General features: G+C 44.6%; 2 protein-coding genes and 2 pseudogenes across 2 annotated transcripts; 1 reads left to right on the plus strand and 3 right to left on the minus strand.

Moving 5' to 3' along the window:
* The first annotated feature begins 17029 nt into the window (after nucleotides 1-17029).
* Nucleotides 17030-34040, plus strand: LOC117977516 (phosphatidylinositol 4,5-bisphosphate 3-kinase catalytic subunit alpha isoform-like). The gene is given in 11 exon segments (XM_034949323.3): nucleotides 17030-17080; nucleotides 17376-17540; nucleotides 17752-17853; nucleotides 18790-18963; nucleotides 21873-21979; nucleotides 22490-22623; nucleotides 23755-23821; nucleotides 27053-27220; nucleotides 27783-27900; nucleotides 28004-28155; nucleotides 31857-34040. Coding segments are annotated over 11 exon segments (1509 nt in total). The 3' UTR covers nucleotides 32128-34040.
* A 6507-nt stretch (nucleotides 34041-40547) lies between these two features.
* Nucleotides 40548-42716, minus strand: LOC117977394 (calcium-activated potassium channel subunit beta-3-like; annotated as a pseudogene).
* A 3562-nt stretch (nucleotides 42717-46278) lies between these two features.
* Nucleotides 46279-52510, minus strand: CCT8L2 (chaperonin containing TCP1 subunit 8 like 2). Its single transcript, XM_055105550.2, has one exon. The coding sequence runs from the start codon at nucleotides 52304-52306 to the stop codon at nucleotides 50633-50635; it is 1674 nt and encodes a 557-aa protein (XP_054961525.2). The 5' UTR covers nucleotides 52307-52510; the 3' UTR covers nucleotides 46279-50632.
* A 1816-nt stretch (nucleotides 52511-54326) lies between these two features.
* LOC117977393 (fatty acid-binding protein 5-like) lies at nucleotides 54327-58937 on the minus strand (annotated as a pseudogene).
* Between the last annotated feature and the right edge of the window lie 12168 nt (nucleotides 58938-71105).

Genomic DNA, 71105 nt, shown 5'->3' on the forward strand with positions numbered 1-71105 from the left:
CCATCTCAAAAAAAAAAAAAAAAGACCAGCCTGGCCAACATGGTGAAACCCTGTCTCTAATAAATATACAAAAAAATTAGCTGGGCGTGGTGGCACGCGCCTGTAATCCCAGCTACTCGGGAGGCCCAGGCAGGAGGATCACTTGAACCCAGGAGTTGGAGGTTGCAATGAACCAAGATTTCACCACTGCACTCCATCCTGGGCAACAGGGCGAGACTCCATCTCGGAAAAAAAAAAAAAAAAAAAGACCAGTTTGGCCAACATGGTGAAACCCCGTCTCTACTAAATATACAAAAAAATTACCTGGCCGTGGTGGCACATGCCTGTAATCCCAGCTACTCAGGAGTCCCAGGCAGGAGGATCGCTTGAACCCGGGAATTGGAGGTTGCAGTGAACCAAGATTGCACCACTGCACTCTGGCCTGGGCAACAGAGTGAGACTCCATCTGAAAAAAAAGAAGCACTCCAGCCTGGACAATAGAGGGAGACTCCATCTCAAAAAACAACAACAACAAAAAAAAAACACCAGCCTAACAAACATGGTGAAACCCCCCCTCTACTAAATATACAAAAAAATTAGCTGAGTGTGGTGGCACATGCCTGTAATCCCAGCTATTCAGGAGGCCCAGGCAGGAGGAACGCTTGAACCCGGGAGGTGGAGGTTGCAGTGAAGCAAGATTGCACCACTGCACTGCAGCCTGGGCAACAGGGTGAGACTCCATCTCAGGAAAAAAAAAAAAAAGACCAGCCTGGCCAACATGGTGAAACTCCGTCTCTACTAAATATACAAAAAAATTAGCTGGGCGTGGGGGCACACACCTGTAATCCCACCTACTCGGGAGGCCCAGGCAGGAGGATCGCTTGAACCTGGGTGTTGGAGGCTGCACCAAGCCAAGATTGCACCACTGCACTCCGGCCTGGGCAACAGAGTGAGACTCCATCTGAAAAAAAAGAAGCACTCCGGCCTGGGCAATAGAGGAAGACTCCATCTCAAAAAAAAAAAAAAAAGAAAAAGACCAGCCTGGCCAACATGCTGAAACCCCATCTCTACTAAATATACAAATAAATAAGCTGGGCTTGGTAGCATACACCTGTAATCCCAGCTACTCGGGAGGCCCAGGCAGGAGGATCGCTTGAACCCAGGAGGTGGAGGTTGCAGCGAACCAAGATTGCACCACTACACTCCAGCCTGGGCAACAGGGTGAGACTCCATTTCAGAAAAAATAAATAAATAAATAAATAAAGACCAGCCTGACCAACATGGTGAAAACCCGTCTCTACTAAATACACAAAGAAATTAGCTGGGCGTGGTGGCACACGAATGTAATCCCAGCTACTTGGGAGGCCCAGGCAGGCGGATCGCTTGAACCCGGGAGGTGGAGGCTGCAGTGAGACAAGACTGCACCTCTGCACTCCAGCCTGGGCAACAGAGTGAGACTCCATCTCACAAAAAAAAATAAATAAATAAAGACCAGGTTGGCCAACATGGAGAAACCCTGTCTCTACTAAATATAAAAAGAAATTAGCTGTGAGCGGTGGCACACGCCTGTAATACCAGCTATTAAGGAGTCCCAGGCAGGAGGATTGCTTGAACCCGGGAGGTAGAGGTTGCAGCAAACCAAGATTGCAGCACTGCACTCCAGCCTGGGCAACAGAGCGAGACTCCATCTGAGAAGGAAAAAAAAAGACCAGCCTGGCCGACACTGTGAAACCCCGTCTCTACTAAATATACAAAGAAATTAGCTGGGCGTCATGGCACATGAATGTAATCCAAGCTACTCAGGAGTCCCAGACAGGAGGATCGCTTGAACCTGGGAGTTGGAGGCTGCAGCGAGCCAAGATTGCACCACTGCACTCTGCTCTGGGCAACAGAGTGAGAGTCCATCTGAAAAAAAAAGAAGCACTCCAGCCTGGGCAACAGAGCGAGACTCCATCTCAGAAAAAAAAAAAAAAGACCAGGTTGGCCAACATGGTGAAATCCCGTCTCAACTAAATATACAAAAAAATTAGCTGCACGTGGTGGCGCATGCCTCTAATCCCAGCTACTCGGGAGGCCCAGGCAGGAGGATCGCTTGAACCCAGGAGGTGGAGGTTGCAGCAAACCAAGACTGCACCACTGCACTCTGACCTGGGCAACAGAGTGAGAGTCCATCTGAAAAAAAAAAGAAGCACTCCAGTCTGGTCAACAGAGCGAGACTGCATCTCAGAAAAAAAAAAAAAAAAAAAAAAAAAAAAGACCAGGTTGGCCGACATGGTGAAACCCCATCTCTACTAAATACACAAAAAAATTAGCTGGGCGTGGTGGCACACGCCTGTAATCCCAGCTACTGGAGAGGCCCAGGCAGGAGGATCGCCTGAACCTGGGAGGTGGAGGCTGCAGCGAGCCAAGATTGCACCACTGCACTCCGGCCTGGGCAACAAAGTGAGACTCCATCTGAAAAACAAGAAGCACTCCAGCCTGGGCAATATAGCAAGACTCCATCTCAAAAAAAAAAAAAAAAAAAGACCAGCCTGGCCAACATGCTGAAACCGCGTCTCTACTAAATATACAAAAAAATTAGCTGGGCGTGGTGGCACACGCCTGTAATCCCAGCTACTCAGGAGGCCCAGGCAGGAGGATCGCTTGAACCCGGGAGGTGGAGGTTGCAGCAAACCAAGACTGCACCACTGCACTCCAGCCTGGGCAACAAAGTGAGATTCCATCTGAAAAAAAACAAGCACTCCAGCCTGGGCAATATAGCAAGACTCCATCTCAAAAAAAAAGACCAGCCTGTCCAACATGGTGAAACCCTGTCAGTACTAAATAAACAAAGAAATTAGCTGAGCGTGGTGGCACACAATTGTAATCCCAGCTACTCGGGAGACCCAGGCAGGAGGATCGCTTGATCCCGGGAGGTAGAGGCTGCAGCCAACCAAGATGGCACCACTGCACTCAACCCTGGACAACAGAGTGACACTCCATCTAAAAAAAAAGAAGAACTCCAGCCAGGATAATGGAGCGAGACTCCATCTCAGAAAAAAAAAAAAAAAAGAGCAGCTTGGCCAACATGGTGAAACCCCGTCAGTACTAAATATACAAAGAAATTAGCTGAGCATGGTAGCACACGAATGTAATCCCAGCTACTCGGGAGGCCCAGGCAGGAGGATCTCTTGAACCCAGGAGGTGGAGGCTGCAGCAAGCCAACATTGCACCACTGCACTCCAGCCTGGGCAACAGGGCGAGACTCCATTTCAGAAAAAAAAAAAAAAAAAAGACCAGACTGGCCAACATGGTGAAACCGTGACTCTACTAAATATACAAAAAAATTAGCTGGGCGTGGTGGCACATGCCTGTAATCCCAGCTACTCAGGAGGCCCAGGCAGGAGGATCGCTTGAACCCGGGAGGTGGAGGTTGCAGTGAACCAAGATTGCACCACTGCACTCCAGCCTGGGCAACAAAGTGAGATTCCATCTGAAAAAAAAGAAGCACTCCAGCCTGGGCAATATAGCAAGACTCCATCTCCAAAAAAAAAAAAAAAAAAAAAAAGACCAGCCTGTCCAACATAGTGAAACCCCGTCAGTACTAAATGTACAAAGAAATTAGCTGAGCGTGGTGGCACATGATTGTAATCCCAACTACTTGGGAGGCCCAGGCAGGAGGATCGCTTGATCCTGGGAGGTAGAGGCTGCAGCCAGCCAAGATTGCACCACTGCACTCCAGCCTGGGCAACAGAGTGAGACTCCATCTCAGAAAAAAAAAAAAAAACAGGTTGGCCAATATGGTGAAACCCTGTCTCTACTAAATATACAAAAACATTAGCTGGACGTGGTGGCACACGCCTGTAATACCAGCTACTCGGGAGGCCCAGGCAGGAGGATCGTTTGAACCCGGGAGATGGAGGTTGCAGCAAACCAAGATTGCACCACTGTACTCCAGGCTGGGCAACACGGTGAGACTCCATCTCAGAAAAAAAAAAAAAAAAAAAAAAAAAAGACCAGCCTGGCCAACATGGTGAAACCGCGGCTCTACTAAAGATACAAAGAAATTAGCTGGGCGTGGTGGCACACGAATATAATCCCAGCTACTCGGGAGGCCCAGGGAGGAGGATCACTTGAACCTGGGAGGTGGAGGCTGCAGCGAGGCAAGATTGCACCACTGCACCCCAGCCTGGTCAACAGGGCGAGACTGCATCTCAGAAAAAAAAAAAAAAAAAAGCCTGGCCATCATGGTGAAACCCCGTCTCTACTAAATATACAAAAAAATTAGTTGGGGGTGGTGGCACACGCCTGTAATCCCAGGTACTCCAGAGGCCCAGGCAGGAGGATCCCTTGAACCCGGGAGGTGGAGGTTGCAGCTAACAAAGATTGCACCACGGCACTCCAGCCTGGGCAACAGAGTGAGACTCCCACTCAGAAAAAAAAGAAAAAGAAAAAAAACACCAGCCTGGCCAACATGGTGAAAGCACGTCTCCACTAAATATACAAAAAAAATAGATGGGCATGGTGGCACTTGTCTCTAATCCCAGCTACTCGGGAGGCCCATGCAGGAGGATCGCTTGAACACAGGAGGTGGAGGCTGCAGCTAGCCAAGTTTGCACCATTGCACTCCAGCCTGGCAAACCAAGCCAGCCAAGCCAGCCAGACAGCCAGCCAGACAGCTAAGCCACCCAACCAGCCAGCCTGCCAAGCCAGCCAAGCCAGCCAGCCAGCCGGCCAGGCAAGCCAGTCCAACCAGCCAGCCAGCCAGCCAGCCAAGCCACTAAAGCCAGCCAGCCAGCCAGGCCAGCCAAGCCAGCCAAGTCAGCCAGCCAGCCAAGCCAGCCAGTCAGTGAAGCCAGCCAAGCCAGCCAGCCAGCTAAGCCAAGCCAGTCAGTGAAGCCAGCCAAGCCAGCCAGCCAGCTAAGCCAAGCCAGCCAGCCAGCCAAGCCAGCCAAGCCAGCCAGCCAGCCAAGCCAGCCAGTCAGTGAAGCCAGCCAAGCCAGCCAGCCAGCTAAGCCATGCCAGCCAGCCAGCCGAGCCAGCCAAGCCAGCCAGCCAGCCAAGCCAGCCAGCCAAGCCAGCCAAGCCAGCCAAGCCAGCTAGCCAGCCAAGCCAGCCAAGCCAGCCAAGGCAGCTAGCCAGCCAAGCCAGCCAAGCCAGCCAAGCCAGCCAGCCAAGCCAGCCAGCCAAGCCAGCCAGCCAGCCAGCCAGCAAAGCCACTCAACCAGCCAGGCAGCCAAGCCAGCCAAGACAGCCAGCCAGCCAGCCAGCCCAGCCAGCCAGCAAGCCAAGCCAGCCAGCCAGCCAGCCAGCCAAGCCACCCAGCCAGCCAGCCAGCCAAGCCACCCAAGTCAGCCAGCCAGCCAGCTAGCCAAGCCAGCCAAGCCAGCCAGCCAGCCAAGCCAGCCAACCAAGCCAGCCAAGCCAGCCAAGCCAGCCAGTGAAGCCACCCAAGCCAGCCAGCCAGCCAGCCAGCCAGCCAAGCCAGCCAAGCCAGCCAACCAGCCAAGACAGCCAGCCAGCCAACCAGCCAAGCTAGCCAGCCAGCAAGCCAAGCCACACAGGCAGCCAGGCAGCCAAGCCAGCCAAGGCAGCCAAGCCAGCAACACTGCCAGCCAGCCAGCCAGCCAAGCCAGCCAGCTAGCCAAGCCAGCCAAGCCAGCCAGCCAGCCAGCCAGCCAGAAAAGCCACCCAGCCAGCCAGCCAAGCAAGCCAGCCAAGCCAGCCAGCCGGCCAGCCAGCCAAGCCAGCCAACCAAGCAAGCCAACCAGCCAGCCAAGCCAGCGAAGACAGCCAGCCAGCCAAGCCAGCCAAGCCAGCCAGCCAGCCAAGCCAGACAAGCCACCCAGCCAGCCAAGCCAGCCAAGCCACCCAGCCAGCAGAGCCAGCCAAGACAGCCAGCCAGCAAAGCCAGCCAAGACAGCCAGCCAGCCAGCCAAGCCAGCCAAGCCAGCCTCCCAGCCAAGCCAGCCAAGCCGGCCAGCCAGCCAGCCAGTCAGCCAGCCAGCCAGCCAGCCAAGCCACCCAAGACAGCCAGCCAGCCAGTCAGCCAGCCAGCCAGCCAGCCAAGCCACCCAAGACAGCCAGCCAGCCAAGACAGCCAGACAGCCAAGCCAGCCAAGCCAGCCAGCCAGCCAAGCCAGCCAGTCAGCCAAGCCAGCAAAGCGAGACAGCCAGCCAAGCCAGCCAGTCAGCCAAGCCAGCCAAGCGAGACAGCCAGCCAAGCCAACCAACCCAGCCAGCCAGCCAAGCCAGCAAGCCAGCCAGTCAAGCCATCCAACCAGCCAGCCAGCCAGCCAGCCAAGTCAGCAAGCCAGCCAGTCAAGCCATCCAACCAGCCAGCCAGCCAAGCCAGCCAGCCAGCGAAGCCAGCCAAGTCAGGCAGCCAGCCAGCCCAGCCAGCCAGCCAGGCAAGCCAGCCAAGCCAGCCAGCCAGCCAGCCAGCCAAGCCAGCCAAGCCAGTCAAGCCAGCCAGCCAGCCAGCCAAGCCAGTAAAGCCAGCCAGCCAGCCAAGCCAGCCAAGCCAGCCAGCCAGGCAAACCAGTCAGCCAGTGAAGCCAACCAAGCCAGCCAGCCAGCCAAGCCAGCCAGCCAAGCCAGCCAGCCAGCTAGCCAGACAAGCCACCCAGCCAGCCAGCCAGATAAGCCAGCCAGCCAAGCCAGCCAAGCAAGCCGGCCAGCGAAGACAGCCGGCCAACCAAGGCGGCCAAACCACCCGGCCAGCCAAGCCAGCCAAGCCACCCGGCCAGCAAAGCCAGCCAAGCCACCAGGCCAGCCAAGCCAGCCAAGCCAGCCAGCAAGCCAGCCAGCCAAGCCACTCAGCCAGCCAGCCAGCCAAGCCAGCCAGCCAGCCAGCCAGCCAACCCTGCCGGCCAGCCAAGCCTTCCAAGCCAGCCAGCCAGGCTGCCAGCCAAGATACCCAGCCAGCCATCCAGCCAACCAGCCAAGCCAGCCAGCCAGCGAGCCAGCCAAGCCAGCCAGCGAGCAAAGCCAGCCAGCCAGCCAAGCCAGCCAAGCCACCCAGCGAGCAAAGCCAGCCAGCCAGGCAGGCCAGCCAAGCCACCCAGCCAGCCAAACCAGCCAGCCAGCCAAGCCAACCAAGCCAGCCAAGCCACCCAGCCAGCCAAACCAGCCAGCCAGCCAAGCCAACCAAGCCAGCCAAGCCAACCAGCCAGACAAGCCAGCCAAGCCAGCCAACCAGCCAAGCCAGCCAGCCACCAAAGACGGCCAGCCAGCCAAGGTGGCCAAGCCACCCAGCCAGCCAAGCCAGCCTAGCCACCCGGCCAGCGAAGCCAGCCAAGCCACCAGGCCAGTCAAGCCAGCCAACCAGCCAAGCCATCCAAGCCAGCAAAGCCAGCCAGCCAGCCAAACTAGCCAAGCCACCCAGCCAGCCAAGTCACCCAAGACAGCCAGCCAGCCATGCCAGCCAAACCAGCCAGCCAGCCAAGCCACCGAAGCAAACCAAGCCACCCAGCCAGCCAAGCCAGCCAAGCCAACCAAGCCACCTGGAGAGCCAAACCAGCCAAACCACCCGGCCAGCCAGCCAGCCAAGCCAGCCAAGCCTGCCAGCCAGCCAAGCCAGCCAAGACAGACAGCCAGCCAAGCCAGCCAAGCCACCCAGCCAGCCAGGCCAGCCAGCCACCCAGCCAGCAAAGCCAGACAAGCCAGCCAAGCCAGCCAGCCACCCAGCCAGCCAGGCCAGCCAGCCAGGCCAGCCAGCCACCCAGCCAGCCAAGCCAGACAAGCCAGCCAAGCCAGCCAGCCACCCAGCCAGGCAGGCCAGCCAGCCACCCAGCCAGCCAAGCCAGCCAAGCCAGCCAGCCAGCCAAGCCAGCCAAGCAAGCGAGCAAGCCAGCCAGCCAAGCCATCCAGCCAGCCAAGCCATCCAGCCAGCCAAGCCAGCCAAGCCAGCCACCAGCCAAGCCAGCCAAGCCTGCCAGCCAGCCAAGCCAGCCAAGCCAGCCAAGCCAGCCAGCCAGCCAAGCCAGCCAGCCGGCCAAGCCAGCCAAGCCACCCACCCAGCCATGCCATCCGAGCCACCCAGCCATCCAAGCCAGCCAAGCAACCCAGCCAGCCAAGGCAGCCAGCCACCCAGCCAGCCAAGCCAACCAAACCAGCCAAGCCAGCCAAGCCAGCCAGCCAGCCAAGCCAGCCAAGCCAGGCAAGCCACCCAGCCAGCCAAGCCATCCAGCCACCCAGCCAGCCAGGCCAGCCAGCCACCCAGCCAGCCAGGCCAGCCATCCACCCAGCCAGCCAAGCCAACCAAACCAACCAGGCCAGCCAGCCTCCCAGGTCAGCCAAGCCAGCGAGCCACCCAAGCTAGCCAAGCCAGCCAGCCACCTAAGAAAGCCAAGCCAGCCAAGCCAGCCAAGCCAGAAAGCCAGACAAGCCAGACAAGCCAGCCAAGCCAGGAAGCCAGCCAAGCCACCCAAGGGAGGCAGACAGCCAAGCCAGCCAAGCCAGCCAAGCCAGCCAAGCCAGCCAGCCAGCCAAGCCAGCCAAGCCAGCCAGCCAGCCAAGACAACCAGGCTAGCCAGCCACCCAAGCCAGCCAAGCCAGCGAGCCACCCAAGCCAGCCAAGCCGGCCAGACACCTAAGACAGCCAAGCCACCCAGCCAGCCAGCCACCCAAGCTAGCCAAGCCAGGAAAGCCAGCCTGCCAAGCCAGCCAAGCCAGCGAGCCACCCAAGCCAGCCAAGCCAGCCAGCCACCTAAGCCAGCCAAGCCACCCAGCCAGCCAGCCAGCCAAGCCAGCCAAGCCAGCCAAGCCAGCCAAAAAAGCCAGCCTGTCAAGCCAGCCAAGCCAGCCAGCCACCCAAGCCAGCCAAGTCAGCGAGCCAACCAAGCCAGCCAACTCAGCGAGCCAACCAAGCCAGCCAACTCAACCAGCCACCTAAGCCAGCCAAGCCAGCCAGCCAGCCAGCCAAGCCAGCCAAAACAGCCAAGCCCGGCATCCAGCCAGGCCAGCCAAGCCAGCCAGCCAGCCCAGACAGCCAAGCCAGCCAGCCAGCCAAGCCAGCCAAGCAAGCCAGCAAGCCAGCCAGCCAAGCCAGCCAGCCAAATCAGCCAGCCAGCCAAGCCAGCCAAGCAAGCCAGCAAGCCAGCCAGCCAAGCCAGCCGGCCAAAATAGCCAAGCCACCCAGCCAGCCAAGCCACCCAAGACAGCCAGCCAGCCATGCCAGCCAAACCAGCCAGCCAGCCAAGCCACCGAAGCAAGCCAAGCCACCCAGCCAGCCAAGCCAGCCAAGCCACCCAGCCAGCTAAGCCAGCCAAGCCACCCAGCCAGCCATGCCAGCCAAGCCACCCAGCCAGCCAGCCAGCCAAGCCAGCCAAGCCACCCAGCCAGCCAGCCAGCCAAGCCAGCCAGCCAAACCAGCCAAGCCACCCAGCCAGCCAAGCCACCAAAGACACCCAGCCAGCCAGCCAGCCAAGCTAGCCAACCAGCCAAGCCAGCCAAGCCAGCCACCAGCCAAGCCACCCAAGCCAGCCAAGCCTGCCAGCCAGCCAAGCCAGCCAAGCCAGCCAGCCAGCCAAGCCAGCCAAGCCACCCAGCCAGCCAAGGCAGCCAAGCCAGCCAAGCCACCCAGCCAGCCAGCCAGCCAAGCCAGCCAGCCGGCCAAGCCAGCCAGCCAAACCAGCCAAGCCACCCAGCCAGCCAAGCCACCAAAGACACCCAGCCAGCCAGCCAGCCAAGCTAGCCAACCAGCCAAGCCAGCCAAGCCAGCCACCAGCCAAGCCACCCAAGCCAGCCAAGCCTGCCAGCCAGCCAAGCCAGCCAAGCCAGCCAAGCCAGCCAAGCCACCCAGCCATCCAAGCCAGCCAAGCCACCCAGCCAGCCAAGGCAGCCAAGACAGCCAAGCCATCCAGCCTGCCAAGCCAGCCGGCCAGCCAAGCTAGCCAATCCACTCGGCCATCGAAGCCGGCCAAGCCACCCGGCCAGCCAAGCCAGCAAAGCCACCTGGCCAGCCAACCCAGCCAAGCCACCTGGGCAGCCAAACCAACCAAGCCACCCGGCCAGCCAGCCAGTCAAGCCAGCCAAGCCTGCCAGCCAGCCAAGCCAGCCAAGACAGACAGCCAGCCAAGCCAGCCAACGAGCCAAGCCAGCCAGCCAGCCAAGCCAGCCAAGCCAGCCAAGCCAGCCAGCCAGCCAAGCCAGCCAAGCCACCCAGCCAGCCAAGCCATCCAAGCAACCCAGCCAGCCAAGACAGCCAAGTCAGCCAAACCAGCCTGCCAGCCAAGCCAGCCAAGCCATCCAGACTGCCAAGCCAGCCGGCCAGCCAAGTTAGCCAGTCCACTCGGTCAGCCAAGCCAGCCAAGCCACCTGGCCAGCCAAGCCAGCCAAGCCAACTGGGCAGCCAGACCAGCCAAGCCACCCGGCCAGCCAGCCAGCCAAGCCAGCCAAGCCTGCCAGACAGCAAATCCAGCCAAGACAGCCAAGCCAGCCAAGCCACCCAGCTAGCCAAGCCAGCCAAGCCACCCAGCCAGCCAAACCAGGCAAGCCAGCCAGCCGGCCAAGCCAGCCAAGCCAGCCTGCTGGCCAAGCCAGCCAAGCCAACCAGCCAGCCAAGCCAGCCAGCCAGCCAAGCCAGCCAAGACAGCCTGTCAGCCACGCAAGCCAAGCCAGCCAGCCAGGCAAGCCAGCCATGCCAGCCAAGCCATCCAGCCAGCCAAGCCAGGCGGCCAGCCAAGCCAGCCAAGCCACCCGGCCAGCCAAGCCACTCAAGCCACCCGGCCAGCCAGGCAGCCAAGCCACCTGGGCAGCCAGACCAGCCAAGCCACCCGGCCAGCCAGCCAGCCAAGCCAGCCAAGCCTGCCAGACAGCAAATCCAGCCAAGCCAGCCAAGCCACCCAGCTAGCCAAGCCAGCCAAGCCACCCAGCCAGCCAAACCAGGCAAGCCAGCCAGCCAGCCAAGCCAGCCAAGCCAGCCAAGACAGCCAGCCAGCCACGCAAGCCAAGCCAGCCAGCCAGGCAAGCCAAGCATGCCAGCCAAGCCATCCAGCCAGCCAAGCCAGGCGGCCAGCCAAGCCAGCCAAGCCACCCGGCCAGCCAAGCCACCCAAGCCACCCGGCCAGCCAGGCATCCAAGCCAGCCAAGTCAGCCAGCCAGCCAAGGCAGCCAAGCCAGCCAACCAGCCAAGAGAGCCAGCCAGCCAAGCCAGCCAAGCCAGCCAGCTAGCCAAGCCACCCAACCAGCCAGCCAGCCAAACCAGCCAAGCCAGCCAGCCAGCCAGCCAGCCAAGCCAGCCAAGCCAGCCAGCCAGCCAGCCAAGCCAGCCAAGCCAGCCAGCCAGCCAAGCCACCCAAGCCAGCCAGCCAGTCATGCCAGCCAAGCCAGCCAGCCGGCCAAGCCAGCCAAGCCAGCCAAGCCTCCCAGCCAGCCAAGCCAGCTAAGCCACCCAGCCAGCCAAGCCAGCCAAGCCACCCAGCCAGCCATGCCAGCCAGCCAGCCAGCCAGCGAGCCAAGCCAGCCAAGCCAGCCAGCCAGCCAAGCCAGGCATGCCAGCCAAGCCAGCCAGGCAGCCAAGCCAGCCAAGCCAGCCAAGCCAGCCAGCCAGCCAAGCCAGCCAAGCCAGCCAGTCAGCCAAGCCAGCCAAGCCAGCCAACCAGCCAAGCCAGTCATCTAGCCAAGCCAGCCAACCAGCCAGCCAGCCAAGCCGGCCAGACAGCCAAGGCGGCCAGACAGCCAAGGCAGCCAAGCCAGCCAGGCAGCCAAGCCAGCCAAGCCAGCCAAGCCACCCAGCCAGCCAAGCCAGCCAAGCCACCCAGCCAGCCAAGACAGCCAAGCCAGCCAAACCAGCCTGCCAGCCAAGCCGGCCAAGCCATCCAGCCTGCCAAGCCAGCCAGCTAGCCAAGCTAGCCAATCCACTCGGCCACCCAAGCCAGCCAAGTCACCCGGCCAGCCAAGCCAGCCAAGCCACCCAGCCAGCCATGCCAGCCAAGCCACCCAGCCATCCAAGCCAGCCAAGCCACCCAGCCAGCCAAGGCAGCCAAGACAGCCAAGCCATCCAGGCTGCCAAGCCAGCCGGCCAGCCAAGCTAGCCACACTCGGCCATCGAAGCCGGCCAAGCCACCCAGCCAGCAAAGCCACCCGGCCAGCCAAGCCAGCCAAGCCACCCGGCCAGCCAAGCCATCCAAGCCACCTGGGCAGCCAAGTCAGCCAAGCCAGCCAACCAGCCAAGCCACCCAGCCAGCCAAGCCAGCCAAGCCAGCCAGCCAGCCAAGCCAGCCAAGCTACCCAGCCAGCCAAGCCAGCCAAGCCAGCCAGCCAGCCAAGCCAGCCAAGCTACCCAGCCAGCCAAGCCAGCCAAGCCAGCCAGCCAGCCAAGCCAGCCAAGCTACCCAGCCAGCCAAGCCATCCAAGCAACCCAGCCAGCCAAGACAGCCAAGTCAGCCAAACCAGCCTGCCAGCCAAGCCAGCCAAGCCATCCAGACTGCCAAGCCAGCCGGCCAGCCAAGTTAGCCAATCCACTCGGCCAGCCAAGCCAGCCAAGCCACCTGGCCAGCCAAGCCAGCCAAGCCACCTGGGCAGCCAGACCAGACAAGCCACCCGGCCAGCCAGCCAGCCAAGCCAACCAAGCCTGCCAGACAGCAAATCCAGCCAAGACAGCCAAGCCACCCAGCTAGCCAAGCCAGCCAAGCCACCCAGCCAGCCAAACCAGGCAAGCCAGCCAGCCGGCCAAGCCAGCCAAGCCAGCCAAGCCAGCCTGCCGGCCAAGCCAGCCAAGCCACCCAGCCAGCCAAGCCAGCCATCCAGCCAAGCCAGCCAAGCCAGCCAGCCAGCCACGCAAGCCAAGCCAGCCAGCCAGGCAAACCAGCCATGCCAGCCAAGCCATCCTGCCGGCCAAGCCTTCAGTTTGTTGGAAATGCACTATCTGTGAGGTATGATAAAGCAAAGCACAGTAATACAGGGTACGCCTGCATAAATATACCATTAGTTGAGCTTGGAAGCCGAGAAAACAGCAGGTCTTTACCACGTTATCCCAGGTTCCCCAGGAAAGAGCGTATGTAAGATAGAATTTAAATATTGATCTAGTTTTCTAATCTTGGCCATAGCTTTCGAACCACAGTATAATTATCTAGGTTCAAGAACCATTAACTCTCCCTGATTTCTCAAGGGCAAAGATGTCAATGCCAAGAGAAGATGTTTGTGTTCTTTGGTATTTCCAAATATATTACTTTTTCTTTGGGCTTGTTGGCTATAGATAAACCAGCCAATGAATTTTGGGCCAAGAAGTCCAAAACACCCCTATCCCATTAACAGTAACAGCAGCATCAAGAGGCAGCCTGGTATATTGCACTTAGGAAATTTATTGATTCATAGCTGTGTTCTCAGTAAGGTGTTTACCACTACTTTTCGGAAAACGAATTATCTTTTCTGCATGTATATTTTTCTGCATTTAAAAGATACGAGTCTCTTTTCTGAGCAGTTCTCTTTGTAAGGATTGATATTTGATGACTGTATTCTTTCTTAAAAGAAATTTTATTTCAAAGAAAAGAAATTTTATTTCAAAGAAAAGAAATTTGCTTATTTTATAGTAGAATAAAACTTCTATTTTTCAGTTACAAGTTGTATCTATTGGAAACTTTTGTAAATCTAAGATACGACATGGGATCTTAGTTTTTCTGTATCTTAAATATTTTACTATTTCATCATCCTAGAAATTACTTTATCCATATTCATTATTTCCAACTATGCTAAAAAAGACTAAAATAATATGAAAATATAAAAGAAGGATAGAATAGCCTAGAAGGATAATAAAATAGTGAAGTAAATCTTATCGTTACATCATGCTTCAGTTTTCTTATTGCATTGCCCAGTGTCTTGCATCATCTTTCCAGAAGTATAGAAGAAGTCTGCAGACACTGTCTTTGTAATTTTTTTGTTTGGTTGGTTGGTTTCTTTCAGGCTTTCACTGGACACTTGAGAATTCAGAATTTTTCACTTTTCACCTAGAATGATGACAGATGAAAACTGACCAAGGAAGATATTTCACAAGCATTAGACAAATCATAATATGAATGCAGATAGATAGTAGCAGCCTAGAGCAGAGTTTCCCAACCTCAGCACTATTGACATTTTGCACCAAATAATTCTTTGTTGTAGGAGCCATCCTGTGTGTGCAATCCAGGATGTTTAGCATCCCTGTCCTCTACCCTACTGCAGGCCAGTAGTGCCATCCTGCTAAGTTATGGCTATCAAAAATGTCTCCAGACATTAGCCAAGCTTCCTGGGTGGTCAAGGGGACACAAAATCACCCTAGTTGAGAACCACTGCTCTAAACTCTAATCATGGTGAAAGAAATATAAATGAAATGTCAGATGATAATACCTAAACTGTCTCTCAGTTATCTTAAGTCTTCTCAAACTCAAGATAATGATGAGTAAAGAATATATTTCTAACAACAAAAAGGAAATTTGATAGTATTTCTAAAGACAAAAAGGAAATTTGTATTCACATTCAGTTAGTCATTCCACCAGAATGACTTCATCACACAATATTTTGTGACAAGAACCTGAACACCCTCATGTTTTACAATATTCTTTTCATCTTTTATTATATGCACCAAAATTTTCTTTTTTAAATTTTCTTGAACCTCTAAATCTACTTTAAAAATTTACCTGATACACTTTTTAAATGGACAAATGCCGAAGGTAGCTGTGTATACAAATGTGACTAGAAGGAAAAAGATGATGTAGAAATACAATAACTCCTTGAGTTGATCATTCTGATTGGCATTTATAGAGTAGAAATGTTTTGTAATTACAGAGGAAAAAAGATGGCCTTTCCTTCAACGGTTATGAGCCGTCAGAATTTTCAAAAATATTGCATTTTGACAATGTAGTTTCTAGTTTGACAATGATATATTTATCTTCAAAACCAGGAAAATGTAGATAAGGATTTGGTTTTATAATATTTAAATTCTTATTAAAATGTCTAATAAAATTGTTTTCCCCATCACTTTATTCTTCTGTAAGTTATTTTACGTTTAAAATGTAAACAAATAAAAATAAGTAAATAAACAGTAGCAGCTTCTTTTCCTGGTAAATCGAGGATTGAGTATGTATTATATCTTTCCTGGAATATTGGAATAACCTCTCCCTCCTTCCACAGAGAAGCCATAATAATCTTTATGAAATACAAATCAAATCATGGTATTCATTCTTTAAATAGTTATCAATAAAAATAAAATCCCAAATTTATACCCTGTTCTGCAAATTTTAACGTGGTCTGAATTCAGCCTACATTTCTTCTTTCCCTTGTCTATTGCCCATCAGGCTCACTGGCCTTATTCCTTCACACCAAACTAGTTATTTCCGGGGTGGGAGGAAGGCTTGCAGTGTTTTCTCCATCTGCAATAGTCTTTCGCAAATCTTAGTGTGGATAAAGGTTCCTTCTTGTTACTTGAATCACAAATACTATGTTCTTAGTCATTCTCTGTTACATCATCCAGAGTACGTTATATCAATTTTCCAATATTTTTATTTATTTGATTTCCCACTATAACAGATGCTCTGTTAGTGCAGGGTCTTTTACTATTTTGTAATCCCAACAGCAAGAACAAAACAAGGTACATAGTACATATTTAATAAATACTTGTTGAACAAATATGTGCCAGTAATATTTCTTCATGCTGCTGAATAAGTTAACAGCATATAAACACATACAAACCAAGTGGCATGGATGTCTGCTTTCATTTTTAGCCATTTAAAAATATACGTAACCCATCCTAAGGGGTTTATATTTGTTTTGCATAATACGTTAATATGTACTCATTATTCATTACACAGTTAATATATCTATATTTGCAGGGAATATACATTGCTTGGAATTATACAAAAAAATATTATTTTTTGTTTTCTAATATTCAGGATACAGTGTTTTAATGGGGGTGTTTCTTCATTCTTTTTTTCTTACTGGTTTTTACTTTTTAAATTTGAAAGCCTTGCAGTGATCATAAGGATCTGTTCAGGCAAAGAACATGAAAGAGTTTAAATTTTTATCATTTTAGTGTTTCTTATTCTCTATATCAAAAACATTCACAGGTAAGTTAACAAGATCCTCATCAGGAGGAAAAGTAAATTGTTCACTACCATCCTCCAGTATCCTAATCTGGTCTTGTTGTTGGCTAACTTCAGCAGTTACTATTCTGTGATTGGTGTAATATTAACCAAATAAATTACTGGATTTGTTCCACAAATATTATGTCTTAGATTGGTTCTTTCCTGTCTCTGAAAATAAAGTCTTGCAGTGAGAATAAATTATTTTACAACAGTTAATTAGCAATGTAAAGTTTATTGAAAATGTATTTGCTTTTTTTGTAAATCATCTGTGAATCCAGAGGGGAAAAATATGACAAAGAAAGCTATATAAGATATTATTTTATTTTACAGAGTAACAGACTAGCTAGAGACAATGAATTAAGGGAAAATGACAAAGAACAGCTCAAAGCAATTTCTACACGAGATCCTCTCTCTGAAATCACTGAGCAGGAGAAAGATTTTCTATGGACCACAGGTAAGTGCTAAAATGGAGATTCTCTGTTTCTTTTTCTTTATTACAGAAAAAATAACTGACTTTGGCTGATCTCAGCATGTTTTTACCATACCTATTAGAATAAATGAAGCAGAATTTACATGATTTTTAAACTATAAACATTGCCTTTTTAAAAACAATGGCTGTAAATTGATATTTGTAGAAAATCATACTACATTGGTAGTTGGCACATTAAATGCTTTTTCTTACTCTGAATTCCTGATATGACTTTCTTTAGGATTGTTTAAAATATTCTAGTAGTTTTAGGTCAATTTAGATGTGATTTAGTTGCTCTAGATATTATAATTTTTAGGGGTTCCCTTTCATTTTTCTTTTTTCTTACGTTTCTTCAAATAGTATGATGCCTTATTTTCATTTATGAAGAAATTACCCTGCTGTTGGTGATACGGGTATATTTAAATAAACCAGTTGCAGTGCATTTCTGCAGAAAGTCCATTAAGACATAAATTTTGTCCAGTAACCACAGTAGAGGTGGTGACTCTATGATTCATTCATGTTGCATAAGTAGGTGAAAAATATGAGCTATATTCTGTCTGTTAAATGGAATTCTAGAGATGAAGTAGCCCAGGTAAATGTATGTTTGAGATTACTAGATAACTGTTGTACAAATTGGTATGTCACTTAAATTGTTTTCTCTCAGAAAGTCCACATAAATAAATGAAATAGACTAATAATAGTAATATAGTGTAGAAAAAACTCCCTTAACATTATTTCCATAGATAAAACTAATTAGAACTGTAAATTCTAAGGAGATTATTTATCTAAACTAATTTTAAAATCAGAAGTTAAGGCAGTGTTTTAGATGGCTCATTCACAACTATCTTTCCCCTTTAAATATGATTTATTGTCTTTCTCATACACAGATGTATTGCTTGGTAAAAGATTGGCCTCCAATCAAACCTGAACAGGCTATGGAACTTCTGGACTGTAATTACCCAGATCCTATGGTTCGAGGTTTTGCTGTTCGGTGCTTGGAAAAATATTTAACAGATGACAAACTTTCTCAGTATTTAATTCAGCTAGTACAGGTAAAATAATGTAAAATAGCAAATAATGTTTAATTACAATAATAATTTATTCTAGATCCATACAACTTCCTTTTAAAAAACCTACTGCACTAACTAGTTTTATGCTTAAAAAAAAATTATTACCAGTAATATCCACTTTCTTTCTGAAAAAATTTTCTTTAGATCGGCCATGCAGAAACTGAACCTGATTTGTTTTTTTTGAATCACCTAGGTCCTAAAATATGAACAATATTTGGATAACTTGCTTGTGAGATTTTTACTGAAGAAAGCATTGACTAATCAAAGGACTGGGCACTTTTTCTTTTGGCATTTAAAGTAAGTGTAATTATTTTCCCATTAAATTCTTAAGGTACGTATTACTTGCTTTCTTAATAGATTTATAAATATGTATTACTTATATACTTTTGTTTATGTTTGGCTGGAAGAGTTTTCCATACTAAAAGTATTTTGTACCGGTGATGAGCTTCTCAACTTTTGCTCTTTGAAATTTAAAAAGTAATAAATTCAAAACTAAATTTTAGTCATGAATGAGAGCTTAAATATTTTTAAAGATTTTTGTTCTACTTAAGTAAAATTTTCTAGGTCCAGATGAATATTGCTGTAGGTTTCACTGTGTGTATGGATTAAAATATCCCCCAAAAAAGAAAAAAAAGTTTTACCTTGAGATTCAGAACAATAATGTCAAACTCCCGTGGTTCTTACTGAAAAACAAGCTAATTAAGAATAAAAAATGTTTTGTAGAATGTGATATATGCAGTACTCAAAAGTTACAGGTCATAAACCATATAACTTTTCATAAATTTAGAAACAGATTTATATCTAATATGATATTTTAAGTGTTAAAATTTAAAAATGGAACCCAGAAGTTAAGTTGAAAACAAGAAGCATAGACGTGTGTCAGAAGAGTCAAACAGCATTCACTGAGCGCTTTGTTCCCTCCCTCTTCATTTGATTATTTTTGTGCTCAATTTCCTTTTTTCATGCTTTTATATCTTGTACTGAGATTAGTCAATGAAAACTAGTTGAAATAAACCTAAAAACTAGATGTTTATTTAATCACATATTCAGGAACTACCTGAAACTCATGGTGGTTTTGCTTCTAAATTACAGGTTTTGAATAATGTTATTATTAGTATGATTGTAACATTTATTGGATTTCAGAAATGAGTGTTTAAATTGTTTAGCAAAGATTATTTGTATACTGATTTAAGACTATATATATATATTTCTAATTTTGCATGATTCTTTTAAATCTGAGATGCACAATAAAACACTTAGCCAGAGGTTTGGCCTGCTTTTGGAGTCCTATTGTCGTGCATGTGGGATGTATTTGAAGCACCTGAATAGGCAAGTCGAGGCAATGGAAAAGCTCATTAACTTAACTGACATTGTCAAACAGGAGAAGAAGGATGAAACACAAAAGGTGTGTGACTCTAGTTTGTGTTTGAGACTCTTTTCACTGCAGTGTGGCAGAGTTGTTTAGAAGCCCAGTGTATATACAGATCATGGTCCTTGGAATCAAGCAGATTAGGATTTGGAACCAAGTTCCACTGCCTCTCAGCTGTGTAGTGTTAGACGCGTTATGCAGGCTCTCAAGACTCATTTTCTTTGTCTGTAAAATGGGAATAATACCTGCTTCGTAAGGCCATTGTGAGAATTAAATTACATGAGATATGCAAAGAACCTATCACAATCCTTGGAACACAGAAGGTGCCCAATAAATGTTAGATCCCTTTACTTTCCCTTCCTTTCTCTTATTCAGGTCCCTAAGTATTTACAGTGATTATTTCCTTATTCTGTCATTTATTATCTCTCAGTAATGACCCTGAAAATGAGTGGAAAGCAGTTAGTTTTTACATTTCCAAGTTTAAAATGGATTTCTAGTCACTCAGTAAATATATCACACCCTCTAGTCATCTGCTGTCTAGCTTAGTATAACTAAGAGTAGGAAATACAATGTAAACTTTTTTTTTTTTTGAGACAGAGTCTGGCTCTTTTGCCCGGCCTGGAAAGCAGTGGTGCAATTTCGGCTCACTGCAGCCTTGACCTCCTGGGTTCAAGCCATCCTCCCACCTCAGCCTCCTGAGTAGCTAGGACTATAGGAGCATGCCACCACTCCCAGCTAATTTTTGTATTTTTAGTAGAGACAGTGTTTCGCTTTGTTGCCCAGGCTGGTCTCCAATTCCTGGGCTCAAGCAGTCTGCCCACCTCGGTCTCCCAAAGTGCTGGAATTACAGGCATGAGCCACTGTGCCTAGCCCAGTGTAAACTTTTTTATGACCTTTTCCTACACCCTATTCTTTATTCAATCCAATCCACCACATCCTAAATTCACCACCTCTTACCCTTAAAAGGAAGCTCATTCCTCACCTCCAGTAAAAGGAAAAAAAAAAAATCGTATATTAGTGAGTCCCCAAAGGACAGAGAATGTAAGTTAGCAGTACTGAATGAATTTTTCGAGCATCTTCATTACTAGTACTTGAAGGAAAAAAAAATTAAAAGAAAGTTATTGTATTAATGTAAATGTCATACAGTGTGAGTTGATTTTATTGAAGTGTGATATATAAATTCAAATATAGGATGTTAGAAAATAATTGTACTCTTTCTAATACTGGAATTTATGAGCAAGAAGGGACTAGATTGCCCTGGAAGAACAAAATTTATTGTATTTGTATATTGTAACTGAGCTGAGAAAAAAGAAACTAAATTTTAGATACATTTGTAAATACAGATGTTCCTCAACTTATAACAGGGTTATATCCTGATAAACACATCATAAGTTGAAAATACCTTACAGGCAAAAATCGGCATTTTGTAGATGTGATGGGATGCGAAAACACAAAACACAGTATCCAAAAAATGCTGGCCACACAGTACGCTGTAGAGTATTGGTCATTTGCCCTCGTGACTGCATGGCTGACTGGGAGCTGCAGCTCGCTGCTGCTACCCAGCATCTCAAGAAAATACTGTGTTGCATATCACTAGCCCAGGAAGAGATAAAAGTTTAAAATTTGACGCATAGTTTCTACTGAATGCATGTAGGAAGAGATAAAAGTTCAAAATTTGACGTACAATTTCTGAATGCATGTTGCTTTCACACCATCACAAAGTTGAAAAATAGTAAGTCAAAACCATTGTAAGTTGGAGACCATCTGTATAGGCATTTCTTCTAAGCTGGAGTTTTTATATCACAAATTGGCTATGATACAGTGGATTAATTAGGAACATGAAATTCATTACTCAGATCATTATTGGCTTAAATGAGATTTTGATAGGGAACTAAGAATGCAGTCATAGAAACAAGAGCAGTTACTTTGAGTGGCTTTGTGTTTTGTTGTAACGATGAGTGATAAAATACATGAAGCATTGTGCTAACATTAGAGTTGTCAGTGATAGAAATGCCTTTACATGAACAAGAGCTATCTAGTCAGTGATGACTAGATTTTCTAACTATTCATTTGTATATAACAAGAAGAAAAAAAACTTTATTATTTAAATTCCAGCATGAAAATTAATTTATTATTAATTCCTAGCTCCTAACCACTTTTTCCCCCATTCACATTTTATATTTTCAATAGGTGAAAGTTTCCTAAAATAAAATCCCAGCTATTGCGTGATAACTCAGCAGTCTGGGCTCTGATTTGAATTGATTAAAAAGGGATATTGTTTTGTAGCCACATACTAAAACCTGAATATAGTATGAGACTCCATGTAACAAATGTTTTTACAAGTCCTTTTCCCAACAATTTCTTTTAGCCTCACTAGACCACTTTCACCCAACAAAGAGAGTATGAATGCTGTGTTTTCTTAAAAGCCTAAAAGTAAGGTTATTAAGCTAATATAACATGGTCTCCTTAGTTTTTCCTCTAGAACACAGATCAGCAAATTTTCTTAAAGGGCCAGATAGTAACTGTTTTAGACTTTGCAGGCCCATGTTGTCTCTGTCTTAACTATTCAACTCTGCTATTCTCGTAAAAGCAGCCAGTATGTAATGAATGGGTGTAGCTATATTCTAATACAACTCGATTTACAAAAACTGGCAGCTGACCTGCCGGTTGACTAGCCCTGCTCTACAGCCAAAAGCATTGCCACTATCACCAAGCAGATTTCATCTTCTTACAGGAAGGGGTACACAGTGCTGCCAGTCTTGCTTCTGTCTCTGAGTGTTGCTGCTCTGTGTTGTAGAAACCCTCTTAGTTAGAAAGCAGCCACTCTAGGATGTAGATTCAGAGACTGTACAGTACTGAGGTTCTCATGTGTGAAAGAGATTAGCAGTTAGTTTTATCTTTTATTAAGTCAGTTTCTTACTGTGACTATCCTTTTTTTAAACCAGGTACAGATGAAGTTTTTAGTTGAGCAAATGAGGCGACCAGATTTCATGGATGCTCTACAGGGCTTTCTGTCTCCTCTAAACCCTGCTCATCAACTAGGAAACCTCAGGTACTTTCTTGGGGGTTTCATTGATATATTTAAATAAATACCTTTTCTGGATAAAATCTTGAGAAAAGTCAAAATGTCTGTTATAATTAGAATGTTCAATAATCTGTCTTCTCTCTCTTTCTCCTACCCTGAAAATAAGAGTAGTAAATCGTCTTAAGTTCGGTACTGCCTTTATTCAGAATGAGTTTTTACTAAAATAATACAGTTTAAAACCTTCTATGGCCAGAATTTCTGTTACCATAGCGTAAGAAATGGAAATGTAATATCTGTAACACTAATGATATATCTCTATATATTTGTTGGAAATTCATATGCAATTATATAACTTTTAAAACTTTTGGTTTTTTTTAATACTCTTTAGAAATGGATTCCTAAATAAAAATTGAGGAGAAAGTTTTAAATCTTTGTAACACTTCAAAAAGCTATATTGTATTTATATTTTAAAATAAATTTGAGGGTAAAAGAATAATAAAGCAAAGGTACCTAGTAAAGTTTTTAACTATTTTAAAGGCTTGAAGAGTGTCGAATTATGTCCTCTGCAAAAAGGCCACTGTGGTTGAATTGGGAGAACCCAGACATCATGTCAGAGTTACTGTTTCAGAACAATGAGATCATCTTTAAAAATGGGGATGGTAAGGAAGAATGTTAATGAGCTTATGATGCATGAATTTAGCTATCTTTTTATACACAGGATATTTATGAACCATGAAAACTATTGAAAGCCATTTAAGGAATATACACATGTGATAAAATATGTAATATTTATCAGATGTCTTGACCTTTGAAATATGCATGTATAATCAATGAAAAGAAAAGAAGTACTAGGTTTAGATCAGAAGTCCTGAAATCAGTTTTTTGTTTTTTCTTTTTCCTGTTCCCTGCCTCTAACCCTGCTCCCGTGGACCTGTGTAGAGAAGTATTTTTTGTTGTTGTTTTGTTTTTTTTTAAATCAGTTTCTAATTATCATTTGCTTAGCTGTGTGAGTATCCATTCATTCCGTAAATATTCTATGTGCTAGGCCCTGGGGTTTTAGCAGTGAAAAAAATAGAATCCCTGCCCTCTTGGAGCTTACAGCCTAACAGAGAAAAGAGGGACATTAAATGAATAATTACAAAAATAAAATTACAGGCATGGTGCAAAGGAAAAGTGTAGTCTGCTCAGGAACCATATAAAAGAAGGTACTTATATGGAGGATGAGGCTATGGGGGGAGTGAAGGAGGATCATGGATGGGTTTTCTATAGGAAATGACATTTCAGCAGTGAATTCTGTTGATCCCAATATTTTAATATAAACATATGTTCAAATTTAAGGATTCAGAAAAATAATTACTATAAATGCTTTAATTAAAAATTTTTGTGAGATGCATGCTCACTCATCCTACATTGTTATTCAAATATGTTTATGCAAAGACTTTAAAAGTGGATTTACGAATCAGAATATTAAGAGCCATTTGTAGTGGTGCATGCTTGTGATCCCAGCTGCTCTGGAGGATTACTTGAGCCCAGGAGTTTTAGACCAGCCTGGGCAACTCAGCAAGACCCCATCTCAAAAAATTATAAATAAATTAATAAAGCTATGTAAAGGCTTTGAGTGGACATATACACTCATTTATAAATTTTTTGAAAAGAAATCAGAATATTGCTTTCCTGTAGTTTCTTTTGAAGAGTAAATATAGCTGTATTTGTTTTTCATTTGAAAACCATGTGATGGCATGATCCCCAAATTTGCATCTGTGGCATTAAATGGTGATACATATTATTTGAATTTCAGCAAGATATGCTAACACTTCAAATTATTCGTATTATGGAAAATATCTTGCAAAATCAAGGTCTTGATCTTCGGTAGGTAACCAGTAAGGAAACCTGTATGTTGAAAGTTATCCTGAAAAAGTGAACTATTAATAATTATAGAAGCATATAGAGGCATATGTCTAAAAAGAAATGTATGCAGTAATTATCAATAGTTGATTACACTATAGTACTTTGACATATCCTCTTCTTACTTGACTTAGAATAGCTAAATTATATTCAGCTAAGTAAAAAGAGCTAATAAGGTAATAAACACTCTGCTACTGCCTCTGGAGTGTCACCATTAGGAACAAGACAAAGGAGACACAAAAGACCCCTGTTTTCATTCAGAAGTTAAGAGTTTAAAAGAAAGTTTCATAATGGGAATTTTCTAATTCTAAAACTATATAAATCCTCAAATATTGGAATCAGTTTTGCAGCAAAATTATGCAACCAGCTAATCTTAGAGTTTTTACCAGTCTGTTGATTTCTACCCAACTTTCCACAATATCAGTATTATCACCAAGTTTTCTGTCATGCTTCATCTTCTCCTAGTCATTGTTGCTTCTAAAATGTTCTTCCTTACCTGACTTGTCTTTTTGCAAATCCATAGTCATTCAGGCAAAGCCCACTCTATCCAAAGTATTTTGGCCTATAAGTGGACATAGAGTCAAGTCTAGCTGTAACAACAGGGTACATTTAGTAGGAATTGCAGGTAACACCAGACAAGGGCTTATGTGTATGCCTCTTATACATTTTAAGTGTAGCTAGTATACAAAAATGTGTCAGTGACAAATAGTTGTACCCTTTTATTGCAAAGAAGAAAGTGGACATTTCAGGTGACCTGCTAAGGCACAAAATTGTTATCAACTTCAAATTTGTAACTCCTGATACATTGCTTAACCCCTGCTGCTTTCCAAAGATGGTTAATGTTATATGAATCAAATTTCATTTTTTGGTATAATTTCCTGTGTCATGAGAGATCCACATGCCACTACTACCATGTCTCCCAAAGGTATAGACTGTAAAAAAGATTGTAGAGCTAAGAAAGAGTAAAGGAGATAACTGTGTAATGCTGGTTAATTACATTGTTTAATTATAAATTAATGACTTTGCAAAAAAGCATCTGAAGTTAAGATGATTAGAAATATTAATGGTTTTTTAGTCTTGTATTTTCTGAATATTTTTTAAGTTAAGTAAATGTAAGTAAAAATTTTATTTCAAATTTAACTTTAGATTAAAATTAAGTTAAAATCATAACAGCATTTTTATTTATGCTTGGCAAAACTATAATTCAGAATCGGGTTTATTTTAACCCTCCTTCTTTTTTTTAATAACAAGACTTAGAAGACAATTGAATTCTGTAAACTGTGAGCATGTTCAACAGTGATAAAAACATAAAATAAGAAAGAATGAGCAGGAGTACAACCTTAAGATATTTCCCTATTTACGAGGGCAGGTAGAAGAAAAGATTGTGTAAGAGAAGTCATCAAAAAAAGTAGGAGTACTAGAGGAAGTGATTGACAATTTGTAGGGCCAAGGGCTTCAAGGGAGTTAAAAGAATAAGGCCTGTGAAAAAGCACTTGGATTTAGTGACTCATCGTTAGTTTTAAGAGTTTACTCACTAGAGTAGTAGGTGTAGAAGCTAGGCTACAAGGAATTAAGTAAGAAAATGAAAATAAGTATAGACTGTATTAGGAATTTAAGAAGTAAAGGAAAGGTGGAAAGAATGGAGAGTAGCTTATGAGAACAGAGCAAGGAAAACCAAACTTTGGGTACTTATGTGTCAATCTGAATGTTAGGTGCTTTTTTTCATTGTCTCTTTAAATCCTCACATCTGCACCCTTGACTACGTGTCCTATTTAATTTTCTATATGAATAAATGAGAGGTACCCTAAAAAGCATTTGTGCCACATACCAAGTATTATGGTTGTATCAAAGGGAAACATTTGTGGGATTATTTGAGTTGTGAGCTGAACTAGCTGCTGTTTTTGTGGATCACGATTTTTACTTAAATAACTAGTAGGCAAGCTATGGTTATTCAGACATGGATATTTGGCAGACATTTTCTTGAAAATGAACAATATGTGCCTGTCTCTTTGAAGAAAACAACTGTGACAGTATTTGTTGCCAATGATAAAATTCAAGCTTGCAACAAAAATTTCATTAGAAATTCAAAATTAGAATTTTGAAAATTCTAATTTTCAGTATCTGCCACTGAACCTAATAGAGTCCCTAAACTTAACATCTTTCTGATGAGATTCTTGGTAATATTAACAATTGTGGCTTTTTAGTATGGTATAATGAAAAGTACCAACATTTGGAACATCTACAAATGACCATGCAGGATACTATAAAATCATGTATGGGTAAGAGATCCATTAAAAGGCAAGAAAGACAAATTGATTTTAATGTAACTGAGTATGAAAAGTTTATTGATACAGTTTTAGATTACATTTTGCAACTTAAGAAACTTATCTTGTCAGGTTTTAGAGTAGTACCAAAGAAAAATATCACAATTATCCCAAAAGTCTATTATAATACTCCTTCTTTTTCTACCTACCTATCTTTGTGAGGCCAGATTTTCTTTTTATACTTTAATTAAAACATTGCATTAGATTGCATACAAAAGCATATATGAGAATCCAGCTGGGTACTATGAACCAGACATTTAAAAAATTTTTTAAATGTGAAAGAATTTCACTCTTCTCACTAAATTTTTTAAATGCATTTTTTGTTTCATGAAATATGTTATTTATATTAACATGTCATAGTTTGTTGCTTTTAAATGAATTAATAAATATTTAAAATTTTTATTCTCCCTATTTCAATTTCTAATATCAGTAGATGTAATTCACATAACTAAAAGCTCTTTGGAGTCCTCAGTAATTTCTACAAGTGTAAAGGAGTCCTGGGACCAAAATTGAGAACTCCTGCCCTACAGTTTTATTTCGATGTCAATTAAACATCTTTAAATTCATGCATATTTTTAAAATCATAAATGTTTGTAAAATTTTAATTGCCACAATAATTTTCTTAATTCTTTTCTGATAAAAATATAGCGCTTTTTCAGTTGAAGGTTATAATAAATGATGATAGGTAATTTTGAGGATTATTCCAGGAGTATGTTTATCCCACCATAAAAAAGAAAATTAAAATTGGGGAAAGGCAGTAAAGGTCATGCATGACAAATTTACTAATAAAATACTCATGTTTTAGCCTATTAAAATATTTGCTATTTTAAAATTCCATCATTTAATTGTAAACGTGTTGCTCCTCTTTCAGAATGTTACCTTATGGTTGTCTGTCAATCGGTGACTGTGTGGGACTTGAGGTGGTGTGAAATTCTCACACTATTATGCAAATTCAGTGCAAAGGCGGCTTGGAAGGTGCACTGCAGTTCAACAGCCACACACTACATCAGTGGCTCAAAGACAAGAACAAAAGAGAAATGTGAGTTGTATTATTCCTTCTTCCTATGTTAATCTAAGTTTTTGTTAGATGAGTCTGTCGGTGTTTGTGTATTCCTCTGAGTTAGACCAGAGAAAACAATTGTACTTTCTATGGAAAAAAATATGCTCAACCTTTGAAATATTTGATGTTAATGGATTTAAATGATTATAATTACTTTTAATTTGGTAAAATCTTAAACATTCATTTTATGTATTATCTAAAATGTGTTGTTATTGCTTATTCTTTTTAAAAAATGAATATTGCACATTCAAAATTTTATTTATAATTCATTGTTAAAATGATTAGAAAAAAATAATTTTAATGACATGCTAAGTATTTTTTCACTATGAAGAATTATGCTTTGGTCAGGGAACATCTGGAAATTTCCTTAGAAACCCATGAAAACTTCACAATCTCAAAATCTTTGGACATAATTTCCTTATTCCTTGTCAGTGATTGTTTTCATTGTTTAAATGGAAACTTGCACCCTGTTTTCTTTTCTCAAGTTGGCCTGAATCACTCTATATTTCCATACTACTCATGGGGTGTTTCTTCTTTGTAGATATGATGCAGCCATTGACCTGTTTACACGTTCATGTGCTGGATATTGTGTAGCTACCTTCATTTCGGGAATTGGAGATCGTCACAATAGTAACATCATGGTGAAAGACGATGGACAAGTAATGGTTTTCTCTGTTTAAAATGTTTTGGTGTTCTTAATTTATTCAAGACATTTTGTATCTGCATATATCAAACTATAACATAATTTCTTATTTTTGAAAGCTGTTTCATATAGATTTTGGACACTTTTTGGATCAGAAGAAGAAAAAATTTGGTTATAAACGAGAACGTGTGCCATTTGTTTTGACACAGGATTTCTTAATAGTGATTAGTAAAGGAGCCCAAGAATGCACAAAGACAAGAGAATTTGAGAGGTGAGCTCGAGAAACTAAAAACACAAAATAAAGAGTTCTGGCTGCTCTATTAGAAACAATCAATATTTTTCAAGCAATTTCAAAATAATAAATGTTGGCTGGGTGTGGTGGTTCATGCCTGTAATCCTAACTCTTTGGGAGGCCGAGGCTGGAGGATCACTTGAGCTCAGGAATTGAAACCAGCCAGGGTAACATAGTGAGAACTCATGTCTACAAAAAAATTTAAAAAGTAGCCAGGCGTGGTGGCATGCACTGTAGTCCCAGCTACTCAGGAGGCTGAGATGGGAGAATCACTTGAGCCCAGGAGGTTGAGGTTGCAGTGAGCCATGATCACGCCACTGTACTCCAACCTGGGCAACAGAGTGAGACCCTGTATCAAAATAAATAAAATAAAATAAAAGAAGTTCTTTTACCACTTTAGCAAAAACTATTTTTTGTTTGTTTTTTATTTTATTTTATTTCAATAGCTTTTGGGGTACACGTGGTTTTTGATTACATGGATGAATTAAATAGTGGTAAAGTCTGAGATTTTAGTGCACCTGTAACCCAAGTAGTGTGCTTTGCCCCCAATATATACTTTTTTATCCCTCACTGTTCTTCCCACCCTCTCCCTTCTGAGTCTCCATAGTCCATTATATCACTCTGTATGCCTTTGTGTACCTATAGCTTAGCTCCCACTTACAAGTGAGAACATACTGTATTTTCGGGTTTTCCATTCCTGGCCTCCAGCTCCATCCCAGTTGCTGCAAAAGACATTATTTCATTCTTTTCTGTGGTGGAGTAGTATTCTGTGGTGTATATGTACACTTTCTTTATCCACTCATTGGTCAGTGGGTACTTACATTGGTTTCATATCTTTGCAATTGTGAATTGTGCTGCAGTAAACATACGATATGCATGCAGATGCCTTTTTGATATAATGACTTCTTTTCCTCTGGGTAGAGGGGATTCCTGGACCAAATGGTAGATCTACTTTTAGTTCTTTAAGAAATCTCCATACTGTTTTCCATAGAGGCTGTACTAATTTACATTCCCACCAGGAGTCTATAAGCGTTCTTGTTTCACCACATCCTGTGTTTTTTGACTTTTTAATTATGGCCATTCTTGCAGGAGTAGGGTGGTATCTCATTGTGGTTTTAATTTGCATTTCCCTGATGATTAATGATGTTGAGCATTTTTTTCATGTTTGTTGACCATTTATACATCTTCTTTTGAGAATTGTCTATTCATGTCCTTAGCCCACTTTTTTTTTTTTTTTTTTTTTTTTTTTTTTTTTTTTTTTTGAGATGGAGTCTCACTCTTGTTGCCCAGGCTGGAGTACAATGGCATGATCTCAGCTCACCGCAACCTCCACCTCCTGGGTTCAAAGCGATTCTCCTGCCTCAGCCTCCCAAGTAGCTGGGACTACAGGCACATGCCACCATGCACGGCTAATTTTTGAATTTTTAGTAAAGATGGGGTTTCACCATGTTGGTCAGGCTGGTCTTGAATTCCTGACCTCAGGTGATCCACCCGCCTCAGCCTCCCTAAGTGCTGGGATTACAGGCTTGAGCCACTGCATCCCGCTTTGACCCACTTTTTGATGGGATTATTTGTTTCTTGCTGATTTGAGTTCCTTATAGATTCTAGATATTAGTCCTTTGTCGGATGCATAGTTTGGGAATATTTTATCCCATTCTATGGGTTGTCTGTTAACTTTGATGATTCTTTCTTTTGTTATGCAGAGGCTTTTTAGTTTAATTAGGTCCCATTTATTTTGTTTGTTTTTGTTGCATTTGCTTTTGGGGTCTTAGTCATTTATTATTTGCCTAGGCCAGTGTCTAAAAGAGTTTTTCCTAAGTTATCTTCTAGAATTTTTATGGTTTCAGGTCTTAGATTTAAGTCTTCAATCCATCTTGAGTTGATTTTTGTGTAAGGTGAGAGACAGGGATCCAGTTTCATTCTTTTTACATGTGGCTAGCTAGTTTTCCCACCACCATTTATTAAACAGGATGTCCTTTCTCCAATTTATGTTTTTATATGTCTAAGATCAGTTCCTTGTAAGTTTTTGGCTTTATTTCTGGGTTCTCCATTCTGTTCCTTTGGTCTGTGTGTCTGCTTTTGTGTGTATCTGCTGTTTTGGTAATTATAGTTTTCTGGTATAATTTGAAGTCCAGTAATGTGATGCCTCCAGATTTGTTCTTTTGGCTTAGTCTTGCTTTGGGTATTCAGACGCTTTTTGGTGGGTTTTATATGAATTTTAGGATTTTTTTTTCTAATTTTGTGAAAAATGATGGTGGCAGTGTTTTGTAGTTTTCCTTGAATAGATCTTTCACCCCCTTGGTTAAGTATATTCCTAGGTATTTTTTTGAAGCTAAAAGGGCTTGTGTTCTTAATTTGATTCTCAGCTTGGTTGTTGTTGGTGTATAGCAATGCTGCTGATTTGTGTACACTGATTTTGTAACCTGAGACTTTACTGAATTCATTTATCAAATCTAGGAGTCTTTTATTTTTTTTAAGAGAGACAGAGTCTTGCTCTGTCCCCCAGGCTAGAGTGTAGTGGTGCGATCTCAGCTCACTGCAACATCCACCTCCTGGGTTTAAGCAATTCTCCTGCCTCAGCTTTCCAAGTAGCTGGGATTACAGGCATGCACCACCATGCTCAGCTAATTTTTGTATTTTTTAGTAGAGATGGGGTTTCACTTTGTTGGCCAGGCTGGTCTTGAACTCCCGATCTCAGGTGATCCTCCCGCCTCGGCCTCCCAAAGTGCTGGGATTATAGAAAGCCACCACGCCCGGCTGAAATCTAAGAGTTTTTTGGAGAACTCTCGGGTTTTCTAGGTATATGATTATGTCATTGGTAAACAGCAATAGTTTGACTTCCTCTTTTCCAATTTGGATGCCAATGTGGGCTTCCTTGTCTTGTTCTAGTTGTCAGGGGGAGTGCTTTCAGCTTTTCCCCATTCAGTATGATATTGGCCATGGGTTTGTCACATGACTTTTATTATTTTGAGGTAAGTCCCTTCTATGCCTAGTTTGTTGAGTGAAAAACTATTTTAATTTTTTTTTTTTGTATTTATTTGTGTGATGCTGTGAAGGAAAATGGAAAGGGAATACAGTTTAATTTGTTAAGCTAATTAAGGCCTAAAAAGAAAGTAATCCTTAAACTTCATAACACCTTAAATGTTTTTATTTACTGAGCTTTAAATAGTTGGACTCCACCTCTATATTGACAAATAATGTGTAGCGCTTAATACGACATTTTTTGGTCATACAATTTGAGGAAAGTCAGTCAATCATAATCACTTTGTTTATTCATAACTTTTTTACACCTTTGGTATCTCATTAGACTATATCAGACTTTAAAGTACTTTTTACAACCTTCTATAAAATTCTGCTTTGTCTACAACACAGTCCTGACTCTAGCTTAAGCATAAAAGGATTTAGTATGGACTAATTCATACATTTAATACTTATTAAACTCCTGACATGCCAGGCATTGTTGTAGGTGCAGTTTTTAAAAAGTCCTTATTCTCTTGAAGTTTACATTCTAGTGGGGTAAAGGGAATCAAAAGATGTTGGTAAGAGAAGTGAGAGAGGAATGCTATTTTTTTATAGCTTTGTCTACGAAAGCCTCTCTAATTGTGTGACATTTGAGCAAAGACCTGAAGGTATTAACATCATTTGCTCCATACTGATCAAACTGTTCTTATTACTTATAGGTTTCAGGAGATGTGTTACAAGGCTTATCTAGCTATTCGACAGCATGCCAATCTCTTCATAAATCTTTTCTCAGTGATGCTTGGCTCTGGAATGCCAGAACTACAATCTTTTGATGACATTGCATACATTCGAAAGACCCTAGTCTTAGATAAAACTGAGCAAGAGGCTTTGGAGTATTTCATGAAACAAATGAATGATGCACATCATGGTGGCTGGACAACAAAAATGGATTGGATCTTCCACACAATTAAACAGTATGCATTGAATTGAAAAGATAACTGAGAAAATGAAAGCTCACTCTGTGGATTCCACACTGCACTGTTAGTAACTGTCAGCAGGCAAAGACCGATTGCATAGGAATTGCACAATCCATGAACAGCATTAGAATTTACAGCAAGAACAGAAATAAAATACTATATAATTTAAATAATGTAAATGCAAACAGGGTTTGATAGCACTTAAACTAGTTCATTTCAAAATTAAGCTTTAGAATAATGCACAATTTCATGTTACGCCTTAAGTCCAAAAAGGTAAACTTTGAAGATTGTTTGTATCTTTTTTAAAAAAGCAAAACAAAACAAAAATCCCCAAAATATATAGAAATGATGGAGAAGGAAAAAGAATGACTTTTTTTTTGTCTTGCAAATGTTCTGTTTTGAAATGTGGACACAACAAAGGCTGTTATTGCATTAGGTTTATGGAGTTTATGTTAAATTACATTGATTGGAAAAGAATGAAAACTTCTTATTTTTCCATTGCTGTTCAATTTATAGTTTGAAGTGGGTTTTTGACTCCTTGTTTAATGAAGAAAAATGCTTGGGGTGGAAGGGACTCTTGAGATTTCACCAGAGACTTTTTCTTTTTAATAAATCAAACCTTTTGATGATTTGAGGTCTTATCTGCAGTTTTGGAAGCAGTCACAAATGAGACCTGTTACAAGGTGGTATTTTTTTTTTTCTTCTGGACAGTATTTAAAGGATCTTATTCTTATTTCCCAGGGAAATTCTGGGCTCCCACAAAGTTAAAAAAAGAAAAAAAAATCATAGAAAAAAAATGAGCAGGAATAGTTCTTATTCCAGAATTGTACAGTATTCACCTTAAGTTGATTTTTTTCTTCTTTTGCAATTGAACTGAATACATTTTTCATGCATGTTTTCCAGAAAATAGAAGTATTAATGTTATTAAAAAGAGTTTTTTATTAAAGGCTATTTATATTATAGAAACTATCATTAATATATATTCTTTATTTACATGATCTGTCCCATAGTCATGCATTGTTTTGCACCCCAAATTTTTTATTTTTTGTAGCAGCATGGTCAGCTTTCTTCTTGGTCTGTAGATGAGGCTCAGGCACTATCCCATTTATACCAATAACCAGTGTATAACTACTTAAGGAAAACATAAAAACTTCACCTTCTTTCCTTTTATTTCTCATGTGAATCCCCTGCCTTCCATTCTTTTATAATTGAGAATGTCTCAATCATATGAAATTAGTTACCAGAATTAACACAATTTAGACTATCTTCCTGATTCCTTAAACCCCTTTACTGAAGTATACTCATGAATAATACTTTAAAATATGGGGGAATAGAAACCATGAACTTTTTACCTTTTTAAACTATTTATCCATATCTCCAAAGTAGGACATTAAACCATTTTAAGATCATGTCTCATTCCCAAGTAGTCAGAGCTCACTCTCCAACTTTATTAAATACTGTTTGAGCACAGGACACATTCTTAAACATTTTGAAAAACATTAACCCAAGATGTAGAGGCTACTGCTAGTCATCATTCTAGAATCTGATATTTTACTCTGTATTTGAAATGAATGATTAATGTCCTAGGAAATTAGCTTTAGCAGATGTCCAGGTGCCACATCAAAAATGTGCAGTAATTATTGACAGTTTTTTAGATTAGGCATATTATTGGAAAACAACTTTATAAAGAATGAACATTGTATACTCTAGTAAAACAGCATCACTTTAAAAATATTCATTTATGAAATCTGTTACCTATAGTTGAAGTCTTGAGTAGTGAACAAGGGACTCTAATACCAATACTCTTAATATCTGGCTATTTTAGATCCCTTAAAGGGCATAATTATTGGAAATTTAGGTATTTCACTAAAGCCTGTATATAATATTGCCAACAAGAAAAATAAATTTGAAGATTAAGGGAACTTACTTCTGCAAACTGTCTTGCAATAGTTAAGCAGAATTTAAACTCTGTTTTAAGCAGGAAACCAGAAAGATTATTTTGCAGTTGTAGAAGATTTCATAACTTATTAAAACTTATTAACATTTTGTGTTGTTTAGATATAGGCAGTTGATACATACTAACATCCCAGCCTTTTCAATATCAGGGTTAAATTATAGGAAAACTCAGTAAAATGGTACAGATCTGAAACTTTGATGGTAGAAACTGAAGATTTAACAGAGAACTGTGTTTTACCCGAGTGCCAAAAATGCTGTGAGCCTCCTTGCACAAAATTTATACCACTTTTGCATTTTTATCTATCAGTCCAGATAGTTGTCTCCCCTCCTTCTCCCAGGACCTCTCCACCATTAAAATGCACAAACCACATGGCCGATTTCATCATTTACATCTATTTTCAAAAGTTACTACAACCAAATTAATTCTATTAGAAGAAATGTAGACAAATTCTATAAAGACTGTAGATTGTGACCTAAGAAAGAAATGAGGCAAAGAACCAAACATTGAATTAAATGCTACAAGGGTGACTAAGATCTGTTTCAAGTCAGCGATAATATAGCCACTTCTGGGTACTTCAGTATCAGAGATCAGTTCTCATGGTTTAGACAGTTCCTATCTATAGCTGACTATCCTTGTCCTTGAATACGGTGTAACTGACTATTGGCTCTACAGTTTTATTGGGCCACTTAAGAAATATTTCCTTGAATAATTATTTTGAGAAAAAGTCTAAAGAAAATAATAAAAATAATTTTAAACACGCTGTAGTAAGAAATGACTGTTGGAAAATTATGCTTTCACTTTCTACCATATTCTCAGCTATACAAAACCATTTATTTTGAAGATTTTTAGACTAGTGTTAATTTGAAATCTGTTACTCTTATTGTGCAATTTGTTTTTTTAAAAAAGATGTTTCTAATTGGATTTTTAAAAGAAGAATGGAATTTGGTTGCTATTTTACAATAGAACCTAAGCTTTTTGTGGTTCTTAGTGTCCTATGTAAAACTTAGTGTCAAAGTAATCAACTTTGAGATGTTCCCTTCTATTCTGCTTTATATTAAAAGCCCATTAGAAAATGGGAACCTGGTGAATATATAATGAATTGTAAAATATTTTAATGTGTAACTTTTTTAACTGTGAAACTGACTACTGATTTTTTGATGAAAACAGCTGCTGATAAAGTATTTTGTGTAAAGTGTAGTTCTTATTAATCAGGAAAATGATGACTTGATTAGACTGTATATGCCCTCTTGGATTTTATTTTAAATGGATTGGTGACTTTCACATAGGTAAAACACAGTCCGTCTGTATTCTTTTTTCCATCAAAAATCGAGTGATTTAGAATTATAAAAAAAAATTGTGAGCAGCCTATTTGAAAGGCATCATGGAAATTTCACAGCACAATAACATGGATTTGTTTTTTTCTTAATGATGTAAATCCGTTTAATTCATATTTTGATCAATAGCCCATGCTTGCCAACTCTGAAGAAATTTAATTTCCAGCAGTATTTTAAAGCTAGCCTGTTAACTTTTTCTGAATATTTAAAGTTCCTCTTTTTTCTATGTCTGCACAAACTGCAGACCTGGACTGGACCCACATACTCAAGAGTCCACCTTAAGAAATTATTTTGATGTCCAAGACATCACTAAAATATTTAAGCTTAAAGATAATATGTGGTGTTAATAGATTGTGGTGCTTTTACTATTTAAAGACAACTTTCATACTTCAGATGTTTTTGAGAAGAGGGGAATGTGAGGGGAGGGGGCAGAACAGGGAGGAGTTTGAATGAATTTACATTCTTTATATCCATCCTGCTCATTTGGGGCATGTCTTTAAGAGAAGGCTGAAAGTTGTGAGAGTATATTGTATACCGTAAGAGAATCAACTCTTCATCATGGATGGGATTGTGAAGGCTGAACTGTAAAATTCAGCATTGACAGCATCCTCAATTAATAATTCTTGGTGACAGAATAATACAGCTGGGCTGTTTTATAAATATAAACAATACCATTTTTAATTATTACATTAAAAATTTTAAATATATCTATGTGCCATGGCCTGGGAAGCCTGTTTTCTATTTTCATAAAAATTATTTTTACTGTATGAAAAGATTATGGGGTTTATCTCAAAATATCTGTGGTCCTGATAAAATTGGATTGGTAACTCTACCTCAGAAGGAAAATGGGAAAAAAAATAGATGAGTCACAATTCAATACTTCAAGCTCAGAAACTGTGCAGATCACTGAATTTTAGATTTATAAAGTCAGAGTTGGCATGCGTTGTTTTTAATGATATGGAAGACCTTAAGAAAAAAACTTGGCTGAAGTTTAATCGTTGGTCCAGCCATTTGAAAAAGGCAATAGTTCGAGGAGGTTTCCGAATTCGGCATTTGAAATTCATTTTGTTCTCTCTTCATTATTAGTGCATTTGGTGTGTGTATACTTGCACACAATTCTGTTTGTGTACACACTGCTTGCTTAGCCCTAGTCAAGAGGCATCTTTTATAAAAGGTGTAAAGAAATATCAAGGTTCTAAAATTCGGAAGAGTTTAGAATTTATTAGGAGTTTCCCAAGTTGGGATGTTAGTCTTTAAATAAACTTCATGCACCTATTCCACTTAAGGTTTTGCACCTCCTTTTTATTAGTGCAGCACCATTTCTTCTGCTTGATTTTAGGTGTGTTGATATTCCAGCCTTGCTAGTTAGCATAAAGTGACAGGTGTGAGCCATGAGGAAATTTTCTGACTTAATTTTTACACAACTACATATGAGTTTTAGTGGAGAAAAAAAATTAGTCCCTTGTGCATATATAGTAGTTAGGTAAATGATTTTTCTACCAACAGTGTACTCCATTCCTCATGTAGGTAAGTACAGAAAAAGGTTTTTAAATGTATTTTGTTAGCCAGTTAAAGTCTATGAATCTATCTGCAACCTTATTTAATCTGTCACTACAATAATTTTGTGGTTATGCTAAGAACCATGTATACTTTTGGGTATTCTTATTTTTGTCAATTTTTCTAGGTTAGCAAGGAGGCAGAAAACCTTCACTGCTTCATATTAAAATATAATTAGACTAAACTTAATTCTAGTATGAATTTCCAAAATCATTATCTATTTATTTCATTTTTATTTAATTTTGTTTTTATTTCAGTTTTAAAAGTCCCTTGTTCAATTTAATTTATGTTCCTAAGAGTGGTTGGAGAACTTGGCCTTCATCTGATTTCAAAAACGTTTTGAGTTTCAAATGAAGTTAATGGTTTCAGTGTGATTCAGTCCTCAGACCTAATTGGGTTGAATAAAATCTAAAAGAATATACCCTTTTGGGGCATAACATTTTAATACCTTGGGGAATGTGGCACTACCAAAAGAAGACTACTAACACATCAGATGTTCACCTGGAAGCTTTAACAAGAAATTCGAACCACCCTTTTGGCCCCATTAATTGTAGCAAGTTTATTTCTCTATATTTTGTCATTCAGTGAATTGAAGTCCTGTGGTATAGTGCATTCATTAGAAGAAAAACATTTTTAATGTCCTTTTAATGATGGCCCAGAAAGCATTTGACACAGCAAGATGCATGTGTTATTATATTGAGAATACAGAATAATAACAGTATCACTAAATTTAAGACCTCTTCCCAGTCTGTTCCTAGCAAGAAGTTTGGCCTGTGACTGCACTTACTGTTTATGCTCATCAGAAACTGTCAATGTCTGCTTTTCTTTAACTCTGCAGTCTGTAACATCACGCTGTTTATTAAAAAAAAAGAAAAATTACTTTGACTTGTGTCCAAACAATCCTTAGTGTACTACATAAGCAAAAAACTGTGATAATTCTCTTTTGCCATTCCTTTTGAAAAGCAAGCCAGTGTTGCTAAAATCAAAATTTAGCTGAATTTGAGTTCTTTTCAGTAATGACTAAGAATACTTGATTGAAAATCTGAAACTATTATACCTTAAAAGCCAATTTTTCTGCCCCAGTAAAGTGATGAATATTAAAGAAATGTATGTTTAAATATTTACTTCCTTTAAGCATAAAGAATTATAAGCTTGTATTTTAAGAAATATATGTATATACATGTATGTATGTATGTATGTATGTATGTATGTATGTATGTATATGCAATAGGTAAGTGGACTTTTTTCCAAGTCATTTGAAGATCAGAACCTAGAAATGAAGTTAGGCTAGAAGCAAACTGGTTTTGCTTTCAGTTCTCATAAACATTCCAAAAGGTAAGTGTGGGCTTTTCTTTGACCATTAATGCACATAGGCATTAACAACTTGGTATTTCTGAGCAATTAAGCAAATAATTACTTAAATTTTATTTATTTGCCAAATGGTTTAAATAATTTTGAATTGACTTTGTTCTCCAGGGATAATATCTCTCTTTGCTGGAATGATTCAGGTAGCTCCTATCTAAATGGAAAACTGTGGTAATTGAAACACACACGTTACATTTTAAATTAGCAGTTTTGAATTTGTTAGGGAAAAAAAATCCCAGCAATTGCATATTGTTAGGTAGAAGTCAAATTTACAAAGAAACGGAATAGAGATGTGCCCTTGAGAAAAGTGTAGAATCTCAGTGTGCAGATGATTTAAAATGTGCGTGCATATAAAATGTTCATGTGTACTTATATACTTTATTACAGAGAAGTCTTTGGTGTACAAAATAGTTTACCACAACCTTTTAAACAGCAGGTTCTGGGCCTTAAATACGTATCACATTTAGCCAAGAGAACTCGGGTAGGGGCATGGAAAATGAACTGCAGTTCCCTATCCCTAGCCTCTATACCAGCTGTCCAATGAAAAGTACCAAGGCTCACTGAATGTTATAACCTAGCAGATTGTTAAATAAATGATCTAACATTTTTGAGCACCGCTACTAGATGCTAGAAGCTAAGCTAAAGTGTTTCACATGCCCTACTTTGCTTATTCCATAAAATAACTGCGTGAAAGAACAGGTTATCCCCATTTTATAGATGAGAAAAGAAAGGTTTACACAGGTTAGCTTACTTGCCCAAAGTTGTGATTATGGCCTACAAAGTCAAATAAATCCTACTCTGAGACACATGTTCTTTCCACCATTGCACACTAGAAAGGAAAACACCAAGATTATTCATTACTGATCAAGTCAATATTGCTGTATTCAGCTAATTTAGTAATATGTGTCTTGAAATTAACTGCTAAAAGGGATTAAACTGACTTAGAATCAGTTTTTTGTTTGATTACATCTACATACAAAAGTAGCTTCAAATGTCTCATTCTACTGTCCATAATTTAAGATTTTTGAGTATAATACAATTTTAAAGATACTTTGAGGCACTTTGGAAAATCAGACCAAAATCTCTTTTCCACTCACAGATTCGGCTTAATCAATCTGGAAAGCATTTGTTGAGAGCCTTATGACATCATTTAATAACCACGGTTGATTCATTAATTAAAGTACAGACAATTGTTGACTATCCATGTGGGACTTTTCTATTAGGTTGATGCAAAAATAACTGTGGTTTTTTGCCATTAAAAGTTAACAGCGAACACTGGAATTACTTTTGCACCAGCCTAATACGATGTGGATCATCTGAGATGAACGTTGAAATCCAGTATAGCTTCTTCATATTTCTGGCCCATTTTTCCCACCAGAACGTGCACAAAGTGAAATGAGCTTATGAAAAGCTTCATTAACTAGAAAAATGTTACTGAAAGAAAAATTACATGGTACATGACAAAGCTAAATACTAGTAACTCTAAACTTAGTGAATTTTCTAGGCAGCAGCTTTCCTCTGCTGTCTAGACTGGTAAAGAACAAACTAAGGCCAGGCGCAGTGGCTCATGCCTGTAATCCCAGCACTTTGGGAGGCCGAGGCGGGCAAATCACCTGAGGTCAGGAGTTCAAGACCAGCCTGATCAACATGGTGAAACCCTGTCTACACTAAAAATACAAAAATTAGCTGGGTGTGGTGGTGCACACCTGTAATCCCAGCTACTTAGGAAGCTGAAACAGGAGAATTGCTTGAACCCAGGAGGCACAGGTTGCAGTGAGCCAAGATCACGCCACTGTGCTCCAGCCTGGGCGACAAGAGCAAAACTCCATCTCAAAAAGGAAAAAAAAGAAAAAAACTATAATAAATATGTTAGGTCCATGTTTTCTTAAGTTTTCTACCAGATTTTTATCTTCGTATAGTGAACGAACTGTTAAGAACTTTTTTATGAGAAATATTTTAGTATGACTATATTGCATAGAGTTAGGCTGATGGTTCAGTGTTCAGTAGGTTAGATACCCTCATTGTTTATTTCCATATTGACTGGTTCTAGCTAGAGCTGAAATTAGGCAAAGAATATCTTGAACTCATTTTGCTATACAGGACAAAAAGTGCTTCCTTAGCTCATTTGGAAAGAGATTGGGATTAGAAAAGATGGTTAATTTGTATGTATTTATAGAAATAAATAGAATACAAAATGAGGCTTTTAAATTTTTTCCCACATGAAAATATGATACTTTAATTATTACTTTTTACATTGTTAGTTTGCAGACAGGCATAATTAGGTCCTCAGTTGCAGAAATCACAGACATCTGAAGGCCAGCCCTTTAATTTGGCCACCGTCTTAAGATTTTTCTGCTCCTTCCTTTGCTCCTCCTCCTACTGCACAGTTTGAACTGATGTTGTTCTATATAAGGTACTTTTCCACCTACCTCATCTCTGACTACAGTGCTATATTTTTCACACAGTAAGGACAGGTGTTGCGTTAATCTCACCATGCCAACAATCAGGGCACCACCTAGCAGAGTCAGTGAAGGCCAAAATAAACAGTGGAAGATAGCCATTTAGTCATACTTTTTTATAAGAATGACATCTTCAGATTGGCTGGCTGGACTGTAGAAGCATGAAAAGGGGGTTCCATTTTTGTGATCGAAGAATTCTTTTATGTCCAGAACACTGTTGAGCAAATCATTTCTATCTTGGTGGCACTTAGGTGTGTAAAAGCACTAGGAATATGGAAGAGGGAAAAAGATAAAGGCACTGTCACCAATACCAAATACTTAACAGTTTTTAATTATGAAATAGCTTCAGGCTGAAGTTATTAGTGGGTAGTTTCAATCTTAGAAGGTGGTAAAATATTACATAGCTCATGGGAAAGGGTGATTGGAGGGCCACAGTGAAATGGCCATTTCCAGTCATTAAGCAAGGATGTGGAAGAGAATTCTTAGTTTATATGACATTGCAGGAGAGTCAGTGACCAACTTCATAAGGAATATGACTCCTCCCTACATGCAGGTTCTTGGACTCTTGGACAGTATGAATCCGTTTGTCCACTGAACAAAAATGTATTGAGCCTTACTATGAGCTTTCAACGCCTAGTAATGCCTCTGTGGTCTCTGTCTTGATCTCCTGTAGCAAAATATTACCCTGAAGAAAAGCACGTTGAGGCTTTTGCTCTAGACTCACAGACAGGGAGCCCCACCTGGACTTTGGTTCCTGGGAGACAGAACCAGTGGAGAAGGGAGCCCTGTCAGCTGGTGACTTTTTTCAAAAAAGCTTGAGGTTTTACCATATCCATTAGGTCCTTGAGGTACTGTGCTAAAGGCCTACAAACTGTTTGAAATCTTAAAAATCATTGCATCCAAAATAGAAAACAAAAGTCATCAGATTGAAATTGATGCTTAAAGACAGTAAAGTGTAACATGTCAACTAATCTAACACAACTCAACTTTTATAGTTAGGTATAAATATAGATTTTAAATCATATGAAAGACTATACTTTCAGGGATCATTTCTATAATTCGTTAAATCATACGAACCCATTGTGTAACTTATTAAAATAAAAATAGTCTTTACATTTATTTGATAAGAAAAATTACTCGCTTGATTCAAGGGAGACTGTGAGTACACTGTAGCATATGTTATATGGCGCGGAGTGGAATCTCCAAAAGAAAGACCCCCCACACATGACTACTCATTGGCTCAGCCTATAAATTCCAGACACCAAGTTGTGAAATTGGAATAATTTCTCTCCTTTCTATATACCCCATTTCTCCACCAAGAAGAAAGCTTCATTTATCCTGATTTGATCACTATAAAAATGTTCACTCCAAAAAAATAGATTTATCCCTAAAGACAGCCCTGGGTTATTTATGTACCCTGCTAGGGACAGTCTGGCAGGGAAGGGTTGCTGTCATAAGAACTCTTTAAACTTTACAATACCTTGGGATTTATCTGGACAGCCTCTTCATTATAATGTAGGAGAGCTTTCTGAGCTGAATGGGTGAGGTTCACAAACACCCGAAGACACGAGTACTTCCCGTGACCGCGGCAGTGCACACCACAGGTGAAGGCACAGTCCAGCCAGTCGTCCATGATATCTGTGTGGATGGCAGTGCAGGTTGATTCTTCTCTCCGAATGCTTCAATTTGAAAAAAAAAAAAAAAATGTTCTTCACTTACTAGAAAATTTCGTTCTACATTTTGGTGCAGTTATGAGCTTATGTACACAATTAGCTGGGATTACAGGCGCTCAGCCGCCATGTCCAGCTAATTTTTGTATTTTTAGTAGAGACAGGGTGTTGGCCAGGCTCGTCTCCAACTCCTGACCTCAAGTGATCTGCCCACCTTGGCCTCCCAAAGTGCTGGGATTACAGGCATGAGCCACTGCACCTGGCCCAAATACTATATTTTATCAATTCTAAAGTGCACTTTAGTATTTACATTTTAATATAACTAAAATCAATATGTATTTTGCAATCAATGGCATCTTGCTATTATTTGAAAACATTTCTTTAATAGTCCGTAAAATAATGGAACATGCCCAGATGCAGTGGCTTATGCCTGTAATCCCAGCACTTTAAAGGGTCAAGATAGGAGGATCGCTTGAGCCCAGGAGCTCGAGACCAGCCTGGCCAATATAGTGACAGAATAAATAAATAAGTAAATAAAATAATGGAAAATCTCACAAATGGTGATGTTTTAGGTTCGACAAAATACATTAACTAGCCCATTTAGTTTTCTGAAATTATTTTGATGTTATTGCTTAAATATTTGTTCTGTGGTACACAACCATAGGATTAATAATATTGATGAAAATAATAAAAGAATAATAAGCATGTATTGAGCTCTTCCTGTGTGAAGTTCTGGACAAATCCTCATAAAGCCTTAAAAGGCAGATACTAGGCTGGGCACGGTGGCTCATGCCTGTAATCCCAGCACTTTGGGAGGCCGAGGCAGGCAGATCATGAGGTCAGGAGATTGAGACCATCCTGGCTAACATGATGAAACACGGTCTCTACTAAAAATACAAAAAATTAGCCAGGCATGGTGGCACGTGCCTGTAGTCCCAGCTACTCGGGAGGCTGAGGCAGGAGAATCGCTTGAACCTGGGAGGCTGAGGTTGCAGTGAGCCAAGATCGCACCACTGCTCTCCAGCCTGGGCGACAGAGCAAGACTCTGTCTTAAAAAAAAAAAGAAAAGAAAAGAAACAGGCAGATACTAGCCCAGGCGCGGTGGCTCATGCCTGTAATCCCACACATTGGAAGGCCCAGGCGGGTGGATTATCTGAGGTCAGGAGTTCGAGACCAGCCTGACCAACATTGTGAAACCCTGTCTCTACAAAAAATACAAAAATATTAGCCAGGCGTGGTGACAGGTGCCTATAATTCCAGCTACTCAGGAGGCTAAGGCAGGAGAATCGCTTGAACCCGGGAGGCAGAGGTTGCAGTGAGCTGAGATTGTGCCACTTTACTCCAGCCTAGGTGACAGAGGAAGACTTTGTCTCAAAAAAAACAAACAACAACAACAACATCAAAAAGAAACCTACAGTAATAAAATTGAAATAGAAGGAGGTTTGCAATCAAAGTGACTGACTAGGAATGAAATAGGAAACATAATATTTTGCATCTGCATAGGGAAGTCTGAGATTGGCTGATCTTGTTCTCTTCTGTAGGGGAAATACTAGTCCAGAACTTGGGGTGCCTGCCAAGAGGCGAGCAGCCACAGTAGGAAAGGGGGACTCTGGAATGCTAGGGTTCTGGAGTCTGTGGACACAGGAGGCAGAGGACATGTGTTAAGATGTTTTAAGAAATGAATGTTGACCTGGATATGAAAATATTTTTCAGCCGGGCGCAGTGGCTCACGTCTGTAATCCCAGTACTTTGGGAGGCTGAGGCGGGTGGATCATGAGGTCAGGAGATCGAGACCATCCTGGCTAACACGGTGAAACCCCGTCTCTATTGAAAATACAAAAAGTTAGCCGGGCATGGTGGCGGAGGCCTGTAATCCCAGTTACTCTGGTGGCTGAGGCAGGAGAATGGCGTGAACCTGGGAGACAGAGCTTGCAGTGAGCCGAGATTGCGCCTCTGCACTCTAGCTTGGGCGACAGAGGGAGACTCCATCTAAAAAAAGAAAGAAAGAAAATATTTTTCACTATAGAGAGGCATATGTCCCCTGAACTTGCCAGGATCCACCTTTCCTTGCTGGTGCATTCTGTGTGTTAGAAGAAAACTTCCAAAGAGCCATTTTTTCCACCCTGTCTACTGTATAAAATTGCTTCTCAAACATGTGCTGCATTGCAGAGGATTACCATTGTTTTGCTAACCAGCGTCTGGTCTTTCTTATGTGGTGCTGCAATTACTAGTGTCAAACCCTGTTGGTAATACACAGAGGACAGTGTCTGAAGTCCTTACTCAATATTCACATTTGGCCAGGTGTGGTGGCTCACACCTGTAATCCCAGCACTTTTGGAAGCAGAGGCAGGCGGATCACTTGAGGTCAGGAGTTCAAGACCAGCCTGGCCAACATGGTGAAACCCCATCTCTACTAAAAATACAAAATTAGCCAGGCATGGTGGCAAGTGCCTGTAATCCCAGCTACTCGGGAGGCTGAGACAGGAGAATCACTTGAACCCAGGAGGTGGAGGTTACAGTGAGCCAAGATTGTGCCACTGTACTCCAGCCTGGGGGAAAGAGCAACTCTGTTCCCCCCACACAAAAAAAGAAAGAAAAAGAAAATTCAGATTTGTAGAGAGTTTAAATTCTTTTTTGATACGGAGTCTTGCTCTGTTGCCCAGGCTGGAGTGCAGTGGCAGGGTCTTGACTCACTGCAACCTCTGCCTCCCAGGCTCAAGGGATTCTCCTGCTTTAGCCTCCTGAGTAGCTGGGATTATAGGCACCCACCAAAACACCTGGACAATTTTCGTATTTTTATTAGAGACAGGGTTTCACCATGTTGTCCAGGCTGATCTGAAACTCCTGACCTCAGGTGATCTGCCTGCCCCGGCCTCCCAAAGTGCTGGGATTACAGGCATGAGCCACCACGCTAGGCCAAGAGTTTAAATTCTTAAGTCCTACACTCCAATGTGTGGGAAGTGTTCGTGCTATGCTTTTATAACTAAATCATCTCAGTATTTCTATTTCTAGCCCCCTTTTTCTGCCTGATGGTAAAATACTTAATCTAGTCAATTCCAGGTAAACTTTGGCCTTCTATGATTTTTCCTGATCAGCCCAAACCTCAACCAAGTCCATTCTTGATCTTCTCCTTCACCTCCTTCTCTCATTCACCCGACAATTAGCCTCCAGTCCACGGGCTGATGCAGCATCTTGGTGTCCTGTGGTCTGAGGTCATTTTCTGTCTTTCTCAAGCCTCAGCTAAAGTTTACAATCCTACCTTTTCTCATGACCTTGAAATGCCCTAAGGTTCAGGGGCTTCATGATTGCTGCTTCATGGGGGACCCTGGCTGTTCTCTGAGGCTGCTCGGCACCTCGAACATCCCATCAACTACCCGGGGCCAATCTCCGCCCAAGGCCTCAGCCATTCCTGCTCTACAGCTCTGCTGCCCTATTGGCACAGGGAACTCCTCGGGGCCCCAGGGTTCCAGATTGGAAGCAGAGAATCTCCTCTGTTCTCAGACCCCCAAACTTTGTTGAGGATTCTAATTGTCCTTTCCCCCATCTCACTCCTTGGAACCCACTGGGAGGTAAGTAGCATCCCTCTCAGAAATTCTACCACCATCTCCCTCATTCTTACCCTAACCTTCTTCCTCTTCCTCCTTAGTTAGGAAAGAGGATCTTTAGCCTGCAGCGGGGGGATGGGGGTGGGGGTGGGGATGCTTGATGTTTCAGGGGAAAAGGTGACTCAGCTACTTTTGGAATATCTGTCATACCTGTCTACTGGTGCGATGAGCTGGGATCACACCACTACACTCCAGCCTGGGTGACAGAGCAAGACTCCATCTCAAAAATAAATAAATAAATAAATAAAGACTCTGGAGAAACAACTCAATACACATGAGAAGAGGCTGGCCCATGTAGAGAAAGGACTGGCAAACTATGACAACTCTTTTCTGTTGTTTTGTTTTCAATCTTCTCTTCACAGTTCTTTTCACAGTTTGGAATTGATACCCTTTTCTCTTCATCAGAACTCCAATGTTTTTGTAGATTGAAGTCTTTTTTTTTTTTTTCTTGAGAAAGGGTCTCACTTTGTCACCCAGGCTGGAGTGCAGTGGACCAATCACTGCTCACTGCAGCCTCGACTTCCTGGGCTCAAGAAATCCTTCCACCTCAGCCCCCCAGTAGCTGGGACTACAGGTGTGCACCACCATGCCCAGTTAATTTTTATTTTTTAATTTATTATTATTATTATTATTATTTTGAGATGGAGTCTTGCTCTGTTGCCCAGGCTGGAGTGCAGTGGCACCATCTCGGCTCACTGCAACCTCCGCCTCCTGGGTTCAAGAGATTTTCTTGCCTCAGCCTTCCGAGTAAGTGGGACTACAGGTGCACGCCCCCACACCTGGGTAATTTATTCATTTTTTTGTAGAAAAGGGGTATCAGTGTGCTGTCCAGGCTGGTCTCAAACTCCTAACCTCGAGCGATCTGCCTGCCTTGGCCTTCCAAACTACTGGGATTAGAGGTAATGAGCCACCATGACTGGCCTACGTATAGCCCAAATGGATGAGCAGTTCCCAAGGCTCAGTCCCAGCCTCCACTATCCAAGTCAGCCTCTCATCTCCTTCATTTCCCAGGACTCAGTTCTCATTTTCCTCCCGTCTTCTCCGGATTGTGGCTATTGTTCTCTGGTTGCTAGATCAACCTGGAGCACAGTAAAGCAGTGTCACAAAGCTGGAAGGGGTCTGGGATGAGTCCACCAGCTACAAGTTCTTGTAGAAAACGTACTCCGGGAATGGCCGGGCCCAGTGGCTCATGCCTGTAATCCCAGCACTTTGGGAGGCCGAGGCGGGCGGATCACCTGAGGTCGGGAGTTCGAGACCAGCCTGACCAACATGAAGAAACCCCGTCTCTACTAAAAATACAAAATTAGCTGGGCGTGGTGGCAGGTGCCTGTAATCCCAGCTACTAGGGAGGCTGAGGCAGGGGAATCGCTTGAACCTGGGAGGCGGAGGTTGCGGCGAGCCGAGATTATGCCATTGCACTCCAGCCTGGGCAACAAGAGTGAAACTCCATCTCAAAAAAAAAAAAAAAAAAGAAAATGTACTCCAGGAATTGTCATTTCTGAAATTCAACAGCTTCTGGAATTGAAGCAAACAGCTCATCTTGGAAGAGAAATATGTAGCCAACTCCAAAGACAAAGCCTTTGAGTATTGAGACCTAGCATGCTAGGAGACCTTGATCCTGTAACCTCAGAAGAAGAATCTGGATCTGGCCAAATTGAGGTCAAATTCTGGTCAACTTCTCCATAGTCAGTAGGAGAAAAAAAACAACTTGATGTTTGAGTCATATGTTTTGACAACTAAAGAGGACACTTATGCTGGGGTCGGTGGTTCATGCCTGTAATCCCAGCACTTTGGGAGGTCGAGGCGGGTGAATCATTTGAGGTCAGGGGTTCGAGACCAGCCTGGCCAACATGGTGAAACCCCGTCTCTACAAAAAATTCAAAAAAATTGGCTGGGCGCAGTGGCTCATGCCTGTAATCCCAGCACTTTGGGAGGCTGAGGTGGGTGGATCACGAGGTCAGGAGTTCAAGACCAGCCTGGCCATTCTGGTGAGACCCTGTCTCTACTAAAAATACAAAAATGATCCGGGCATGGTGGCGCACGCCTGTGGTCCCAGCTACTCAGGAGGCTGAGACAGAAGAATCTCTTGAACCCGGGAGGTGGAGGTTGCAGTGAGCCGAGATCACGCCACTGCACTCCAGGCTGGGTGACAGAGTGAGATGTCATCTCAAAAAAAAAAAATCAAAAAAATTAGTCTGGCTTAGTGGCGGGCCCCTGTAATCCTAGCTACTGGGAGGCTGAGGCAGGAGAATCACTTGAACCCAGGAGGTGGATGCAGCGAGCCAAGATCATGCCACTGCACTCTAGCCTGGGCGAGTGAGACTCCATCTCAAAAAAAAAAGGACACTTAAAGATGACATTAAAGAGGATACTTAGATTCTAGACAAAATCAAGATATAGCAAATTGGGGTGGGACACACCTGTAATCTCAGCATTTGGGGAGGCCGAGGCAGGTGGATCACCTTAAGTCCAAAGTTTGAGACCACCCTGACCAACATGGCGAAACCCCGTCTCTACTAAAAATACAAAAATTAGCCAGGCATGGTGGTGGACACCTGTAGTCCCAGCTACTCAGGAGGCTGAGGCAGGAGAATCATTTGAGCCCAGGAGGCAGAGGTTGCAGTGAGCTGAGACTGCACTGCTGCACTGGTGCCTGGGCCACACCAGTCACTATGCCTGGGTGACAGAGCAAGACTGTCTCAAAATAAATAAATAAATAAAATTTTGTTTTGCTGTGTTGCGGCTAATATGTGTGCTATAAGACAATGGTTTCTTGAGTCTCATTCTCTCTGCATATGCCTAAAGCTTTTTTACGTTTATGATTCTAAAAGATTGTACCTTCTTATCTCCTAGATTCTGTCCCATAGGTTCTGATTTTTCCTAGAGTAACTTGGATGTTAAAAAAGTGGAAAAAGCTTTGGGTATTAGGTGCCGAACCCACTCAGCTCTGCTCAAACCCCTTCTTTAATGCCCAAGGTTGTCCAATCCTAGCCCTTCCCCTTACCCTCAGCTTTCTCCTCACCTACACAACAACCTTAGTATAGTCCTAAGGTATGTGTTCTTATCTTCTGCTATCTATGCCAAGGATGTTTGCTGGTTTTGTTTTGTTTTGTTTTGTTGAGACAGGGTCTTGCTCTGTCTCTTAGGCTGGAGTGCAGTGGCACAATCACAGCTCACTGCAACCTCGATCTCCTGGGCTTAAGTGATCCTCCCACTCAGCCTCCTGAGTAGCTGGGACTACAGGTATGCATCACCAAGCCTGACTAATTTTTTTTTTTTTTTTTTTTTTTTTTTTGAGGCAGAGTTTTGCTCCTGTTGCCCAGGCTGGGGTACAATGGCGTCATCTCAGCTCACCACAACCTCTGCCTCCCGGGTTCAAGCAATTCTCCTGCCTCAGCCTCTCAAGTAGCTGGGATTACAGGCATGTGCCACCACATCTGGCTACTTTTTTGTATTTTTAGTAGAGATGGGGTTTCTCCACGTTGGCCAGGCTGGTCTTGAACTCCTGACCTCAGGTGATCCACCCACCTTGGGCTCCCAAAGTGCTGGGATTAAAGGCTTGAGCCACCATGCCTGGCCCACGCCTGGCTAATTTTTTTTAATTTTTATTTTTGTAGAGACAGGGTCTCACTATGTTGTCCAGGCTGGTCTTGAACTCCTGGACTCAAGCGATCTTCCTGTCTCAGCCTCCCAAAGTGCAGGAATTATAAGCATGAGCCACTTTGCCAGGCAAGGATTTTTTTTTTTAATTACATTTCTGCCTGCCACCACAGCAGCTCCTTCTCCTGCTCTCTCTCTCTCTGTGTGCTTTAAGATGATAGTCCCTTCTTTTTTTTCAAATAACCACAACGGGAAGGACTGACCACTCTTGTAAGCTGCAACTGATGTTTTCAGACTCCTAAAGTGACATCTAGACATAAGTCCATATATGTCAGAATATCATGCAGGGAATGCTCAAATAGTTGGGAAGAGATTGCTGCACTGTGCTTTGCACGCCCAAAGCCCACATAGGTACTCAGTTTAAAAATCTTAATAGAATTGAATCCTGCTCTTACCATAGGAAAGGAAGAGCATCTGACAGAAACACAAAATGAAAAGGTCAAGAACTGGCTGGGCACCATGGCTCTCGCCTGTAATCCCAGCACTTTGGGAGGCTGAGGCGGGAGGATCATGAGGTCAGGAGTTCGAGACCAGCCTGGTCAATATGGTGAAACCCCATCTCTACTAAAAATACAAAAAATAGCTGGGCGTGGTGGCGCGCACCTGTAGTCCCAGCTATTCAGGAGGCTGAGGCAGGAAAATCGGTTGAACCTGGGAGGCGGAGGTTGCAGTGAGCCAAGATCACGCCACTGCACACCAGCCTGGGCAACAGAGCAAGACTCCGTCTCTCAAAAAAAATCAAAAAAAGTCGAGAACTGGAAAGGAACTAAGCGCATGAAAAGAAATTTTATGTTCCTTCATGTTTTTATTTAAAGAAAGTGAATCAAGTACCAAACATGGAATAAAGGCAAACATTCATTTTTGGGGTGATTGTTCCCTTCTTGGCAATCCCTGTTTTATTGAGGGTATCACTAGTTATTCAATCCAAGGATTTTTTTTGTTTCCACAGGAGGTGGGTGTTTCTTTGTCTTCTTAGAGTCAGGATTCCAGATCTCCTGATGTGTGGGACTTTTCTTGGCCACTACGATTTCATCTACAGTCACGAGCTGTAGCACCACCTCAGCCACTGCTCGAAATCCTTGGGCTTTGACTATTAGGGTGTCCCACACCCCTTCCTGGGCCACATTTATTATCCCTTCAGTTCCCACACTCATTAGGAGGTTCCCACCTTGGTGCACTCCACTCATTTCTGCCATCACGTCTGAGACAGCTAAGCCTGCATTCTCTGCCAAGGTTTTAGGAAGATACTTCAGGGCCCAGGCAAATGCTAGGAATGCAGGCCCACTGGGCCCTTCCAATCTGCTTCCTTTATCAGAAAGCATTTTTGCCAAAGCCATTTCTGTGGCCCCAGCTCCTGGAATCAGTCTGGGATCTTGACATAGCTGGAAATAGGCATCAATGCCATGGTAGACGGCCTGCTCTGCACTCCGCAGCTCCTGGGTGGTGGCTCCCCTGAGAACCACAGTGAGGGCAGGTGTGCCTGTACATTCCCATTCAAATACCACAGCCAAACCATCTCCCAGCTCCTGCCTGTAAACCCTCTGGCACTTGCCTGGCCTCTGGGGAGGGAGCAGACAAGGCAGCAGAGGTGTGTCCAACACCTCACTCAGGTAAATGATCTCCATCCGAGACCTAGCTTGAATCACCACGATGCCATACTTGTCCGCCAGTGTGAGGGTCTCCTCGTCGACCTCCCCCAACACCACTGCCACATTAATTCCTGCAGCTGCTAGCTGGCCTACTTGCTTTTCTAGTAATTGATCGCTTCCTTTACTAAATTGAGCTAGATCAGCAGGACTAGAAAGACGGGCCATTGCTGGTGCATTTGGATGGGCAGGACCAAAGGGGCAAGCAAAGAGAGCCACCCTGGCACCACTTAACACTGCGGCCATTTGCCCACAGAGCTTCCCAGATATTGCTAACCCCGGGAGGAGGCAGGAATCCTCCAGTGTCCCCCCGTGCAGCGCGCACACCCCAACACGCTCAGGCTTGAAGCTGCCGTCTAGTTCCTTGATAGCCCAGCAGGCGTGGGCCACCAGCTTGGTCAAGTGGTCCATGGGGGACAGGGTGTGGGTATTCATCACAGAATGGAGGGCCCAGGATGGATCTTCCAAAGGCCCCAGAGATTGGATGGCCAGGGAGGGCAGTGTGGCCAGGACCTCTGCAGTGGCCGTGGCGTAGGCCTCCCGGAGCTGTGGGCGAGGCAGGCCGGCCTTCAGCAGCTGCTCTGCCTGTTCCAGCAAGGCTTCCGTCAGCAGAACCACGAAGGCTGTGCCGTCCCCACTATTCTCTGCCTGGGTTTGGCCTGCTTCCCGGAGGAGCCATGCTGCTGGGTGCTCCAGCTCCAGGGCCCTGAGGATGGCAGTGGCACACCCCGTGCACACTGTTTCTCCTTTCATGGTCACCAGGAACTTCTGCCAGCCGTGGGGGCCATAGCAAGGCCGGATGACACTGGCCAGGGTCTGGACTGCAGCCAAGCTGCTCAGCAGGTGGGGCTCCTCCTCTTCTGGACTCCTCGGGCTCTCCCTTGGGTTCAGTGCCAGCCGCTGGGGCAGCTCCAGGGCTGAAGGGACTGTGCTGTCCATGGCCCGCAGAGAGAGGAGAGGCCACCGTGGGTTGCAGAGATGCTCTAGAAACAGCAGCTGGGGCACCCCTGACACCGATCGTTGAAAGTACTCAAGAGGTCAGTGGAAGCAAGGAGCCAAATGCCCATTGATTGGTATCTGAAGACATCAGCACGGACCAGCGCTCCACTGTGGGTCCAAGGATGAGCTCCAAAGAGCACAGTCCTAAAGCCACCCCAGGGTTGATTCTGTAAAGGAACTGGGTCTTGGGGCCTCTCAACCTTGATGGCTGAAATGGGATCTTTAACTGATGAAGTCACAAAGTGGAAAATGGAACCAGGATAGAGAATGAGGTCACAGAAGGCTGGTTAGAACTGAGGAGGCCCTACCAGCAGGCAAAAGTCAGGCCTTGTCCAGCAATGGAGGTACATGCACCTCTGCACCAGGTCTGAGACTTGTTTAAACATAAGAGACAATGAGGAGATCAAGTGAAAAGCTACCCACTTCACCCTATCTGGAGTGCAGGGGCATAACCATGGTTCACTGCAGGCCCAGCTCCCTGGTCTCAAGCAGTCCTCCTGCTCAGGTTCCCAAGTACCTGGGACTACAGGCGCACACCACCACACCTAGCTAGTTTTTTTATTTTTTGTAGAGACAGGGTTTCTGTATGTTGTGCAGGCAGGTCTCGAATTCCTAGCCTCAAGAGAGCCTTCCACCTTGGCCTCCCAAAGTGCTAGGACTACAGGTATGAGCCACCACCTCACCCACCCTTTTTTTTTTTTTTTTTTTTTTTTGAGACAGAGTCACACTCTGTTGCCCAGGCTGGAGTGCAGTGGTACAATCTTAGCTCACTGCAACCTCCACCTCCCAGGTTCAAGCAGTTCTCCTGCCTCAGCCTCTCAGTAGCTGGGATTACAGGCGCCAGCCACCATGCCCGGCTAATTTTTTGTATTTTTAGTAGAGATAGGGGGGTTTCACCATGTTGGCCATGGTTGGCCAGGTTAGTCTCGAACTCCTGGCCTCAAGTGATCCGCCCACCTCGGCCTCCAAAAGTGCTGGGATTACAGGTGTGAGCCACTGCACCTGGCCTTTTTTTTTATTTGAGAAGGAACTGAGAGATGATGTCTGTGTTTTGTTTTGTTTTGGTGTTACTTTCTCTTGCAGTACTGTGTAATATTAGCCATGTTTTGCTGTCTGCCTTTGCCTTTTTGGGTATCTTATCAGTTTGTGCTTGTGTATCAGGTTTCTTAGGGTGTCTGTTGGTCTTTCAGGGTGCAGGTGTGGGAGGCTGCACAGCGTGCATGCCTGTGCCATGACTCCCAACTCTGCCTCCCTGGCAGAGGCAGGGCAAGACAAGGGGGGAAGGATGCTGACAGCTCACAGACAAATAGAAGTGAACCCAGAGGGGTGAAAAGCAACCAGCCTCCCAGTGGTCAGGGAGGTAGAAGCCTAAATGGGGTCCTGAGGTTTAAATGCAAATCGCCTTCCCATCCTAACCTTCAATGCTTACAATTTAAGTCTCTTTTTTTCATTCTCTCTCCTTTCCTCACTTGTCTCCTCTTTCCTCCTATAGAGCCTACTCGGGTAATGATGCTTCTGCTTTAGTTTAACACATATTTAGTCTGGGCGTGGTGGCTCATGCATGTAATCCCTGCACGTTGGGAGGCTGAGGCGGGAGGATTGCTTAAGCTCAGGAGGTTGAGGTTTCAGTGAGCCATGATTGCACCATTGCATTCCAGCTAGGGCAACAGAGTGAGACTTGTCTCAAAAAAAATAGGGAAAAGGTCATTTGGAATCCTAGTCCAGAGATAACCACTGTTTACAACTTGATGAACATTACTACTACTTTGCACATATTGTATGCATACATAATTATAGATTTACACCATTTTACCTAAGATCATGATACATATATGCTATTCTGTAATCATTTCCTCCTCAACATTATCTTGGCTCAGAGAAATGTTTCTTTTTTTGTTTGGACATGGAGTTTCAGAGTTTCGCTCTTGTCCCCCAGGCTGGAGTACAATGGCGCAATCTCGGCTCACCCTCGGCTCACCGCAGCCTCTGCCTCCCGGGTTCAAGCAATTCTCTTGCCTCAGCCTCCTGAGTAGCTGGGACTGAGTAGCCATGTGCCACCATGCCCGGCTAATTTTGTATTTTTAGTAGAGACAGGGTTTCTCCATGTTAGTCAGGCTGGTCTCAAACTCCTGACCTCAGGGTTTCCACCCGCCTCAGCCTCCCAAAAGTGCTGGGATTACAGGCATGTGCCACTGTGCCTGGTCTGTGAGCCACTGTGCCCGGCCTGAGAAATGTTTCTTTTTTTCTTTTTTTTTTTAAGCAGAAACACATTCATTTATTAACCAAAGGGATGATCCTAATGAATCCAACACACTTTGAAATAGCTGCATGTAAAATGTTTGTGATAAAGATAATTGAACACAGTAATGAAAAAAAAAAAGAAAGAAAGAAATGGTATGGAGATTTGCTCATTGAACTGAGCTTGGTCATTCTCTTAGTTAACTGCTGTCCAAAGTGATGATGGAATCTTTATTGTACTTTTTCATAGATCCGAGTACAGGCAACATGGTTCATGACACAGTCCACCACTAATTTCCCATCTTTCAGTGTTCTTGTTATTGTGCTTTCCTTCCCATCCCACTCCTGATGCTGAACCAATGCACCATCTGTAAAGTTGCACACAGTCTGAGTTTTTCTGTTATCAGCTGTGGTTTCTTCAAACTTCTCTCCCAGGGTACAAGAAAACTGTGTTGTTTTCAAAGTGCTCTCAGTTTTTATGGTGAGGTTTTTGCCATCACAAGTGATGTGATGATACAATCTGGCTTGGCCATTGCACCCATTTTTCGCAAAGCTATTCCCACTCCTAGCTCCTTCATGTATTCATCAAAGCCTTCGCTGTCCCCCAGGCGCCATCTTCCTTCCAGCTGCTGAACTGTGGCCATGGTGGGTGCAGGGGGGCTGGCGCGCAGAGCGGGGTCTGCGTCAGCGTGGCAGCGTGCTGTCGAGAAATGTTTCTAAGGAGATCTTATTTGGTCTGAGAACCATGAATGATTATTTTGAGCACTTTTGATTCTGGAGACTCCATTTGGATCAGGCATGGTCCTCCAAATTCAGGCTTCTGAAAGCCTGTACCTCAGAGTAGGCTTGATGTTCCATAAAAGATGTGGTTATGAGTGCAAAGATGACTTGCCTGTATTGTTATACAAATGTAAAATGTAACAATCAACAAAAATGTAGCAAAGTATGCATGTATACATTTTCTCTAAAGATACAGTTTCTTTTTTGAAAAAATAAACACATTAGGCAGGTGTGATGGTGGGTGCCTGTTATCCCAGCTACTCGGGAGGCTAAGGCACGAGAATCTCTTGAACCTGGGAGGTGGACATTGCAGTGAGCCAAGATTGCGCCACTATACTCCAGCCTGGGCAATACAGCGAGACTCAGTCTCAAAAAATAAATAAATAAATAATATAAATAAATAAATAATAAATAAAATAAACACTACTGGCCAGTGGCCATGGCTCAAGCCTATAATCCCAGCACTTTGGGAGGCCTGAGCCAGGTGGAGTTCAGGCATTCAAGACCAGCTTGGGCAATATGACAAGACCCCTGTCTCTACTAAAAATACAAAACAATAGCCGGCCGTGGTGGTGTGTGCCTGTAGTCAGCTACTTGGGAGGCTGAGGTGGGAGGATTGCTTGAGCCCTGAAGGTGGAAGTTGCAGTGAGCTGAGATTGTGCCATTGCACTCCAGCCTGGGTGACAGAGTGAGACCCTGTCTCAAAAAATAAAATAAAATAAACACTCCTATAAAGGATCCTCTTAGCTCTTTTTCTAACACCTAACCTACATTTTCATATTCATTTCAGTTACCCTACAACTGTTCACTGAGCTGCTGTTGAATAGGGGAAATAAGGCAGATAACTACTGCCATCTTCGCTGGGTTTAGGGATGATACAGACATTAATCTGGGCACTTTCATTACAGGCAATGAGAGCTGTGAGTGGGGAAAGCACGAGGTTGGCAGAAGCATTTCGGGGGACACAGCCATTCTCAGGGAGGGCAGAGGTCTAAAGCAAGAGCTGAAGAAAAAGTAGGAATTGGCCTCGTGGAAAGGGGAAGGGCGATGGGACAGCCTGGTGGTTTGTAGCCCACTGGAAGGAGTTCTGAAAACTGGTGGTCAGGTGAGAAGGAAAGCTGGGGAAGAGATGAGCACGTTCACCAGAGGGTAGCAGGGGCTCTCCGGGACCTAGTGAGTCAAGCCAAGGAATTTAGGCTTCAGCCTGCAGGGTGATGAATAGGGCTGTCTATTCCATTTCTTCCTTCTTTCTTTCTTTTCTTTCTTTTTTTGAGACAGCGTCTCACTCTGTCACCCAGGCTGGAGTGCAGTGGCATGATCCTGGCTCACTGCAAACTCCGCCTCCCTGATTCAAGCAATTCTCCTGCTTCAGCCTCCAGAATAGCCGGGATTACGGGTGCCTGCTACCATGCCTGGCTAATTTTGTATTTTTAGTAGAGGCGAGGTTTCACCATGTTGGTCAGGCTGGTCTCGAACTCCTGACCTCAAGTGATCTGCCTACCTCGGCCTCCCAAAGTGCTGGGATTACAGGTGTAAACCACCGTGCCTGGCCTGAAAATTTCTAGTTTATGATACTTGCCGGCAGAATGTGTTCTGTCACCCTCTTCTGAATAGATATGGTTGTCTGCTATGACTTCTCCCACTGCTGCCCTTCCCCCTGAATCCACAGATGCATTTCTTTTAAAACTATGATCTTGTACACAATGGATGTAAATATTTAGTCTTTCTATTTGTATGTTTTTCCATGTTTCTTTTCTTTCTTTCTCTTTTTTTTTTTTTTTTTTTTTTTTTTGAGGTGGTGTCTGCCTCTATTGCCCAGGCTGGAGTGCACTGGTACAATCTCGGCTCACTGCACCCTCCGCCTCCTAGGTTCAAGGGATTCTGCTGCCTGAGCCTCCTGAGTAGCTGGGACTACAGGTGTGCACCACCACGCCCAGCTAGTTTTTATATTTTTAACAGAGACAGGGTTTCACCATATTGGCCAGGCTGGTCTCAAACTCCTGACCTCATGATCCTCTCACCTCGGCCTCCCAAAGTGCTGGGATTACAGGCATGAGCCACCATGCCCGGCCTCCATGTTTATTTTCTAGTTGCTTACTTGTCCTTTTGTGTTTATCCTTGTTAACTACTATTGCCAGGCTTAAAGTATAGACCCCTAGAGGGCAAGATTTGTATCTATATAAAATGTACTGCAAAACATCTACTTAAGCCTCACATTCTTAAACACAAATTACTTTTGAAGATGACTGTTCTGTTTGTTTCCTTCCTGGTTTCTTCCTTTAACTTTTCCACCAAACAGGTACATGATATACTTTACTGAAATAACTTATATAGCAATATGAATTTTTTTTTTTGAGGCAGAGTTTCACTCTTGTTGCCCAGGCTAGAGTGCAATGGCATGATCTCGGCTCACTGCAACCTCCGCCTCCTGGGTTAAAACAATTCTCCTGTCTCAGCCTCCAGAATAGTGGGGATTACAGGTGCACGCCACCATGCCAGGCCAATTTTTGTATTTTTAGTAGAGATGGGGGTTCACCATGTTGGCCAGGCTGGTCTCGAACTCCTGACCTCAGGTGATCCACCTGCCTTGGCCTCCCAAAGTGCTGGGACTACAAGCATGAGCCACCGTGCCTGGCAAATTTGAGGTGGAGGTTGCAGTGAGCTGAGATCGCGTCACTGCACTCTAGCCTAGGTGACAGAGCAAGACTGTCTCCCACTTCAGCCTCCCAAGTAGCTGGGACTACAAGCATGTGCCACCAGGCCTGGTTAATTTTTTTTTTTTTTTTTTTTTTTTTTGAGACGGAGTCTCGCTCCATCACCCAGGCTGGAGTGCAGTGGTGCGATCTCAGCTCACTGCAAGCTCCACCTCCCGGGTACACGCCACTCTCCTGCCTCAGCCTCCTGAGTAGCTGGGACTACAGGCACCTGCCAGCACGCCCGGCTAATTTTTTGCATTTTTAGTAGAGACAGGGTTTCACCGTGTTAGCCAGGATGGTCTCGATCTCCTGACCTCATGATCCGCCTGCCTTGGCCTCCCAAAGTGCTGGGATTACAGGCGTGAGCCACCGCGCCCAGCCAGGCCTGGTTAATTTTCTTTGGTATTTTTTTGTAGAGACGGAGGTCTCACTATGTTGCCCAGGCTGGTCTCGAACTCCTGAGCTCAAGTGATCCACCCGCCTTGGCCTTCCAAAGTGCTAGGATTACAGGCATGAGCCACGGTGCCCAGCCTACAGTGCAACTTTAATAATAACAATATGAACACAAAAATTCTAAGATCTAAAATTTAAGCTTTCAGTGGTCCTTCTATAATTGTGAAAGTTTGGTTCCTAAAAAGCCCTGAGGAATTTATGGGAAAACAAGAGAGACAACATTTAGTAGTGAACCTGTGCATTCTAAATAAAGACAATATCAATGACATGTTATAGGCCTTCAATTAGTAAGAATGAATATTGGACTATGAATTTTTATTCACTGTCACTTGTTTGCTAGATGCTTTGAGAATCTTCCTTGCCTAAATTTTCCTGAGATGTTGGTTTTTCTTTGTCACAGATAACAATGCTCATTCCCTCCCCATTAAAAACTACATATATATATATATGATTAAACGATTACTACATGTGCTTTGAAATATTCAAATATTTTAGACAGTAAAAGTCCCTCGTAATTCAACCCTTTGCAGATGATTGGTTAACAGGTTAGTACACATCTACCTAAATTTAAAATCCCATATTTAACATGTATACTTATTAGAAAGTACACATTCTAATATTTTTCTATTGTATTTGGTACTATTTTCAGATGCTCCTGCCTTTTTGCTTTCGTAATTTTGACGGACCTCAGCTCCCTGCCTCCTAGATTTTTGCTACTGTGGTCTCAGAGCTGTGTAATTTGGATGACTTGAGATGGAAAAACCTCTGGAAAACCTTTATTTATGTTGAATAAGTATTCCTTGAATCCTTCCTCAGCATCCTGGGTTATATTTGATTTGCTCTGCTCATGATAACTTCATGCCAAGGAGACTGCTATCAGTTCTCTTAAAACAGATCCCAACTCCCTGCTCATAGTGGCCAAAGGAATGGAGATTTCAGGCTGAGTTTACTTACCTGCATCATCTTCATCTATCCAGAAGCATCCCTGCACAAAACCTCTGTTTCTACCCTTCCATTCACTCGGCTCACCTTTCTGCTCTTAGTACCCTTTGTTTCTTGTGAACTCTCCAGCAGGAGTGACTTGCAATTTGTATCCACTGACACTTAAGTTCTCGGAAGTGCTGGAGAAGCGTATGGAAGTAAATTATCCTGATGTATAATTTTGTGCATGTGAAACTCACCGTGGAAGTGCCTATCTAATTTCAGTATGGAACACAGCTAAACATTTGGATCAATAATCCAGTTTTGAAAGCACACTTTATTTAAAGTACAATGTGCTGACAAAAATGAAAAAAGAAAGGGTGCTTTCAAATTTGTACTTAGTAAACTTTCACTAGATCACATCATATGTTTATCACTAGTCACGTATATGTTGTATTTCTATGTGTAATCGTCAGGCACTTTTAATTTCTAGTTTGCATTTACCATGCCAGCCTCCTCCTCAATCCCAAATTTCCTTTGGTTATAAATTTAGTAAATTTGAAAGAGCCAGCAGGGATTAAACCCTGAAGGTATTCAAATGACTATCTGACGTTATTCCTCATTTCAGCCATTTCGAAAAATTATGCTTTCATTTAGAATAGGCTCTGGGAATCAAAGTGTGTGTATTTTGCCCAAGTAGAAGACACAGTTTAAAGTTAACATCCTAGCTACTAGAAGGGAAAGCAAACAACATCGCTGGAAAAGGAGCCTATTTTTTTTTTTACCTTACACTAAAACTACATTGTGAAGATCAAAAGAAATCAAGATGAGAGTGTGCCTCTTAACGCCAGGCCCAAAGTAGATGCTTATTAAACGATACTTTACTCCAATCCTTCACAAATGGTTGATAGGTCCTACTATTTCCCCCCTATTCAAATCTAGAATTTTTTCACTCCCATATACTAATCGATAGTTAATGGAAAGCACAGAATAGATCATCGTCCAAGTGTTAGGTATTAGCCTGAGGAATCCAGAATCCCATATTTGTAACTGTCCTTCTTGAGAAAGTGCATTTTTCAGGCGGATTCTAGCCCCATTTTTCTTTTTACCATTTTTACATGTTATGAGAGGTGGCTTAGAAATACTTCGATTTTTGCCTCTTCATCACAACACACTGAACGTTAAAATCAAGTGGTTGGGTTTTTATTGGCTTATTTTGTCTCTAACCGTTTTATTTCTCGAGCTGTCATCGTTCTTTTCGTCTTACATCCTTATGAACCTTTTCTGGATTAAAAAAAATGACGTTATAATAAGGAAACTCTAACTGGCGTTGGATTAGAACGAAGTTGACTCCATTCCTTTTCCTCCCCGTAGTGTGGGCGATACGAGGAAAGACCTCGGCGAGAACCAGCGAAGCCCCGGCTGCCCTCGCCCTGCGGGCGCACACTTGCTCCTCGCGCCGGGCTGCGCCGGGCGCCCGCGGCCGCCTCGGCGTGTGTCCGCGGCTCCCTCCCGCCCTCGCCCGCAGTCCCCCGATCCCGATCCCGATCCCGGATCTCTGGGTCCACAGCTTGGCTCCCTCCCGAGCCGCAGCCGGAGGCGGAGCCGGAGTCGCTGCTGGGCCCGGCCGCCGCGTCACAGGGGGAGGGAACCCAGGGGGAGGGGGAGGGGCGGTGAGGTCAGCGGCGGCGGCGCGTCCGCGGGCGGCGGGAGCTGCGCATGCGCGGAGCGACGCCCGTGAGTGGCAGTGGTGGCGCGCGGGGAGCGGGCGGGGGCCGTCGAGGCGGCGGTGTGTGGGCGCAACGGCTGCGAGTTGGAGAGGTCTGTGGTGCGGGTCGCCCCAGGGTATCCCCGGCGCGGGCCTCGCGCGACGGCCACGGTCGCGCGGCGTGTGTGTGGGGTCCACGCACACCTGCAAAACTTCCTCCTCCCCTGCTCCGGGAGAGCGAGCGAGCGTGTGTGAGAGAGCGAATGTGAGGAGCGAGCCGCGGCCGGGCGCCCAGCGCCGCCGCTGGAGCAGCTGTCAAAACTTCGCCGCCGCCCGGGCCCCGCGGCCCGCCCTCCCCCCGCCGGGCCCCTTTCTCCTCCTGCTGCGGGCGGCCCGGGGGAGGGGCCGCGGGCGGAGACCGGCCCCCGCCCCGCGCCCCTGGTAGCCCCCGCGCCCGGCGGACCCCGCTCCGCGCCGCCCGCCCGGGCTCCCGCCGGCGCCCGGCTCTGCACACTTTACTTTTCAGTCTGGCCTTTTCACTGGGTCTTCTCCGCGACTCTTCTTTTGGAGAAATTTCTCGTAGCCGCGTCTTGGCCTAGCTGGATCATTGAGAAAACAAGCCGGGAGCGCGCGCAGGTAGTCCCCGGGCGGACTCCGGGCGAACCGCCGAGCCGTCGGCGCTGGGGAAACTCTCGGAGCTGTCAAAACGCCCGGGCCAGGTGGTCTCGGGGTGCGGGCTGGGGACGAGAAGAAAGCGGCCGGGCGAGTGCAGCTTTTGTTTGTCAGCGACTTGTTCCTGAAACTTTTCCTGGTCCCAAACCTGTGTTTTCTTCTTTTGATGTTATGTTAGGAAGCCATTTGGCTTCTTCCTCCCCGCTACCCCAATACCCAGAACCGCACTCCCGGGCTCCGAAAGCACAAGTCCTGTGGGATCCCACAGCTTCGGGGAACGGCCTGCCTACGTTTTGGAGACGTAGCCAGTGTCCCCTCGTAAGGCAGAATACCGAGAGCACTTATTCGGAAAGAGTGCAGGTGTAAAAGTCGTTTCCCTCGTAAGTCTTAGCTGTAAGGGGCTTGGGAATAGGGTCGCCTGCCTTTGACCGTACAGTAGGGCTGGACACCAGCTTATTAGAGGACCAGAAATGTCTTCTTACAGAATGGTTATTTGACGGCTTTGCTTGTAAATTAAGACACCGTTTTAGTGCCAGCGAGCTGCTCGGCTTCTGTGGCTCTCGCGTGTGCCGTGGAAGAACTGTGAATGTCTTTCGAAGTTGTGGAATGGCGTGTGTGCTTACTCATTTCATGAGATGATATTCTCATTGAACTGTGGGGAGTGGAAGGGTGCGCTGGGATGTGAAGGAAGCCAGCACGTTTATGGATAGGCTGTTTCTTTGGTTCGGCTGCATTCACTTAGTAATAGTATTGTTGTTTGGTGATTTGTAGTAAAAATAGTAGAGTGAACTGAGACATAGCAGAGTTGGGTTGTGGGAACCCATTAAGCTCTTGACTTGAATGTGCTCTTTTCTTGCCCTGCTGTCCTTTTACTATGAAAATGATTCAGGGCCTTCAACTTGCCTCCATATTTTATTGCCAGCTCTTACCTAGCTATGATAATCGTGAGGGAGGCAAGTACAGGATGTGTGTACATTATTACATTAGCTTCTTCGTGATACAAAGTTAGGACTTACTTATTATGCCACTTGCGTTGTAATACAATGGCAAATATAAAATGCCCTTATTCTGTATAAACTGAAATTTGGAGAAGGAAGTGGAGGTTTAAGTAATTTTTAGACGTCTAAGCCACTTTTTTGCATCCTTTAAAGCAACTCAGGACAAGCCATATTGGGGTTTTACCTTGATTGCCTCCCATTTCACCATTTGCAAAGCATTTCTTCATCTCTTACTGAACATTAATTTGCAATTATTGTTTTAAATTTGCATTTGAATTTTTACTCCAGAAAGATTAGATCTATGTTGTCACACCCCACACCCCATACTCCTGTAAGGGCGTCCTTGTGCACGCACACACGCGCACACTCACACGCACGCGCACATTCGCACACACCCTACTTTTGAAATGAGCTCATTTGTATTAGTGCAGTTCCTGAGTGCACTGGACGATTAGGGTATTGCCACTTTATTATTTTAATTCTTAATCTCATATTATGAAGAAATAGGTAGCCTTTGGAGAAGATAAATTTCTGCTGAATAACAGTATAATCTAACTATGAAACATCAAAACTTTTGGAAATATTTAGAACAAATGTAAGTCTGTAGAGAGGTTTTTCTTTTAGATTTGAAAACTAGTACTGCTTTCTTTATAGGAAAGTAAAGTCTACTGGTAAATTTGACGGGTCTAAACTTTTTAGAGCGTTTTTTTTGAAATTGTGTCTTTTGAAGGGAATGGAATCTCCAGTTGTTTTTAGAAACATGTAAATGGAAACTAACATATGAATTGGAAAGCAAAGAGAAAGTTTTTCAATTGTGTATTGAAAGGAGCCAGGCACATTCCTCAGCCCCGGGCTCAAAACAAACAAGCCCAGTACAAACACATCCCATCCTCCCATCCCACCACATATCGCCATATATCTCTCAAACTTCCTGAGCCCAGTACAAACACCACCAGGAAAGTCTCCGATAAGGGGACAGCCGTTCAAAGTTTTACTGAAAGAGCGGGAACCAAAAGAATTCCTTTGTTCCCCTGTAACTTTCAGGCTATAAAAAGCAAACACTCGCATTGTTCAGGGCCCTCTTGTATGCTGTGGAATGGAGGGACCAGGTTCGAACTTGTAGTAAAGATCCTTGCCGCTTGGCTTTGACTCTGGACTCTGGTGGTCTTCTTTGGGGAACTAACGGTCTGGGCATAACATCTGGGGGCTTGTCCGGGATTCCCCAAGCCCACCAGACCCCTGGTCAACGGATCTGCTAGGATAGATCTACTGATAGGTGAGCTGGCTCGTCTCCGTTTGTCTGTCTGTGTCTGTTCTGAATCTGAATCTGTGACTCGCGAGGTCTGAAACTGGAGCTGGCACAGTCCTGGCGGACGCGCTATAGGACGGCCAGCGGAGACCGGTGGGAGACGTCCCCTGGCTCTCATCTGATCTAAATTGCAATCTGAACTGCCCCGGTTTGGTGGGCAGCAGCTATCTCTGATCTGGGCTGCCCCAGTGCGATCGCGATCCAGGCAGCTAACTCTGACCCGGGCTTCCGGTGCGCGCTTGCAATCTGAACTGCCCCGGTTTGGCGGGCAGCAGCTATCTCTGATCTGGGCTGCCCCAGCGCGATCGCGATCCAGGCAGCTAACTCTGACCAGGGCTGCCAAAGTGCGCCTGCGATTAGATATCATTAATAAGTCAGATCAGATTTCCTTTACAGGGATTCTAACCCACATTCCTTTACAGGAAGAGACTACAAATTATTACAGGATGGGTAATACCCAGAGCACTCCTCTATCTCTCCTTACGAGTAATTTCAAAGAAGTTAGAGCAAGGGGCCATGATCTTGGTATAGAAATCAGGAAAGGAAAGCTAATTACTCTGTGTCGCTCCGAATGGCCTGCCTTTGATGTGGGGTGGCCACCCGAAGGGACCTTCCGACTTGCTGTCATCACTAGGGTAAAGTCCAAGATTTTCCTACCTGGGCGTGCGGGCCACTTAGATCAAATCCCATATATCCTCATGTGGCAGGACCTTGTTGAAAAACCCGCCTCCTTGGCTGTCCCCTTTCCAATTAGCCTCTGAACCCTGTAAGGCACTGGTTGCTCAACCACTAAAATCCAAGCAACCAACTGCCCCCCCCCATCCTGTTCTACCTGACAGCGGGGACCCACTGTTCACAGAACCCCCTCCATACCCCTCCGGGCCCCAGGCCCCAGCCCCCCTGGCTGAGCTGCGGGAGGGAGCAGGCGGACGGGAGGCGGCCGGCACACGCGGGCCCGCTGAAAGGGAAAGTAACTTTGAAGGGCCGGCGGGGCGGACACGAGGGCGCACTTCACGGACTAGCCCCCCTCAGCCGCCTGACTCCACGGTGGCTTTACCCCTTTGGGAAATAGGACCCCCAGATGACACAGGAATCCCCGGGCTCCAGTACTGGCCATTCTCCACCAGTGATCTGTATAACTGGAAGACTCAGAGTGCTCGGTTTTCAGACAACCCCAAAGATTTACTGGCTTTACTGGATAGTGTCATGTTCACCCACCAGCCCACTTGGGATGATTGAGATGATTGTCAGCAGCTCCTCCGAATCTTGTTCACCACAGAAAAGCGAGAGAGAATACAGATAGAAGCTAGAAAGCTGGTCCCGGGGGACGACGGTCAACCGACTGCCAACCCCGACCTCATAAACGCAACCTTTCCTCTGACCAGGCCGGCGTGGGACTACAACACGGCAGAAGGTAGGGGACAGCTACACCTTTATCGCCAGACTCTAATGGCAGGTCTCCGGGCAGCTGCTCGCAAGCCCACTAATTTGGCTAAAGTATATTCTATTCTGCAGGGAAAGACAGAGAGCCCAGCTACCTACTTAGAAAGATTAATGGAAGCTTTTAGACAGTACGCCCCCATAGATCCAGAGGCTCCAGGAAGTCAGGCAGCTGTTGTAATGTCTTTCGTAAATCAGGCAGCCCCAGATATTAAGAGAAAACTCCAGAAATTAGAAGACTTGGAGGGAAAGCGGATTCAGGACCTCCTTCAGATAGCCCAGCGGGTTTACAATAACAGAGATACTCCAGAGGAAAAGCAATTTAAGGCCACTGAAAAAATGACCAAGGTCCTGGCAGCAGTGGTACAGAAAGAGCATCTACAGCCAGAGTACACCCAACCTAGGTGGCCCCCCCGGCATGATAATCTGAGCAAAGACCAATGTGCCTACTGTTAGGGGGCTGGCCACTGGGTAAGAGACTGCCCCAAAAAGAAACCACGAGGACAGGGACCCCCTAGGTCTACACCCGTACTAGTCACTCAAGACGAAGACTAGGGAAGACGGGGTTCGGACCCCCTCCCCGAACCTAGGGTAACTTTGCAAGTGGAGGGGTCCCCAGTCCAGTTCTTGGTCGATACGGGAGCACAGCACTCGGTCTTAGTTAAAACTAATGGGGAATTATCCTCCAAATCCTCGTGGGTACAAGGGGCCACAGGAGTTAAGAAATACCCATGGACAACACAAAGAACAGTAAACCTCGGAGCCAAGAATGTAACCCATTCTTTTCCTGGTCATCCCTGAGAGCCCCTGTCCCCTATTGGGGAGAGACCTGCTAACTAAAATGGGAGCACAGATCCATTTCCTCCCTGAGGGGCCCGTCATGACCAACTCCCACAATCGACCCGTGTCCGTCCTGACTATAAACCTAGAAGATGAGTACCGGCTCCACCAGGAGAAAGCGGCCCCTGACCAGGACATAGCAACCTGGCTCCAGCAATATCCAGAAGCTTGGGCGGAAACGGGGGGCTTAGGTCTAGCAAAACACCGTCCTGCCTTATTTATTGAACTTAAGCCTGGGACAGACCCCGTGCGGGTATGCCAATACCTGATGCCCCTAGAGGCCAAGAAAGGGATTGCCCCGCATATCCGCCGGCTCCTTGACCAAGGGGTCCTTCGCCCATGTCACTCACCCTGGAATACTCCATTGTTGCTGGTACGAAAACCTAATAGTGGAGAATACAGACCTGTACAAGACTTAAGAGAAATCAACAAGAGGGTTGTGGACATACATCCAACTGTGCCTAACCCGTATACCCTCCTAAGTACCTTAAACCCTAAACATCAATGGTACACTGTTTTAGATTTGAAAGATGCTTTCTTCAGTTTGCCTTTAGCCCCTCAGAGCCAAAAGCTCTTCGCCTTCGAGTGGAATGACCCTGATGGGGGCATAAGTGGCCAACTGACATGGACCAGGCTGCCGCAGGGATTCAAAAACTCTCCTACCCTGTTCGATGAGGCCCTCCATGAAGACCTGGATCCCCAGGCCACAATCCACCCGACAAGTGAGAGAATTCCTGGGGTCGGCGGGATTTTGCAGACTATGGATACCTGGGTTCGCAGAACTGGCTAAACCCTTGTATCAGGCAACACGGGGGCAACAGCCATTTAATTGGACAGACGAAGCCGAGTTGGCCTTCCAACAGATTAAAACCGCCCTACTCTCCGCGCCTGCACTAGGACTACCTGATGTTACCAAGCCCTTCCACTTATACGTGGATGAGAATAAGGGTGTCGCCAAGGCGGTAATAACTCAGAACTTAGGCCCCTGGCGGAGGCCAGTTGCCTACCTGTCAAAGAAGTTAGACCCAGTGGCTGCCGGGTGGCCCCCTTGTCTCCGAATGATTGCGGCCACGGCTCTGATGGTGCAAGATGCTGATAAACTTGTCATGGGGCAAGAATTGCGGGTCGTTACTCCACATGCCATCGAAGGTGTACTCAAACAGCCACCTAATCGATGGATGAGTAACGCCCGGCTCACCCACTACCAAGGACTACTACTAAATCCTCTCAGGATAATTTTCCTGCCCCTAACGACCTTAAACCCTGCCTCGCTGCTGCCCAACCCGGACCTGGACGCCCCACTCCATGACTGCACCAAGATACTAGCTCAGGTGCACGGAGTTCGAGAAGACCTGCAGGACCGCCCACTTCCTGACGCCGACCTCGTCTGGTTCACTGATGGGAGCAGCTTCATGCATCAAGGCCAGAGGTACGCTGGAGTGGCAGTAACTTCAGAGACTGAGGTAATCTGGGCGGAACCCCTGCCCCCGGGGACATCGGCCCAGAAGGCCAAACTGATAGCGCTCACCCAAGCTCTTACCTTAGGGGCGGGGGAAAAGCTGACAGTATATACAGACAACCGATATGCTTTTGCCACGGCGCATATACATGGGGCCATTTACAGGGAGCGAGGGTTACTGACGGCTGAAGGAAAAGAGATAAAAAGCAAGAGATCCTAGCCCTGCTAACAGCCCTATGGAGGCCAGAAAAATTAGCCATTGTACATTGCCCAGGGCATCAGAAACTAACTACTCCAATTGCTCAAGGCAACTTTCTGGCAGACCAAACTGCAAGGAATGTGGCGAAGGCTCCCAGCCAACTCCTTGCACTCCAGCTCCCTGACCCGGGCCCCCGGGACTTGCCATATTTCCCTGAATATTCAGAACAAGATCTCCAGTGGATTGACAAACTTCCCCTGAAACAAATCCAGAATGGGTGGTGGACTGATACTAATGACCAAACCATCCTACCAGAAAAATTAGGACAACAGGTGTTAGAACACATCCACCGAACCACCCACCTGGGGGCCCGGCGGATGATAGACCTGATCAGACGCTCCAAGCTCAAAATCAGACATATAGCTGAGACGGCCAGCAGTATCGTGACAAGTTGCAAAGTCTGCCAGCTTAACAACGCATACCCCCAATCTCAAGCTGCAACAGGAACAAGGCTCAGGGGAACCAGGCCCGGTATCTACTGGGAAGTAGATTTTACTGAAATAAAGCCAGGAAAGTACGGGTACCGGTACTTACTTGTCTTTGTAGATACTTTTTCAGGGTGGACTGAAGCATTCCCAACCAAAAGAGAAACTGCTCAGGTCGTAGCAAAGAAAATTCTGGAAGATATCCTTCCCAGGTATGGCTTCCCCGTCCAGATAGGGTCAGATAATGGGCCCGCTTTCGTCGCTAAGGTAAGTCAGGACTTGGCTTCCATCCTTGGGGCAAATTGGAAACTACATTGTGCTTACAGGCCCCAGAGTTCAGGACAGGTAGAAAGGATGAATCGGACCTTAAAAGAGACCTTAACTAAATTGACTACAGAGACTGGCGCTAATTGGGTAGTCCTTCTCCCCTATGCTCTGTTCCGGGCCCGTAATACCCCTTACAAACTGGGCCTTGCCCCTTACGAAATCATGTATGGCAGACCTCCACCCCTGGTTCCTAGCTTAAAAGATGATCTGCTTAAGTCTGAAACAGAAAATGTCTCTGAATTCTTATTTTCCCTACAAGCCTTACAGAAAATTCACCAAGAAATCTAGCCCAAGCTGAAAGAGCTATATGAGACCAGTCCCCCACCGACACTCCATCCATACCAGCCGGGAGACCGGGTCCTGGTTAAGCGACACCGACAACAGACCCTAGAGCCCAGGTGGAAAGGACCACTCCAAGTACTCCTGACCACACCCACCGCCCTGAAGGTAGAAGGCATTGCGTCGTGGATCCACTACACCCATGTCAAGCCAGTGGACCCAACCTCCGACCTTCTGGGGCCAATCACGGCGGCGGCTGAAGCACCGGACGCGTGGACTGTGGACAGAGCTAAGAACAACCCCTTAAAGCTCACCCTGCGCCGGCAGCATAGCTCACTGCAAACATGCAGTTAGGTAGTCTAACTCTAACATTAGTCGCCCTAGTGGCCACTGGGGAAAACATAAAGCCAGCTCCTAATCCCTTTGTCTGGAGATTCTGGCTTTATGAAAACCAAACCCACCCTGGGCAACCTCATAAGCCTGGGAAATTAGTGGCCAGTGCAGATTGCCCCTCCTCAGGGTGCAATAGCCCAATTTTACTAAATTTTACCGATTTCCCAGTAGCCAAACGAGTGGCACCAATAATATGCTTCGAGTATGATCAGACTAAATACAATTGTAAGCACTATTGGTGGCACCAAAGTGCCGGCTGCCCTTATAACTATTGTAACATCCATAAATACTAATGGTGGGGTGGAAAAGAACAGATAGATCCCAGATGGCCCTTCCATCGCAGACGAGATAGAGACCTTTCATATACATGGATAGTTAGAGACCCCTGGAACTCCCGCTGGACCACGCCTCAACACGGGGCTGTATACTACTCCTCCGCCTCCACATGGCCTAGCAGTCACCTCTATCTGTGGCAGGGTCTAGTGCAGGTATGGCCCCTGGTCCATGGAAATATCCAGCGACAAGAAAACCGCCTGACACAAGATTTACGTCCTTTTTCCTGGTTAAAATTATTGCAAGAAGGATTAGAACTTGCTAACCTTACAGGACTTCACAGCCTGTCTGGCTGCTTTCTGTGTGCCACTCTAGGGCATCCACCACTAACCGCTGTCCCCCTGCCATGGGGATCCTCCACCTCTGCCCAAGCTAACAACCACCGAAACCTCTCATATGCCCCTATCCCTAACGTGCCACTATACCTAAACCCCAGTCAAGAAAAGTTTCCCTACTGTTTCTCAGGAACTAATTCCAGCCTCTGCAGCATCACTGCAACGCCCCCTAATATCACCTTAAGGGCTCCGTTAGGCATATTCTTCTGGTGTAATGGAACATTATCTAAAAACCTATCAAGCCCCTCTGTTACCAACCTACTGTGTCCTCCTGTCACATTAGTTCCCCGGTTAACTCTACTTACTGCCGGCGAGTTCCTAGGGTATACCGGTAACTGGACTAGTGCTGTTATTCACCCAGACCCTAGACCGAGACCTGCACGAGCCATATTTCTCCCCCTCATTGCAGGAATCTCCCTCACCGCATCCTTCATGGCGGCCGGACTGGCTGGGGGAGCCCTAGGTCACACCCTCATAGAAAGTAACAAGCTGTACCAACAATTTGCTGTTGCTATGGAGGAGTCAGCTGAGTCCCTTGCCTCCCTCCAGTGGCAGCTCACGTCCCTAGCACAGGTAACCTTGCAGAACCGGAGGGCCTTAGACCTACTCACTGCTGAAAAAGGGGGAACGTGTATGTTTCTAAAGGAAGACTGTTGTTTCTACATAAATGAATCAGGGCTTGTGGAAGACCGGGTCCAACAGTTACGCAAGTTAAGCACAGAAGTAAGAACACGGCAGTTTGCTTCAGCTGCAGACCAATGGTGGAACTCATCTATGTTTTCTCTGTTAGCCCCCTTTCTTGGACCCCTGCTGAGTCTACTATTTCTGCTTACCGTAGGACCTTGTGTTGTTAACAGAATTTTGCGGTTCGTTA

Source organism: Pan paniscus, chromosome 23 (genome assembly GCF_029289425.2).
Source record: "Pan paniscus chromosome 23, NHGRI_mPanPan1-v2.0_pri, whole genome shotgun sequence".
NCBI lineage: Eukaryota > Metazoa > Chordata > Mammalia > Primates > Hominidae > Pan > Pan paniscus.

Coding starts and splice junctions, on each gene's coding strand:
- CCT8L2 (XM_055105550.2), bottom strand. CDS start 52,306: ATGGACAGCACAGTCCCTTCAGCCCTGGAGCTGCCCCAGCGGCTGGCA.